Source organism: Drosophila arizonae, chromosome 5 (genome assembly GCF_054131065.1).
Source record: "Drosophila arizonae isolate 15081-1271.41 chromosome 5, UAZ_ARI_1.0, whole genome shotgun sequence".
NCBI lineage: Eukaryota > Metazoa > Arthropoda > Insecta > Diptera > Drosophilidae > Drosophila > Drosophila arizonae.
In genome coordinates this window covers 8,778,057-8,847,897 of record NC_142925.1, presented here as the reverse complement: position 1 = coordinate 8,847,897, position 69,841 = coordinate 8,778,057, and the positions used below count along the sequence as shown (strand labels likewise).

The 69,841-nt window shown below is 37.1% G+C and overlaps 11 protein-coding genes and 1 long non-coding RNA gene across 15 annotated transcripts in view; 7 read left to right on the top strand and 5 right to left on the bottom strand.

Moving 5' to 3' along the window:
• LOC149268456 (uncharacterized) overlaps positions 1–36,286 on the bottom strand; it is a 39,916-nt gene extending 3,630 nt beyond the window's left edge. For both annotated transcript variants that reach the window (XM_089471686.1, XM_089471687.1), the window contains exons 1-3: positions 36,127–36,286; positions 28,908–29,012; positions 27,710–27,741 (exon numbers count right to left, since the gene is read on the bottom strand). In XM_089471686.1, the coding sequence (XP_089327812.1) occupies positions 27,710–27,741; positions 28,908–29,012; positions 36,127–36,159 (170 nt within the window). In that variant the 5' untranslated portion in view covers positions 36,160–36,286. The remainder of the gene's footprint in view (positions 1–27,709; positions 27,742–28,907; positions 29,013–36,126) is intronic.
• On the bottom strand, positions 1,217–8,511 carry LOC149268459 (uncharacterized). The gene is made up of 3 exons (XR_016270585.1): positions 8,120–8,511; positions 7,917–8,028; positions 1,217–1,688 (listed from the first exon to the last, which is right to left on the bottom strand). It is a non-coding gene; the product is annotated as an uncharacterized LOC149268459 (long non-coding RNA).
• On the top strand, positions 4,136–5,935 carry LOC108617547 (uncharacterized). The gene is made up of 2 exons (XM_018013364.2): positions 4,136–4,603; positions 4,700–5,935. The coding sequence occupies exons 1-2, from the start codon at positions 4,232–4,234 to the stop codon at positions 5,474–5,476; spliced, it is 1,149 nt and encodes a 382-aa protein (XP_017868853.1). The 5' UTR covers positions 4,136–4,231; the 3' UTR covers positions 5,477–5,935.
• On the top strand, positions 9,057–10,106 carry LOC149268458 (protein TsetseEP-like). Its single transcript, XM_089471685.1, has 2 exons — positions 9,057–9,515; positions 9,589–10,106. Exons 1-2 carry the CDS (start codon positions 9,147–9,149, stop codon positions 9,961–9,963), a joined length of 744 nt encoding a protein of 247 aa, XP_089327811.1. The 5' UTR covers positions 9,057–9,146; the 3' UTR covers positions 9,964–10,106.
• LOC149268457 (uncharacterized) lies at positions 11,498–12,807 on the top strand. Its single transcript, XM_089469787.1, has 2 exons — positions 11,498–11,962; positions 12,036–12,807. Exons 1-2 carry the CDS (start codon positions 11,594–11,596, stop codon positions 12,723–12,725), a joined length of 1,059 nt encoding a protein of 352 aa, XP_089325913.1. The 5' UTR covers positions 11,498–11,593; the 3' UTR covers positions 12,726–12,807.
• On the top strand, positions 13,532–15,160 carry Muc55B (Mucin 55B). The gene is made up of 2 exons (XM_089469786.1): positions 13,532–14,034; positions 14,172–15,160. Exons 1-2 carry the CDS (start codon positions 13,645–13,647, stop codon positions 15,069–15,071), a joined length of 1,290 nt encoding a protein of 429 aa, XP_089325912.1. The 5' UTR covers positions 13,532–13,644; the 3' UTR covers positions 15,072–15,160.
• On the top strand, positions 15,896–17,606 carry LOC108617364 (uncharacterized). Its single transcript, XM_018013151.2, has 2 exons — positions 15,896–16,391; positions 17,316–17,606. Exons 1-2 carry the CDS (start codon positions 15,969–15,971, stop codon positions 17,520–17,522), a joined length of 630 nt encoding a protein of 209 aa, XP_017868640.1. The 5' UTR covers positions 15,896–15,968; the 3' UTR covers positions 17,523–17,606.
• On the bottom strand, positions 17,633–18,711 carry LOC108617365 (protein TsetseEP). The gene is made up of 3 exons (XM_018013152.2): positions 18,283–18,711; positions 17,893–18,210; positions 17,633–17,833 (listed from the first exon to the last, which is right to left on the bottom strand). Exons 1-3 carry the CDS (start codon positions 18,322–18,324, stop codon positions 17,633–17,635), a joined length of 561 nt encoding a protein of 186 aa, XP_017868641.1. The 5' UTR covers positions 18,325–18,711.
• LOC108617363 (uncharacterized) lies at positions 19,702–20,721 on the top strand. The gene is made up of 3 exons (XM_018013150.2): positions 19,702–19,861; positions 19,932–20,264; positions 20,334–20,721. The coding sequence occupies exons 1-3, from the start codon at positions 19,808–19,810 to the stop codon at positions 20,637–20,639; spliced, it is 693 nt and encodes a 230-aa protein (XP_017868639.2). The 5' UTR covers positions 19,702–19,807; the 3' UTR covers positions 20,640–20,721.
• LOC108617367 (uncharacterized) lies at positions 21,934–22,634 on the top strand. Its single transcript, XM_018013153.2, has 2 exons — positions 21,934–22,078; positions 22,151–22,634. The coding sequence occupies exons 1-2, from the start codon at positions 22,013–22,015 to the stop codon at positions 22,442–22,444; spliced, it is 360 nt and encodes a 119-aa protein (XP_017868642.1). The 5' UTR covers positions 21,934–22,012; the 3' UTR covers positions 22,445–22,634.
• Positions 36,287–60,331: 24,045 nt separating the features above from the next.
• LOC108614884 (uncharacterized) lies at positions 60,332–62,513 on the bottom strand. 3 transcript variants are annotated; one of them, XM_089470053.1, is made up of 4 exons: positions 62,360–62,513; positions 61,629–61,919; positions 60,697–61,564; positions 60,332–60,666 (listed from the first exon to the last, which is right to left on the bottom strand). In XM_089470053.1, exons 1-4 carry the CDS (start codon positions 62,411–62,413, stop codon positions 60,437–60,439), a joined length of 1,443 nt encoding a protein of 480 aa, XP_089326179.1. In that variant the 5' UTR covers positions 62,414–62,513; the 3' UTR covers positions 60,332–60,436. The 3 variants fall into 3 exon arrangements, with proteins under 3 accessions (XP_089326179.1, XP_089326180.1, XP_017864593.2); XM_089470054.1 differs by having other exon boundaries at positions 60,332–60,984; positions 61,045–61,564; XM_018009104.2 differs by having other exon boundaries at positions 60,332–61,564.
• A 308-nt stretch (positions 62,514–62,821) lies between these two features.
• On the bottom strand, positions 62,822–63,923 carry LOC108617491 (uncharacterized). The gene is made up of 3 exons (XM_018013302.2): positions 63,764–63,923; positions 63,354–63,692; positions 62,822–63,291 (listed from the first exon to the last, which is right to left on the bottom strand). Exons 1-3 carry the CDS (start codon positions 63,809–63,811, stop codon positions 62,896–62,898), a joined length of 783 nt encoding a protein of 260 aa, XP_017868791.1. The 5' UTR covers positions 63,812–63,923; the 3' UTR covers positions 62,822–62,895.
• Positions 63,924–69,841: the final 5,918 nt, after the last annotated feature.

Genomic DNA, 69,841 nt, shown 5'->3' with positions numbered 1-69,841 from the left:
GCAACAGCAACAGCAGCAGCCACCCACAAACCAAACAGGCAATACATCCATCCATTCACATCCATCCACATCCATCCGTTTTCATTCACATTGAGAGCGTGTTTAATTGCGCGCACTTCTTGTTATTGCAATCGTAAAATCTTTTGTTATTGCCTTACAACAATTTGTTGTGTGTATTCAGTCCGTGCCAAATTGCATTGTAGTATATATGTATATATATATATCGTAGTATATATAAAAATAACAGTGACATCAGTGCGTATACGTAATGCGTGTTGTAAAAATAATTATCGGAAATTATATTGCTTTGCGTAGTTCATTACGAATTATTACCAAATACTGCTACGGCTCTTATCTGCCTGGAGCTGCCCCGCTGGCCCACTAGTTGGCTAATTATATTTAGTCTTTTCCTTTTAATTACACGCTGATAGCTATCGACTTTACAGCCACAAAACACCTATCAGAACTGAAGGAAAATCGTTTGAATCTGCCATAAATTAAATTTATGACTAGAAATTTTACCGATATCAGTTTTTCAATTAAACTATTATCTTTAGCGAACTTATGAATCAGAATACAAAAATATATTTTATTTTAAATATATACATGTTTAGCTATATCAATATTATTTATGCATCCAAACTTCTACTGATAAAGCTAAAGCAAAGTTTAAGTCCTAAATATTTCGGAATTAACTGTTAATTATGAACTGATATGACTGAGGTTTAAAATTATAATACGCCCGAAATCTCTGCTAAGCACATATATTTTTGTATACACTGAAGTCATTGAAAAGGGTTAGGCTGACTTTTTGAGCATGTATGTAACAGGTAGCTGGAGACGTAGCACACTCTATATAGATCCTAGATCTTGTTAACGAGCCAAGTATATTTGCAGCTTTTTATTAAATAATATTCCATATTTTTATCTATATAAGATTTTTTTATTATCGATAATAATCGATAATAATAATCAATTTTGCACACAGAGCTCAGAGCATCTCCTAGTCGAACACTCTGTCCCTCATTCTAATTTGTTTGAAATTTTAGCGATTCATGACCCATTTCAAAGTGTGACGAAGTCAGCCCACTATATTTTGTTGATAACTATAACTATTTTGCTGATAAAATTAAAATGTTTACAGTGCAATAAATCGTATTTTAATTGGCATGTAATAAAGCTTGAAAAGAAATATATTATTGCATTTTCTGGGCGTTGAATATTCATGGGGGATTCCAAATACGCAATAAAGTTATTTCAAATCTCAAATCTGTTCAAGTAATAAAATTTATTTATTTATACATTTTCATTAATCAATAAACAATGAACTAAATATGAGATTAAGACGGGAAGAAGTGCGTCAAGAGGCAAGTTTGATGAGCTGTGAGTGATTGTTATAGACAGCTGTAAGCCTTAAGATCTATGTCATTTGGCATAGTACGATGATCTAAATTTACTACTAGAAAACTCAATTATCGGAGCTAATGGACTAAATAGATAAACTTCGTAATCAATGTTACAAAGATTATAGTAAAACGTTCCCATATAGTCTAGCAAGGTTCATATAATAAACATTCGCAACATTCCATAGAAAATATTATCTTTGAAGAACATGTAATTCCTAGAATGCCACCGTCTAGCTTCTCGAGTGTTTCGTAGAATAGCCACCATGGGGAATACTTTATGTGCTATAAATATAAAGACAAAAGACAAAAACCAAAACAACGCAAAATTAATTATCGCAAAAAATGTATTGAAAATACTATCTCTAAATGATTGAATAAATCACCTGTTACTCACGGTTGCTTTAGGGTTTTTTAATTAGTGTAGTCAAACAATGAATTGGCAAAAGAAAAATGGCCATAAATTAATAGAAAGCTTATCAAAATTGTGGTTCACTTCACTGTGAATCAGCAAATGGTGACTCATCTTGCCATATGGTCAATTGAAGTGAACCTAAACTTTGGTATCCCTATTTATCATTAAGCCATTATACTTAGTTAGGTATATTTTATTGTTTTTTTGTTTTGCTTTTTCTTTTTGCCCTACTTAACAACCAATTACACTGCTGGTAGTGCCCTCTGAATGTCTGGCAATCCATCAGATGTTAACTCAACGTAACTCAATGTCGAGCAAAACGGCGCTGCAGTTGCCACGTCTTCATTTCCGCTGACAGCTCTTGAAAATGTCTGACTGGATGGCCCGAGGCACCCCATTGTGGTTGCTGCCCCACTCGTTATCGCTTAGTATGCCACGGAAGGCGTGGCATTTGCTTTTAAGTAAATAATATTAATCATACGCCCGGTGGGGCCGCGAGCAAACGAGCGCTCTGACATGCATCAAAAACAACGCGCGAGCTGCTGAAATTGGAAAATTGAAAATGCATTGTAAGCGAGGGGATGAAAAAGAGCTGGCATCGCGTAAAAATGGAAATGAATTACGCTCTTCATACTCTTAAAACCATTGGCAATGCATAAAGGGGCGAAATGTGTATGCAAATGCATATATAGCAGGCAATTGAAATGAAGCTAGACGGCTTATAACTAGATAGCATTGATAATTGATTGGCTCAAAGTGTTGAGTTGATCTAGATCTGTCTAGCTAGAATTCTATTTGTAAATTTGTCTGTATTATCTGTTAGTTCGACAACTAAACTGTAAACACAGATAAAGACATTCAATCGTCTGTACTGGGTCCTCATAAGAACAAAAGTATTTTCATTAATTATATTTCAACATCTGCTTCAGCTATCGATAACACCTTTTTATAGAAATATTCATTAGAATTCGCCATTAAGATCTCAAGTATTTATGACTTGAAAGTTCTCGGAGTGTATTTTAATTGCACTATAATATACTTTCCGATCTGTACTCCATATTTTATTACTAATTACAGGAATTCAAACTTTATAATTTTACCTTGTTATTCATTTTTTTTTTTTTATATTTTAAATTTAAAATTTTAAATTTTGTATTTTATATTTTATATTTTATATTTTATATTTTATATTTTATATTTTATATTTTATATTTTATATTTTATATTTTATATTTTATATTTTATATTTTATATTTTATATTTTATATTTTATATTTTATATTTTATATTTTATATTTTATATTTTATATTTTATATTTTATATTTATACATTAAAGAGATTATATTTCAGAATTTAGTATTTTTTTTTTTTTATGTTACATCTTGTCATTTAGTGGGTTTTCACCCGGCGAAGTTATCTATGTGCAGCACTCCCACATAATTTCCCCTTTGAGGCTATTGCGTTTATTACAAATTGTAAATTCTGGTTCCCCTTTGTCTATCATATGTTTTGAAGTTTATTCTGCAGAATTTGATTTTATATTGCTAATTCTTCGGAAATTTTCAATAATTGCACAATCTATGGTTGCATTGTTTTTATTTGATTTTTTATTTCAGCTAAAAGATAATTTCTTCCCAGATAAGAAACGGAAACGTTTCGAGTGCTTAGTCAGCCCCTCGAGTTCGAGGGTTCACCAGCCGCATTTCAGTTATTTGTTGCGCAATTGTTAATGCCTGATAAATGTATCGAATGGCTTAGCAAAAACAATCTATTCTACGATAAAATGGCATTTAAATTAAATCAAATTGATATCGATAGAAATTCAATTGAGATGGCCAGCACCGGCGATGCGCTACGCTATAAAATAAAGGAAACAAGACACACAGACAGATAGTTGAGGAAATTCTGAGAAATCTACAAAAAAATATATAAATAAATAAACTATTTTTACTAAAAAAGACTTGAGCTTATTATTTAATCTAGAATCAACTCGTAGTTAATCTTGAAGCACCTTAATTATCTTGTATTATATTATTATTATTATTATTGTATTATACACATAAACATAACTCGCATGTTCAACATATGTTGACGTATTGTCTGTCAAATTATCATTTTTGATAAGACATTCAAGTAGTGCGAGCATAGAACTAATCTATGCATAAAACGTCGAAAGAGACCCAAACAACTTTGGCAAGTAGGGTAATCGAATATTTATATCATATCAGTTTGTCAGAGGCTTAAGACCGATGGCTTTTCACAAATTTCATTTACTTTTGACATCCACTACTTGTGCCGCCTATAAAAGGTGAACCACAATTTCTTGGCCACCAAAGTACGCATTTTACGACCGTGCCATAAGCACATATGAAAGAATAAGCTAATTAGATATCATTCGAATATCGAAACGAAATGAAAATGTTTTTGTTAACGATGTTGGCCTGTCTGGCGGCCGCTGTATGCGCAGGACCCAGCCAATCGCTCGGTGAATCGAAACTGCTGCAGGCGATGCGCAGCACCAACGCACTGCAGCAAAGCAATCCGGCTCGCTCTATAGAGTGTTTTCAGTACTACAGCGAGGTCTTCGATCAGCTGCTGCAGCAGTACGAGGAGCAGTATCAAGCCTGCGAAAATGCCAGCGAAACTCAGCTTGCGACTCTCGATTGGCTGTACGAGTCGAAACTGTCCGGCTTGAGCAACAATGCTCAGTCCGCTTGCCAACTGATTCAAAACTGCGATAATCTAACTGATACCGCTTCAGCTCTAGCCTGTTACGCACAGGTGGTAAGTGGGCTCAAAGTGAACAAGAATTATTATTCTATGATTATATTATATATGTATATTTGATATTTTTTATGCATTTACAAACATCCTTCACAGGGCACTGAAGATGCCAAAGTTATGTACAACATTTCGGGCTCAGCCAGCCAGTATAACGGCGAGTTCAATCAGAAGAAGCAGGTGATCGAGTACCAGCTCGAAGAGTGCTCGAATGAGGCGAGACGTGCATATGAGGTTGACACGGAGCAGACCTATGTCAGGCTGCAAGCCTGTTTAATGGGCACAGAGCCGGTGCCAAGTACCACTACGGTTGGAACGAGTGCATCTCCAGTAACCACAACAACTACGCCAGTTCCAAGCACAGCGGGAAGTAGCACGGCCGATACTAGTTCGTCTCCGGTGATTACAACGACAACGCCCGTTCCAAGCACCACCGCTCGTTCATCAAAAGTGCCAAAAACTACAACAACAACAACCGATATTCCAGTTACAACAACTACAACAGGTGCTTACACGACCAGTTCGATTCCAGTTTCAAAAAGCACTACAATTGCAACAACTTCAACTTCCAGAAGACCCATTTCAAGTATAAGGCCCACTACAGCGCCAGTTCCGTTGACAACAACACCTGAATCAGTAACAAAGACAACAGACTTCACATCCACTCCCACTTCCAGTTCCACTCCCAGTTCCAGTTCCAGTTCCCATACCACACCACCAGTTCCACTCGATTCCACAACAGCATCTCTTATCAGCACAACACTTCCAGTTCCCCTCTCAATGACATCGGCTTTAGCTACAGTCAAGCCAACAGCTTCGGCCGCGCCCAGCCTCAGCTCAGATCTTAAGAAACTGCTGCACTCGCTGCTACACTAGACAACATGGTTTATGTACTGCATTAAATAGGTAACGAGCTGACAAACCCTCGCTAACATTGAAGTTGCAAAACTTTTGTAATCTCTTTGGCGTGGATGGGCTGGGTTGGGTTCGGTTCGTTGCTTGGTCACAGCAAAAGTAACAGTAAAAGGGAAAGTAAAGTAAAAGCAATTTTATGGAAATGTTGGCCAAATATTGACAGAGTCCACACGGATCAGGCGACAGTCGCAATGGAAAAGTTCAGCTAAGCCAATTGCAACTCTGCCAGTGTAACTTACATAATTAACGCTTGTAGATGTTAACTAGTTTGGACTGATGCGCCTGACCGACTTACCAGATGCCCTGTTAACTGCTTCAAGCGAAGTGCCAGCATATCAAAAGTATTTTAATATATATTTTCCGTATTGTAAACTGAATTGGTGAATGTTTGTATTCAATATAAAAGAGCATATAACAAAACCTTAATGATATATTATTATTCAGTAGAAAAAAAAAAAAAAAACAAAAATAATAGATTTTATAAAATTTAATGATAAATAAATAGATTCTCTTTAAATTAAAAATTAAAGATATGAATAAAAATCATTATTAACTTTAATACATGCTTATATATTGTATATATATAATATATAGTCAGATGAGGAATTTTTTGTTTATTATTTATATATAACATTTAGCGTACTTTTTATTTTTTTTTATTTTACACACTTATATTGATATAACAATAATTAAGTAAAAACTTTATAAAGTTGGGAGTAGAGAGAAAATCTAATCAGAGTTCAGAGATTTGATAAGAAATATATAAATATCGCTCTATCAAATCATATCAGTCTATCAATCATTACTCTAGCGGTGCTCTGTAATACCATTTGATCCGCTCTGAGTACAGGGTATTGTAAAATATAATTTGCATATTCCTGCATCTAGACAAAGTTTCTGCAATTACCGTATGGCATTTGAAATGCTTTTCATAGTGCCGACCTGATCAAAGATAATCATGATTTTGGGCTGGTCATGAAACATAAATTGAATGGCAATTAAAGGCTTTAAGTCTTAGCATTTAACGGTTAAATAAACAGTTGCTATCTTTTGGCTCAAGGGTGTTTTTCATTTAAATTTAATTGCATTTGCTTTGCAGCATTGACTTTGGCTTTGGCTGTTGATTGTTGTTGCCTGCGGCATTGTTGTCACTGCAATTAGAACAAATTAGAAATGTAGCCACACACACGCAGAGAGGGTGAGAGTGAGGGGAAAGAGAGAGAGAGAGAGAGAGAGGGAGCAAGAGTACACGCAGTAGTGCCCCTCCAAAATGAAGCCAATAACTGGCGACAGTGCCGCGTGTCCTTGCCACAGGCTGCAGCTGGCGGCTGATTTAAATCGTTGCCTAGCTGCTCTTTTCACATTATTTGTGTGTATGTGTGTGTGTAGGAAATGTTAATGCAGTTCGAGCTATGTTTGCCTGGCTCGTTGAAAATGCTTTTGCACAAAGAACGCAATTAAGATATGCAAATTAGCAGCAACGCTTTATATGTATGTGTGTGTGTGTGTGTGCGAGTGTGTGTGCTCAGCAGGTGCACAGCAGGTGAGCGGCGCTGCTTGATATTTAGCTGCACTCCATTATTAATTCGCTTGCACATACAAAAACCTTAAAGACACTGCAAATAATTAAAATACGATTCACTAAGATTGAAATTTAGGGAATATGGAAACCGAAAATCAGATCTGTGAATGCTAGAGTATTATGTCTTAGCCAATCAATGCATTTTCTTGGCATATCCATAGTCTGTACTCCATGAAGCCAGAAATTATTCAACTATGAAATGCCTTTGCAGCATTTGCTTTGAGTTCAGTGCATTCCTGTCGAGCTTTGCCTAGCTATGCGCCTTTACTAGCTTCAAGTTAATTCAATATCTGAACTGAACCCTCAAAATGTGAGTAATTTCATTATCTTTGTAAAGTTTCTGAAAAGAGGCTCATAGACAGGTTTTGTTCAATTAAATGGGTTTGATTTTATGACAATACTCGGTAGGATTTATCTATTGAATGGTTATATAGAAACACTTATATAGCTAGGAAAACATTTATAGCATAAATGCGTATTCATTTTGGCTCACCTGAATAGATTTTTTGATTCATTTGCGGTATAAATTTAAGATTTTAGGAAGACTGGAAATATTTTTTGGCCTTAAAATTGTGAATTGCTTAGGCTGAATCATAAAAAAAGTAATTCGATCTCCAATTATCAATCCCCGGAGACTACATATTCCAATATATACTGGATTTGTCTAACAACTTGTACTGCCTTCGCTTTACCTAATTTCTATGCATCAATCTCTCTCTAACTGATTCATACGCAATATCTTTGTTGACGTACAACAGATTGAGCTTCTCATCAACTATTTATAAACATTTCATATCTTTACATATGTAGGTCACTTACTTTGCTCTCACCTCGCCCAACTTTGATAGTCCTACTGATATCTACCAATTGCCCACAATTCCATAATGCCTCCACAAAGCGACTTAGCAACTGCTGTAATATTTTTGACGACCTGCAAAATTCTTCAATTATATGTGGCTATAAAAGAATGGCTGTAAAACTAAATCGAGTTAATAAAATTCTGTGCATTGTTCCTGCATTACCCAAGACGTTCGCCACAATTGAAAATGTAACTGAGACTGCGAACAGCTCGCGTGATTCCCAGGAACAAAAGCGAAAAGTGCTCGCCAAGGAAACGACCTGCCATAAATAATTGCAATATATATTTCATTTAATAGATTACTCAATCTGTGAATCACAAAACGCTCTGACCATCGATTTGTGTGCTATGCCACAATTTTGTAGTTTACGATAGCTGGAGTACAGCACGTGGCATGATAAGCGACTGAAGACGACACGAATATAGATTACATTCCCACTGGGTCTAAAAAGAACGATCAATGACCCTCATAATGTGCACAATATGGACAGAAAAATACTAGAAAATCAAAATAAATACATGTAAGTGTAAATTAATTTCAAAAATAGTTAAGAATGTCAAGTGCAAGACTAAATATTTACTTAATAATTGTGTTCGGGCTTATCTAAGATTATATGTGTGCGTATCTGATAAGTCGAGCTGACCAATTACAAAGGCGGATGACGTTCCTGAACCCTATCAATATTGAGCCCAAAAGCAGTGCTACCTTCATTAAGTGGTCAATGAAAAGTTTTTTGACTGTCGGATACATTTCACTAGAAAAAAAACCGGTTATATGTATATAAAATAATATACACAGGACTGGGGCTAAAATAATATATACAAATGATAGACAGGACACAAGCCCTTAACAGCAAACATAAATGTTCGGGAAATCATAGAAATTACGTCAATTGTTTTAGAAATGGTTTGTGATTTGCCCAAAACTCTTTGTGCTTGTAAAAATATAATTTATGCTTTCTATTTGTATTCTCGGGAAGCACAATGATTTCAGAGATTAGAGTCACACGGCAGCCGATTATAAGACCGATAAGCCTGATATTGATAAGGCATAATGCTTTAAGTGATAGAGCCCAAATTAAAAATAAAATGCTTATGTCGCTTTTCACATTCCCTCAGTTACGAATCCGACGTTCCGAAGCAATAATCGAGTTAACCATCTACCAGAAAAACTAAACGAAATATTTAACATGTTTTCGAGAGTGTGTGTTCTGCTTTTGGCCATTGGCCTGAGCCAGGCTGTGCGCCTGCCCCTGCTGCCCGAGTCGCCGATGATGATGCTCATGATGCGTTCCAGCGAAGCCAAGCAGAGCGATCCCCAACGTACCCTTTCCTGCTTCAATGAGTATCTGCCTCTATTCAACCAGGTCAATGAGAACTTCCAGGCCGCCTATGCTAAGTGCTTGTCCGATGCCGACGCATCCCGTGCGGGCATCGATGAGAGCACCAAGGATGAGCGCGCTCAGATCGACGGATCGGCAACATCGGCCTGCAAGGCTCTGGACACTTGCAGCCAGAACACTGACTCTGTCGAATATTTCACTTGCTACTCAGAATCGGTAAGTCAATTTATTCATTTGACGATTGAATCAAACGGATTATTCTAATGGGGCTCTATTTGAAAATTTACAGGGCGGTGTGAACAGCAAGACCATGTACGAAATTTCGGCCAATGCCGCTGAGTGGTTGGCTAAGGTGCAAGAGGAATACCGTCTAATCGATGTCAGCGAATACGCATGCACCAACAAAACTCAGCGCAACCATGTTGCGGAATCAGCTGCCATCTATGAGAACTTTGACAGGTGCCTCCTCGGCTTGGAGCCACTGACCACTGCTCCACCCGCTGAATCCACCTCAGAGCCGAGCACTACCGTTGAAGATGAAGATGAAGATGAAGATGACGATGACAATGACGATAAGGATATAGATGAAGATGAAATTAAAGATGAAGATGAAGATGAAGATGCAGATGACGCGTTGCTTATGGCGGTATTATATTCAAAATAAAAGTCAATTGCAAAATCAGTATAAATATTAATCAATCTATTTTATACATGTATTATCTATGAAGAGCGCATAACTTTTTTCTATTGCAAAAAAAAAAAAAAAAATAAATAAATAAAATTAATTCATTACATATTCAGTTCCAATTGTTAAATGTTTATAGATTATTTCAATAAATAACTATTTTGAACAATGGACTCGGCTGATCGTGAGTTTCCTTACAACCGAAGAAAACTAAGCATTCAATTGAACTAAAGAAAAATTAATTTAATAAAATAATAATAATAATAATAATAATAATAATAATAATAATAATAATAATAATAATAATAATAATAATAATAATAATAATAATAATAATAATAATAATAAAATCAATAATAATAATAATGTTATATCTTAGGCGATCAATGTATTTTCTTGACATATTTATAGTCTACATCCCATGAAGTTATTAGCCTATTAAATGCATTTGCAGAATTTGCTATGAGTTTAATATATTCCTGTCGAACTGATATATAGAAAAATTAATTCGATCTAATGAAGACTCTATGTATTGAAATAGATTATCGTTAAAAACAATTTATTTTAAAGTCTGTTTTAAAAGTTTGAATCTCTCAAATGCTTCAATCAATCAATCAACTATCAATCCCCTGAGAGTACATATTTCGATATACCCAAGATTTCTACAACGACTTGCGCGTCCTTCGCTTTACCTAATTTCTATGTAAACTGTTTTGATTGACTTATATTCGATTCGATCGATCCATGACCCTCACAATGTTAAGCATCACAGGCAAATACTAGGAAATCAGAATATATACATATATGTAAGTTTAAATTAATTTCAAAAACAGTTAATGGTTAAATATTTGCTTAATAATTGTGTTCGTGCAATACAATGGTTACCTATCTAAGATTATGTGTGTTCGTATCTGATAAGTGGAGCTGACCAATGGCAAAGGCCGATGACGTTCCTGAACCTTATCAACATCGGGCCTAAGAGGAGCGCTACATACATTAAGTGGACAACGAAAAGTTTTTTGACTGTCAGATATATTTCACTAGAATAAACACTTGATAGATATACACTGGACTGGAGCTAAAAATAGTATGTATATCAAAATGATGGACAGGACACAAGCCCTTAACAGCAAACATAAATGTTCGGGAAATCATAGAAATTATGTCAAATGTCTTAGAAATGGTTTGTGATTTGCACAAAACTCTTTGTGCTTGTGTAAATATAACTTAGGCTTTATATTTGCGTTCTCGGGAACCACAATGATTTCAAAGATTAGAGTGACGCGATTGGGGGATCGTCGGCAACTGTTTAATTGTTTCATGGGAAATGTTTTTCCCGCTGCCGGAGCTGTGGCAACAGATGATAAGACCGATAATGTCAACTGGCATTGATAAGGCGTAATAGCTTAAGTGCCAAATCTAAGGTAATATCTTGGCCATAACATGTCGGCCGTATCTCTGGAGTAGTAGAACAACAACACTTGAGCAGCAGACCTATAAATGCTGATGTCGCTTGCCACCTTACCTCAATAACGAATCCGACGTTCATAGCAAACGAATCAAAAATCGTGTTAACCATCTACCAGAAAAACTAAACGAAATATTTAACATGTTTTCGAGAGTGTGTGTTCTGCTTTTGGCCATTGGTCTGAGCCAGGCTGTGCGCCTGCCCCTGCTGCCCGAATCGCCGATGATTAAGCTCATGATGCGTTCCAGCGAAGCCAGCCAGAACGATCCCCAACGTTCCCTTTCCTGCTTCAACGAGTATCTGCCTCTATTCAACCAGGCCAATGAGAACTTCCAGGCCGCCTATGCTAAGTGCTTGTCCGATGCCGACGCATCCCGTGCGGGCATCGATGAGAGCACCAAGGATGAGCGCGCTCAGATCGACGGATCGGCAACATCGGCCTGCAAGGCTCTGGACACTTGCAGCCAGAACACTGACTCCGTCGAATATTTCACTTGCTACTCAGAATCGGTAAGTGAATTTTTTCATTTGACGATTGAATCAAACGGATTATTCTAATGGGGCTCTATTTGAAAATTTACAGGGCGGTGAGAACACGAAGACCATGTACGAAATCTCGGCCAATGCCGCTGAGTGGTTGGCTAAGGTGCAAGAGGAATACCGTCTAATCGATGTCAGCGAATACGCATGCACCAACAAAACTCAGCGCGACCATGTGGAGGAATCAGCTGCCATCTATGAGAACTTTGACAGGTGCCTCCTCGGCTTGGAGCCACTGACCACTGCTGCTCCCACTGAATCCACCCCAGCGCCAACGACTGCTGCTCCCGCTGAATCCACCCCAGCGCCAACGACTGCTGCTCCCGCTGAATCCACCCCAGCGTCAACGACTGCTGCTCCCGCTGAATCCACCCCAGAGCCCAGCACTGCTGCTCCCGCTGAGTCCACCCCAGAGCCAAGCACTGCTGCTCCCGCTGAGTCCACCCCAGAGCCCAGCACTGAAGCTCCCGCTGAGTCAACCCCAGAGCCCAGCACTGAAGCTCCCGCTGAGTCCACCCCAGAGCCCAGCACTGAAGCTCCCGCTGAGTCCACCCCAGAGCCAAGCACTGCTGCTCCCGCTGAGTCCACCCCAGAGCCAAACACATCAACCGAAACCGAACCGACTACTCCAAATGAGAACTTGCCCGAAGAGGATCTGTCCCGTCTGGCCCAGGAGCAGAACAAGATCAAGCAGATGTTGGATGAGATGAAGAATTGGTTCAAGCGCCACTAAAGCATTTAAAACAAGAAAAGTCAAATGCAAATTCAGCATAAATACGATTAATTATCTATGAAATACAAGTATTATTTATGAAGATCGCATGACTTTTTTCTATTGCCAAAAAAAAAAAAAAAAAAAAGAAAAAAAATTAATTCATTGCATATTCAGTTCAAATTGTTAAATGTTTATAGATTTTTTCAATAAATAACTATTTTGAACAATGGACTCGGATGATCGTGACTTTCTTTACAACTGGGGAGAACTTAACATTCAATTGAACTATTTAATTTATTAAATCAAATCATAATTGAATTTCATTGGAATGTCGCCACTCTGAACTGTCTCAGCGATTAGAATCGTCTAGTCTATAAATAACACTTAAAATTACTATCTAATAGACTTTCTTTCAGCTGTTTACTATGCTAACAATATATTTCGAAATTCATAATAAACGTCGATTTGGACTAAGAACTTATAAATGCCAATAGTTTATCGCCTTGATAAGTTTCACTGTGTCAGCTCATAAAATTTGTAGTAGTAGCTACAGTGATACCTCCACTGGTGCACCTGCGCCTTAATTGTAGTAGTCAGCCTTATCTAATGCCGGCCCTACTCATGCGTTGACCTTGTGATAATATTGACAACACTCACAGGAGTAGTGATAGCAAGTGTCTTCTTCATAATTGTCTTCGGAGCGATGCAATCATTATACGAGGTTTGCGCATTTGATTAGTTTTTAATCTAAAATCTATTCTAAACTTCCACTAGATAACTGTTCACGCAGTCCAATTTTGACAGCTATATAAGCAATGCCCGCATAATTTGGAAGTCAGTTCAGTTACTACATTCGCCCACGTCCAGGATATATTCACAAATCGGAATAGTTGTGCAGCAAAATAACCAAAAAAAAAAGAAAAAAAAAGTGTTCGCTATGAAATATACAATTGCTCTGTGCTTAGTGTTAGCCGCAGGCTGCAATGCCTTCTATTCCACCCAGGATGTTGACTTCCAGCCATTCCTGACGCGTCAGCAAAATGCCATGCGTTTCTTGATCTCTGCTCACGCTGTCAATACCCATGCCGATTTGGTCACCACCTGTTTTGATGAATATCTCGACAATCAGCAAAGTGCCATGTTTAGCTACAACAAAGTTTACACCGGCTGCGTGAACACAGCTCAATCGGAAAAAAATGAGCTGACCGCCCAGAGTGCTGTGATACGCCAGGACTTACTGTTTCGTAGCGATAACATGTGCGGTGTTCTCAGCAGCTGTGATAAATATATCGATGGTCTCGAGTTCTTCGACTGCTACCGCAATGCGGTAAGTACTCAGAAATATACTGAAATTCTTTACGAAATGACCTTATCGATCGTTATTTCGGATGACAAACTGAACAGCTTAGTATCAAATAATATTTTACTTATACTCATTTGCATATTTTTATAACTATTTTTCAGTCCACTGACAGCTACAAAATAATGTTCACACTGAACAGCGATGCGAATATTCAATTCAATACGATTTCCGCTAAGTACGATATCATCAATTTCGATCTGAAAACATGCGTGGATACTGCTCGTCTGGATTATGCACGTGATCTTGAGAAATGTGATGCAGATTTCAATGCTTGTCTTAATGGTGGTGCTGAGTCAAGTACTACTGAAGCTCCAGTCGTCACTACCGAGGCTCCAGTCGTCACTACCGAGGCTCCAGTCGTCACTACCGAGGCTCCCGTCCCCACTACCGAGGCTCCAGTCGTCACTACCGAGGCTCCAGTCGTCACTACCGAGGCTCCAGTCGTCACTACCGAGGCTCCCGTCCCCACTACCGAGGCTCCAGTCGACACTACCGAGGCTCCTGTCGTCACTACTGAGGCTCCAGTCGATACGACCGAAGGTCCAGTCGACACTACCGAGGCTCCAGTCGACACTACCGAGGGTCCAGTCGACCCTACCGAGGCTCCAGTCGACACTACCGAGGCTCCAGTCGACCCTACTGAGGATCCAGTTGACACTACCGAGGCTTCAGTCGACACTACCGAGGCTCCAGTCGACACTACCGAGGGTCCAGACGACACTACCGAGGCTCCAGTCGACACTACCGAAGGTCCAGTCGACACTACTGAGGCTCCAGTCGACACTACCGAGGCTCCAGTCGACACTACCGAGGCTCCAGTCGACACTACCGAGGCTCCAGTCGACACTACCGAGGCTCCAGTCGACACTACAGAGGCTCCAGTATCCATTGATACTACAGAGCCCCAGATATTCACTACAGAAAAGATGCCAGAAGAAGACATCGATATGATGTCGCTGACCTTCGGAAAGCTTATGAATAAGCTGAAGCATGTTTTCTAAACTTGCGTCTGATTGTAAAGCGAAATTAGCATAGTTCGTCAAGGCAAGCATATATATGTATATATAAAAAAAAACCTTTGAATTCATAATTTATTAATAGTTGAAATGTAATGAAATGAGTGGAGGGGCTGCATACTTTTAGGATGGACAAGAAATGCAATTCATTCATAAAGCTTATCAGTTGTTTGCATACTCAGGTAATCAGCCAAGACATGTATATGGTATATAAGTATTTTTATGACATGATAAGATAAATGGCTATGAATAATAATTTTCAATAATAAATTCTAATTTTTTAATTATTGGAAAAGCATATATTTCGTCATTAATCCCACAGTAGGGAAAATATGAATCTGATGTATAGCTTATGACTGATCAAATGATTCATTTTTCTTTCTGCATTGGTCCTTTGTAACGATAGATCAGCTACGATCAGAAACTAATTGCACTTTACCTACTGTAATGCCAATTGAATAAGCACAATGTGAGTGGTATTCTGTTTTATAATTCTCTTTATTCTTCAGTGTCGGGGGCTTTATACCCTGAATCGAAATTATATCTAGTGTCTATTATATGTATGTTCTTAACCTGTCACTGCATTTGTAAGACTCAGCGCTCATCTCTCTATTTCTTAAGCTCACCCACGTGGCCACTATATATATTTTTATTGCAAGGTAAATTTACAATCGTTTTTATATTTTGTTTTTTGCCCCTCGACCAATTTTTTATCAATAATAGTATATATACTACTACTGCTCAAATTGTGTTTATGTGTTGTACTGTATGATTGTGTGAATTAGTAGGAAATATCAATTATACAGAATTTCAGCAATAACACACTCGAGTCTCACTTGAGACGGCAAACTGTGCGAAGCGCCATTCACAATTTATAGCTAAATGTGTGCGGTACAAGTTGAGAATCAATTGGTTGGCGAGACCAGCCGACGCCGTCTGCAACAACTCGGTCAACACAGGCAGCATGTGGCTCTGGCTGCTGTGCTACTGATGGGCATTTGCATGCGTGGAGCATGCGACACGACTCCAAGTCTGACTGCAGGCATACCCATTCCATGGCCCGACGCGACACTCGACGAGTGTCACACTGAGTATATGCAGGCGTTTGCCAATGCCTCGAGCGTCTATGCCATTGAATACGAGCGATGCGAACTGACAGCGAATGAGACACAGATCGATCTCACCATCGATGTCCAGCTGGAGCGTGAACAAATCCAGCTGGGCCACAGTGCATTGTGCAGCAATTTCGAGCTGTGCAATCAACTTGACGACGATCTCGAGTACTTGGAGTGCCACAAGGATCATGTAAGTGCTATACTCTAGGCAACAGTAGCTAAGACCTACTATATGTGCAATTAAAATTGAAGAGCACTAGCTGTCTAATCGTACACTAATAAATGCCCTATTAAGAGCTTAACTAATACTTTAAATTATTGAATCCATAAAACTAATCTCTATTGATTGCATAAAGTCATTGGAAGTATGCCTATAGTTAATAATCTAATTATGCTATGCTATGCGGCGTAACAACCCCACCTGAATGTAGGCAGTTTCTATAGAACTTTTAATCTAAAACGCCTCAGGTATTGACCTCAAGTGCTTTAAAGCGGAAAAATTTAGAAATTTATCAGTAACTTTTTGTTGGCAACAATCATGAGTATATAATAAAATTATAATAACAATTTTTTCTTAGTTCGTTGTAAACAATATTGAAAGTTAGTGACAACATGTTTATAAATTTATCTAAAATTAAAAAAATTAAAAAAGAGTTTTGTAAATATAATTAAAATCTTTATGTTAACATAAAAACAAATACGTTCTGTAAAAAGCGCATTAAAAGCTTTTGTAAATATAAGCTTATTAAAATGTTCTTAAATAAAAGCTCATTACAAGCTGTTGACCTAAGGGTAATATCAAATAGATCAGTTTATTATCTAGAGTTCATATAAATTGTTCAGGATTTCTTTAAGCCTACACTAAGAACTATACTAACTTTAGTTCAAGCCCATAAATTGCAGTTCAACTCTCGTCGAATGAATGAAAAATATTCAATGCAAGCTAATAGCTTTATAAGATCAATTGAATTTCGGCTTTTATCAACTATTGGTTCAAAGCTCCAAGGAAAGTTTAAGTTTGTAATGCTTTTGAAAGTTTATTTTGATTCTCTTCACAGCTCAATGTAAAGCTCCCTGATCGCCTTCAACTAATCCATGTCTCTTGCACTTTCAGGGCAACGAGAATCTGGATCTGATGACTACGATTAATTACAATGCAACAAGCGCCCACACACGCCTGCGCCAGGACTTCGATGCAGTGCAGCAGACGCTGATGTTGTGCACACTCGATGCCCAGGTGGCGTATATAGGCAGCATGCGATTGGCGAACGAGGAGCTGCAAGAGTGTCGCAGAGAGGTGGCCGCAATGGATGCGAACTGATCGATCAATATATACACATATATACATATATATATATACACATATAGAAGCATCAAAATCGAATATAGATGTATTAGTAAAGCATTTGGATAGAGACTTTTGCCTATGGCCTAGGCCACCTTCGCAGCATCCTGCAGGCATTTGTCCAGTGCATCGAATATCTTCGCTGTGTCCAGGACATAGCTATGCTCGGTGCGATTCGTGCAGAGATAACGCTCCTCGTCGATGCCATTCAGCTGTTTGGTTATAGCCAGCGCACTTTCCGACGCATTAAACGAGATGTTATACATCGTCATGAGCTGCTGCTTGGACTGACAATGGAAGTTGTTGATTAGGCCATGATGTCGTTTCGCTAGCGCACTCGACTTACCAGCTTGGCAAAGCAATCGAAGTAGTCCAGCACATTCGAGATGTTCAGGCAGCTGCCTATGTAGCTATCTATGCGCATCGCTGCCTGCCGTATCTGCTGCTGCATGCCACCTACCTGGCTGAAAACGGTGTCACGCCCACTATTCGCATGCTTTTGGCAGTCAGCGTATGCCGTCTCCCATGTACGGCCTACCTGCTCCAGCTGCGGCAAATATCTGGCAAAACATTGCTTCGTATTGCCCGCTCCAGCCAAATTATGATGCTCCAAATATTCCGCCAAACTCTCCAGACTTCGTGATGTCTCTGCCTGCTCCAGGTGCTATACATACATATATGCATATATATAACAATTCAAATTTCAAGAAAAATAAAAATCCCTTGTAATTTTTACCAGCGATTGGGTAAGCAGCAAAATTGTGAATACAGCTTTCATGTTTCCTGTGCGTCTGTTTGGTTTGGCCGACAACGTGATACTGCGAAAACAATAATAAAGTTCAAGGCATAGGGCTTATTTGGCTAACTTGACATTGATTCATGGCTTTTTAGCTCACGTTTAGTCGCGCCGCTTTGTTGTTATCTAAATAAAATCGTACTAAAGCCCTTCAGTGCTGCTTCAACTGTGAATCGCTGAAAGTTTGCAGCATACTTTTGTATGCCAGTGTAGTTGTAGTTCTTTATGTATATCATGATCTAATTGTATCTCATATTTGAGGTGAACGAAGTGTAAGCATTCAGGTGCACACAGTGTAGCAGCTGGATAAGTATTAAATAGTTTTTACATTTCTTTGAACGATATAAATTTAAAATGCCAATAAACTGTATTCCAAGTATTTTAAATTCATTTTCATATAATTAAATATAATATAATAAATAATTGCGTATCAGCACTATTTAACAATTTAATTTTATTCTTAATAATCATTTATTTGTATTATTAAAATATTTATTTTTATTTAAAATCTATTATATAAATATATATATATCTATTAAAAAATATTAAAATGTAATACAAGTTGTAAAAAAAAAAATATTTTTTATATTTTTTCTTAATTTATAAAATAAAGTAAAGAATATGTAATCATTCATTTTATTCTTTATATATATTTTTATTATTCAATTATGTAAAACCTCATAGCATATGCCCATATTAATTGGCATCTATAACATTTGCATATTTTATTATTGTTCATTAATCCGCAGCCTTAATATATTTGCCTTTGACAATTCATATTCAGAATGCCGATATGGCTGGCTGACGTTACAGCGGCGCATTTTTGGCATAGTTTTCGATTATTTATGAAGGCGATAGCATATGTTATGCTAAAGCCGATAAGCCAAAACAATCGAGTTGTAGACACATTGGCGCATATATTGGCTTAATATTTCATTAGCCGGGCTAAAGCGCACGAGCTGGCTGGAGCAAGTGTGAACGCGTTTTGGGGCGCTTATCAGCCGAATGGGCGGTTCATTGTCTATTTTTGGCCTACAGGGTCACAGCCTTATTCGCCTGTTACGTGGGCATCACAATTAAAGCGAAACAACAACAACAAAACAGACACAAAACTAATAAATAAATAAATAAATGCACATGCAAAGCAATTTGTGGCGTCTGGCATGAGGCGCTTTGTGGTTCCGTATGGGTTCGAGTTAATGCCACCTAATTGATCGGCTTCACACACACCTTTCACCTGATGAGGCAGTTCATTTTTATTTATTTTTTTTTTATTATTATTTATTTTTTTTTTTTTTTGGTTCTTTTTTGGCCTGCTACACGCAATAATTTTGACCAAAAATTCACCATTGCGAATGCATCAATCATTCCGCAATGAATTCGCCAGCGCCTCGCACCATATATAAAGCATAAGCGCCCACTGCGCTCTATCTACAGTGCTTGACGAGCCGTACAGAGCCTCAACATGAAACAGTTCTGCAACGTTCTAGTGCTGGCCAGTTTGGTCATCTTAGCTCAAGTAATTGACAGTGTGTGGGATAAGCAAATAATCAAGAATACAATTTCAAGTGTCGTTTCGTTAACTGCAGGCCAAGCCGAGCTCAGTGCAAACGCAGCTGCAAGGCGCCCTGGATAAATATCTGGTGCAGGCGAACAGCCTGGACATGGTCTCGGCGGATGTGACCTCACAGTGCTTCGCCTTGTATTTGCCGATGCTGAACGAAGTGGCCGCCGAATTCTCCAGTTCGTATCAGGCCTGCATTACCACCTACAACAATGAGCTGGCCAATTTGACAGCGCAGGCTCAAAAGGATCAGGTGGTCTACCAGCAGGACGTGGCCGGTCTGTGCAGTGCCTTCACCAGCTGCAACAACAGCACCAGCAATGACAGCACAGCCTTCTTCAGCTGCTACGCAAGCGCCGTAAGTGGAAGTCAAGAAACTCACTCAAGAAAAAAAAAAAAAAGAAAACTCTGACTAATTTTGCTTTAGGCTCAAGCCGATGTGTCCATCATCTATGACATTGCCACCAATGCAGCCAGCACGGCCAACACTCTGGCCGAGTCCATCAAAGCCAATCAGGACTTGGAATATCAGTGCACCAATACCACCGAGAGCAACTATGTGCGCGACACTGCAGCCACATACGATCTGCTCGACAGCTGCCTGAAGAACGGTCTGCCAACCACATCGACAGCTGCCCCAGCGCCGACCACTACGCAAAGTCCTGCTACGACTGGCGATGACAATGCTACCGGCTCGACTGCTGGCAGCTCAACAACTACAGTGACAGCCTAAAATGTCTATATGTGAAGGGCATTTCAATTAAATAAAATATAGAAAAATATATGAGCATTTATTAAAAAAACAAAACCAACAATGTGAAGCTGCATTTCGTTATCATTCGTTGCTTGGCACGTATATTGCATTTGACAAGCATTTCACTCTCTTTCTTGTACGTCAGTCAAGTGTCGCCTGCTGCAATGTCTGGCAACGCTCAAATGCGGCAACTTTTGAAGCACATAAATTGGGCAACTCGCTTTGTCAGCCAAGTCGAAAAAATGCTGTTAAGTGCATTGTTTAAGCTGTCAATTAGCTGTCACTTGATAGTTCTTTATATTGTTGAAATATTTGATGGTGTTGCCACTACCAATTGGCAGCTCCAGCTTATTGTTAAACTGTCAGAAGCACAGCATCTACCTCTCTTCAATTTCATGCTATAAGTTGTCAAGCAGATTGTAAACTTTGGCTTTTATTTGAAAGAGCATAAAGACAACATTTTTATCCAAAAATTTACATTACCTTAATATTTTTCTTAAATTATATAAATATACTATATTGAGAAATAATAAACATAATATTTATATTTAGTTTTCTACCGTTTTCTATATGCCTAAGAACTATTCTTTTTTTTTTTTTTTTTTTTTTTTTTTTTTTTTTTTTTTTTTTTGCAATATTAAATACTGTTATTTTTTTATTTAAAAAAAATATATTAAAATAAAAATATTAATTAATAAATACTATTCTTTGATAATTAAGAAAAATACAAATAAATTAAAATAAAATAAAATATTATTATATATATTATAATAAACTAAAAAAAGGAGAATATATATATAAAAATATTTTATTTTATTTTAATTTATTTGTATTTTTGTATATAATATTTATTTTTTTTATAAATAATTAATATTATAATAATAATAAAAATAAATTTTTGAAAAATATATTCTCCTATTTTTAGTTTATTATTTTTATTATAATAATTATTTTTTTATTTATATTATATATTTTAAAATTTTTCTAGTTGTTTTAGCAACGTCGTTTTTTCTGGCTTTGACTGTCTTATAATTTGTTTACGTTTTCTGGAACATCCCCCGCATACTTTTATTTCTTATTATACATATTAAATCAAGTAATCCCACAACTTAAAAGATTTTTACAGTTTTTTCAATTTCTAATCTAAAGCTGACAAAAAGTAAAATATGAAAAAACAATCTTATCAAAGCCCTCAGAAGCAAAACAAAAATCATTGACCGTTGGAATTTCGATTGTCGTAGGATCAATTTACTGTTGTTATTTACTACAATTTCACTTTTTGTTTTGGCTATAAAAGTGCCGTCCAGTTAGCAATTGTGTTCAGTTGAAATTTCGGCCGTGAAACGTTCAATATGAGATTTATTGGAAGTGTTTGCCTCTTGGCCATGGCCATTTGCCTGCTGCTGTCCGCCGTCAACGTAATGAGAATTGACCGACCCAAAAAGTACTGAGGCACGAGATTCATGCTAAACCTTACTCCATTTGAACAGGCGCTGCCAGTGCAAGTGCAATGCAGCGACAACAACAACGGAACTCTGACGCAAACCTCGTCGGATGGCCAACAGACACAGACGCAAACTGGACCCGGCTGCCAAACACAAGAATCTGGAGATGGACAGCAGAGCCAGAGTCAGAGCCAAAACGGCAATGGCACCCAAACACAGACACAGTGCAGTGGCTCGAATTGCTCTACATTGCCGCCGCTCTTCACGATGAAACCACTCGAATGGAACACTCTTCCACCCATGCAGTGGAACACTTTTCCACCCATGCAATGGAATTAGAAATGAACTACTCGACGCTCCACTGCAGAGTCAACTGATATAGGAAATAGATATTTATCTATATACATTGACCTTGCTGTGCTTTAAGCTCTGTGTTCCATTTAATTGTGTTCAATTAATACTATAAATCTAGCTTAAGACTGTCAAGCCGTTAAGCACCTTGTCAGCTCTCGTTTGATAGTTTTCTGAATTTACATTTATTTGCATTTTGGCAGTTTTCTTGGGTAGCAGAGTTAAAACTAATGGAATGGTCTCTGTTGCCATGGCAACCTATCGCCACAATATATACATATATAAATATATGTTGATAATAATAAGAATATAAACAAATAAAATTTTTGTTATCACCTTATCACACATTTAATAAACAACAACTATGTTTGGGCCTGTTGAAAATGTAATTTAATAGGCCAGGCAAAAAGCTGCTTTTCGTTGGGGTTCGTTGAATATTTGATAAAGGTTTCACATAATCGTGTAGGCTCTTACAGGCGCCACCACATGCTCGGGCAGTGCTGGGCGAGGAGGTTAAGCATGTGCTAAAAGACTTTTTGATATGAGCAGATAGCTTGCAGTCTATCCGGAACTAAACGTTGACGCACACAAGTCAAGCTGGTTCAAGTCCTAAACCCAACTCAGGGAATGTGTAAAAAGTGTTTTATAGATTTAACTTTTTAATAAGCGAACGTATGAGAAAAGTAGCTCAGCTTAGATGAGATTTTATAAAAGGAAAGAAGTTGAGTAAACATAAAAAAAATAGGTCAGCTTAGCATTTATGCACTTTAGTTTAAGCATGGAGATATGTCGACCAGCAGCACTTGTTTTTCAGCGGATTTGAAGTTTATAAATCCATTAACTAATTTCGTTTATAAGTTTCGTACACTTATAAAGATAATAGTCCAATCAAAAATCAAATATGGTCTTAGCACAAAATATTGCTCCACTTGAGGCAATTTGCTGGATTGCGAACGCATATTCTCGCTCTTATCTGCTGGCGCACTATATTTAACAATAATTCCCCGATTTACGCGCTGCTTAAAATTTGCCAAACTAGGAGCTGAGGCTATGCGGGAGCAGTCCAATTGTTTGCATAAGACTAGCTAGACCATTTCTCCTGCTCCTGCTACTGCTTTCTGCTCGCTGTGGAACTTTTCGACTGTCGGAAAGTGTTGCATTAGATTTTTCGCCCAGCAAGTTGCGGCTAATGCAATTTTTCGCTGCTGCGCATATCAAAACTTTTAAATGCGCACCAAAACTTTTAACTGGCGAAGCTGCCGTGCCGTGCTGCCGGAGCAACTGCATCCAATGGATGTGCCATGTCAGCGTATGCAAGTAATTGCGCATAAGCGCTACAATAATCAAAGCCAGACATGAACTTGGGACATATGCTTCGCTGATCTGGGACTTCTCCGTCGCCGTGTCGAAGCTAGCTGGCTTTTAACTCATTTTCTGATTAAAATCTTGGCCATTAAGCGCGAGCGCTCAAATCGGACTAAACTTTTTTAATGGCACTGATAATAGTTGCGCCTGGGTTTGCTAGTCGCCGTGTCGGCGTGTACCTATCTCTGCTCCCTCCCTCTCTCTCTCACTCTCTCTCTGACTGCTTCTCTGTCAGTCATGCTCTGAGGTGGCTCTGAAATTGGCGCCTGCAATGAACGACATGGCTCTGAATTCGGGCTAAAATTAAATTAAAACTGTCGCGCAAAATGGGCGCAGAAAAAAAAAAAAAACCGAAGAAATAAAGGAGCAAAGGCAACCAGGCAGCAGTTGAAATTGTGAAAATATTTGTGCTGCTTCTTTCTCCTTTACTTTCTCATACTCTTTCTCTCTCTTGTTTTTTATGTATATATATATTCAAAGCGAGTTGGCAGCTCCAGCTGTCAGCGCTGCCAGAGCAACGATGTCAATTAGTTTTTCAAACGGGCTCGCCTCACCTCACCTCTCTGCCTTTGCCTCTTTTTTCTCCCTTGGCCTCCTCTCAAGTCAAGTTGACTTTAAGTTAATTGCATAAGATTTCACTTTGCACTTTGTTGCCACGCCCAGCGCCACCCACAGTGGAGCCAACTCGCTGTTTCCTGTTGCCACTTGCCGCGTGTTGTTGCCATTCTTTAATCAAGTTAAAAGTTATTTTTAAATGAAGTGCGAACAATATGCAAGAGCAGTGCAAACATTGCATTCCAGTTGCCCTAACTACCACTCCGCCACCCTCTGCATTCTGATACCACAGCACCACCCCACCCCACCCGCATTCATTTGCATTTTCATAAATATATCTGCATATTATTGCACAACTCTTTTGCGGCTCTGCGACCGAGCTAATTAAAATCACATTTTCTTGCCAGCGCCACTCAAAAACTTGACAAATGATTGTACTTTAAATGGAAAATGAAACACCTTGCGTGACTGTTTATTACCGATATATAAATGTGTATATCTGTATTTATCATGCGAAATGTATTATCTGTGACATCACAGCTAAATCACGAGATAGCATTTACGCACGATTTTTCTTTTATTTTATTTTTTTTAGTGATAAGATATCTAGCTACTCAGCTGATAAGTGAACCTATTTTGAACTGTACTGAATAGGGGATACCCTTGTTGTGCACACATCGATATATTAGATGTATACTTAAGGAAATACTTGCAAATTAAGCGTAGAGCTTAACTATCAAATTGAACAACTGTTGAAATGTGCGGGAATACCCTTAATGTTGAGCTGTTATCTTTTATCTCAAGTCTATAAAATCTATATGTAATATTAGTAGAAATTGCTATAAATGGAAAAAGAGTGCTTGGCTTAGGGTTGTACAAAAATTATAATTTTTTTTTTTTTTTTTCACAAATACCACAAGTTCAATTGAGAGAGATTTTATCGATACTATGTATTACATTATATATAGAAATTTTTATATTATTCCGCACAATCTTTTTAAACTTATCTTGCTATGAACATTTGAAATAAATAACATATAAAATTAACTAAAAATAATGAACACTTAAAAATGAAACAAAAGTAATTTATTAGATAAGTAATAAAATGAAATATATTGGCTGCAGTGGATTATATAAAATAAGAAAGACAGAAAGAAAAAATTATAAAAGCCTAAAAATATTTAAAAAAAAATGTATAAATACAAAACATTCATACGCCATATGAACCCATAAAGAATAAAAATATATATGTATATATATATATATATATTTTTTTTTTTAATGGGGCCTTAATGAATTTGGTCTTAGACACATAAAATTCATGTGGCTTAAAAGAACGTTAAAAGCTTAAAAACAAAGTGAGTAAAGCATAGATGAAAAGCAAGTTTGATGAGTGTGGAAATGACAAATGAAAGATCAATCAAAAAATCAATCAATTCAGTTAAACTCAAATTTAAGCTCTTCTACTTGGGAGAAGTTGATAATATTTGAAGAAGAAATATAACATATATACAGATATGCATAGGTCTAATCACCTACAGGGTATTAATGAGTCAGCACGCTAAATGCTTGCTCTCTGTATAGATTTTAGGCTGCGTGTTACGCCTGTTGAGTTTCATTTGTCATTAGTCAGATCTCTTTATATTTTTAACAAATTATCCGCGCCAGCAAAGCAGACAAGCGCAACCACAGATACACACACACATAGACACACAGACACACACCTGCAGGGCCGCGCTAACCGGCAATTGTAGGTGCTTTACACCTGCAAAGCCCTTGATTGATGATGTGAGCAATTGATAATGTGAGACCAAACCAAGCGGGCGGGTGCACGCTGAGTGCTGGGCGGTGGCTACGCTAATTGGCGCCACGTTCGCCAAGCGAAGGCTGGATGAAGGGGGAAGGGGAGAGACAGAGAGAGAGGGGGCAGAGCGCCAGCTGGCTGTCCCTATGTATGTGTGTGGGTGTGTGTGTGTGTGTTAGCGTGGGTCGCTGCTTAAAAATGTAAAGCATGCTTTCATTCATTCCTGCTTTCGTTTTTTTTTTTTTTTTTGTGGGCCATAAGTTTTTTGTTTTCTGGGTGTTTTTTTTTTTTTTTTTTTTTAGCTGGCTGGACTAATTGAGCGCTTAAAGCGGATTTCGACACGCGTTTTACTTGCATTTTTTGCTTCTTTCACATTTTTTTCATCTCGTTTCTTGTTTTTATTCTTCTTTTTTGCGTGCCTTCCAATTAGAGAGTCTAAAGTTAATTGCAATTTGAGGCACTTGCCGCGACAGTTACTTTGGCTTGTCACGTTTTAAACTATAGAAGGGAATAACATATATATGTATATATAAATATATATATATATAAATGTAGTAGCTGTGTTTAGTCTATACGACTTCATTGACAGCAGCTGTGCTGTCGCGCGATATGCAGCTACGTGTTGGATTCAGCTAAAAGCTAAATTCTGTATATCGGACAAAATTGTAGCTCTATCACACACACACACGCACATTCTCTCTCTCAGTCTGTCTGTGCTCTTCGCTTGACAGTTGAGCCAAAAATTTTCTAATTTTCTACTGCAGTGATTTGGCATGCAGAGTGTCGACTTTCGACTCGACTAGTGTCTCTTCCGTGTCTCTCTGACTTTGGACTCTGACTCTGGCTCGATTTCGTGTTTGCGGACTCTGGGACTCGTTTCACTGATTTATGCGCATCAATAAGTTGCCCGAGTGCGATACTTAGGCGAAATGTGCCGCAATGAGACGTGAACTAGCAGCAGCAGTAGCAGCAGGAGCAGCAGCATCAGTTGATCAGAGAGACAAAGGGAGAGAGCGAGAGGTGGTAGGGAGAGGGCATGGGAGAGTTGGGTAAATAGCAGCCAGTAGCAAGCACGTTCGCATGCAGCAGATGCTGCTACTGCTGCTGCAGCCAAAATAATGATTTGCATTTTCAGTTTTCCGATTTCGATGTGCGATTTGGTATTTGGCTGCGGTTCTGCGATGTTACTTCACACCACACCACACCAGCCAGTCGGCCACTCCCAGGCAACAGTTAAGGATATATGGGCTTAGCTTGCTGGCCCCACAAAAAATGGCTAAACTTTGTCGGCAACTGTGGCCGAAGTAAAAGTTTTTTCTCTTTATTCTTTAAAACGACGCTAATGAGACGCCGCCATGCGAAAGCCACAAATAAGGAATAGATTTCAAAGTTCAGATAAGCCGACTTTAGATACCCTTGCATTTTATTTTGGATAAATGACTGAGACAGAGCAAGGCTTAATTTAGGATACGTTTATTATACTAATAATAAATTTTAATATTTAAATTAATATTTATTCAATCACTCACCCGGGTTTTAGCAGGTTTTGAGCTCCAGAATGCTAAAAAGAAAGAAAATATTAAATATTAATAATTAATTGGAAATATGTATATCAAAAATCATATACATAAATATACATAAAATATATACAAAATCTTAAATTTTATTATAATCTAGCTAAAATGTTGCACCATCCCCTGCCCATTTCTGCATACATTTACAGGGTATGCAAAGCCAGGGCGCGCCGCATAATTCATTTCTGCGCTTTTGTTTGTCAGCCACGTTCTGTGCTTATGCCTTCTCTTTTCTTTTTCATTTTTTTGCTTGCACTTCTCTCACTCTTTGTTTAGCTGCTGCGCTTATCTTAATGGTTCAAAGGTTACGCACAGGCCTGCGGAGACAGTGCTGAGCGCTTCCGACTGGGCGCCTGCTGAGCTAACGGTCACTTCCAGCTACACTTACAGTAACAGTAACAGTCACAGTTACAGCTACAGTTACGGCTACAGCTACAGCATCTGCATTAGAAATGGCCGCAACACCCATTGAAAACGTGGCGCTGCTACCCCACTGTGCACCGCGGTGGGTCTGGGCCCACAGCCAGATTAGGCCTTCTTATAAATGGGCTTATGAATCGGTCTCGATAGGGCCAACCAGACAAACGAAAACACAAAATTTGTTGGGCACAATTAAGCAAAGAGCCAACACACAGCTTGACGCAGCTCGAGTGGCGCGTTATGAACTTTTGTGGCACAACTCAATTCAATGGAAGGTAAGGAAGGCGGGTAGGGCGAAGGGAGGCGGCGGCTGAAGAAAGGTGCATGAATGGCAATGTAAAATTGCATGCAACATGCAATTAAAATCGCACAGGCAACGCGCATTTAATTAATTTGAAAATTACGTTTTCTCCATATATGTGCGCTTAGTGCCGGGGTAAGTTTTAGGCGGACTCCCATATAAAGGTGGCATTGGTGGCATTGGTGGTGGCATAGCTTGAGTGGGTCGGTTGGCTGGCTGCTGGCGTTGCTTCAGGCTCAGCACTCAACTCATTTGCTAAATCAAGCATGCACCACTTAAATTTTCATTAGACTGCTTTCTTTGACTATGACTGCGTCGTTGAACCCGCCCATTGCCGTTCGCCCATCGCCTCCTTGGCTGTCGGAAAAGTTGAGGGAAAAACCGCAAGCAGCGCACTTTGTCTTAATGATGTTAAGGTGAATTTAAACTTACGTGATTTTTACGTGCAGCTGCAGTAATTGCAGTAATGGAGCTAACAGGCAGCGAGAGCGAGGGCTGAGTAAATTCATATGTCGGTTGGCTGGACGTGGAGATATCCTGTAAATCAGCATAAGCAAAATTTTTAATTAATATTATGTATTCTAAATTTTGAGAGTTTAATACAAACAGTATTAAATATTAATAATATAATTTAATATTAAATAAGGAATTAAATAATAAATTTATATAAATATATAATCATATTAAATGATAAGGATAAATTTAATGAACATTAATAAAGTAATTGAATAATAATTAATATTACATAAGGAATTAAATAATAAATATAATTAAATGTATGATTAAGATAAATAATATTGATGAAATAAAAATGACAATTTTTTAAAACTTTACTTTAGTTTATTATTTTTTGTATCATTTAATCATATATTTTTTATCTTGAAAAAAAAAAAAATCCCATCACTTCATCATTACTTTCTTCATTCTTCATTGTAATTCCCCAATTTATAATGCAATTCAAAGGAAATGAACACGTGAGAATACCCTTTAATACCTCATCCTTCATACTTACAGGGTATTAGGCAAAAGTGACAGCAATCATGATATATATGCGCTTGCATATAGCCATATAGCAAATATGCTGGTCAAATCATTTTGCAATACGCACAGAAAGGAAAGCTGAGTAACAAAGGGAGCTAGAGAGTTTCAAAGAGAGAGAGGGAGAGAGACAAGAAAGAGAGAGGTAAACTTAGATTTAACCGAAGTTGCAGCTGAAAGCCAACAACCTGCTTAGCTCTACTGCTCTACTAGAGATTCAACGATGTATGTGTGTGTGTGTGTGGGTGTGGCTGGCACATGTGCGCACGTATTAGCCATAAATATATGAGACACATCGGGCTGTGGCATGCCGCCCACCCACAGAGAGGGGAGCGGGATAGGGGCACGCCTGTTCGGTCGGACGGTTGCTTGGCATATTGGCGCTGCCAAAACGAAATCAAACCATAAATTTAACACGTTTCAGCATGTGCAGCTCCTGGAGATGCCGCAGCTGAGTGCAGTCGCCAGAAACCAAGCTGAGTCGGTGTTCTGGACAAGGGAAAACTATGGAATTTGTGCGGTATTACGTATACGCAGCGTGAGCAGCCGATGACATTTCACACGCTGCCAAATAGAAAAGCGTGTCATATGCATAGCCACGTGCCACCTGATGATGCTAGACAAATGAATAAAATTTAATTCAACCAGAATAAGCAGCAGCAGCAGCAGATTCACTTGTGGCATGTGGCAGCAAAGCATCTGCCAATTGCCAACTAAATCTGCCTTTAATTTCACCTCAGCAGCAGAAGCGTATTGAGTTCGCTCAATGGAATACTTAGAATAAACACGAACTGAATTTCGAGGCGAGAAACATGCCAATTAATCTTATTTATAGTGTTAAAGCGAAATATTATTTTGATTTATTTCATTTAATGACTAAATCTTGAAAATATATCTAAGCAATTTGATATTGACGTATTAAATACAATTAAAATATTAAATATAATTAAATAAATTTATAAAAAAAATATATTTATTTAATATAGTATTAATATGTATATATTTTTTAATACTTTGTATATTCATTTTATAAATATTTGTATTTCTAATAAAATAATTAAACATTTGCATTCAAATATTTTCCGTTTTATTGATTTCTTATATTTTAATACTTTAGAGCATTTCCTATTGTTAATATATTTATAAAAAACGATCTTACAATTCAAATATTTTTCAAAATATTTGAAATTTGTAATTAAAATATATTTAATTTAAGTATTAAGTATTATGTTTTATTTTATTTATTAATTTTGTTATCATTTTTTTTAGCTCGTAAGATATATGATCGATAATTTAAAATAAAATAACTTTAAAAATCTAGCTCTACCAAACATCATTATGCTATTATTTACTTCCCCCTCTAGTTCCCTTTGATGAATTTTACTACTAATACTGAATGCGTTACAGCTCACAGCTTAGCGCATTAAGTCCTGAATACATTTCTCCCACATCAACATTACCATATTGCCGTATTGCCATTCTATATAGCCCGTTGCTTCGGCCCAACAATGCAGTCAGAGATTGTGCGGCTGTTTGATATTTCGCTAGCAGCGGGCGGCAATTCAAAGTTGACCATATCGAGTGAGCGAATGAGCGAATGAGGGAATAAAAGGGGTAGGAGCGATGGCCAACCGCAACGGCAATTTCAGTTGCTGTCAGCGCGGCCCGAATGCTACATGGCCAGGACGCGCTGTCAAGGAAACGCAGCAAAGCGCTGCGAGCATATCCTGTTGCTCGCGTTCAATGGAGTAAGGCATAGCCAAGTTAGAGAGAGTGAGAGAGAGAGAGACGGAGGGAATGAGAGAGAGTGTGGTGTGTGCGTGTGTGTGTGTGTGTGTGCTGTGGCATGACGCGCTTGAATTAAATAAACAGCAAAATCTGTAAGGCTCAGTCCAAAAAGGGGGAACGTCTGGCTTTATCGCCTGCTTCAAAGCGGATTTCCCACGCCAGCACACACACACACACCCACACACATACACCCACACACACATACCGCCCACGTTTAGCAAACCTTATCGAATTGCACACATTATCGTTAGATTTTAGTGGGCCAAGGAAATTAATTTCTTGAGTAAACCCGTGTTCAAGTGCTTAGAGCAGCTGCCCTGACATGTAATTTCGTGTGTTTGAGACGGGCAGGGCTGGGCTGGGCTGTGTTGGGCTGTGTTGGGCTAGGGGGTTGGTGAGCTGGGCGTGGCTGATGAAACATATGGCGCCCCATAATCATCACAAGAGCCTCCTCAATCCCCGACGTAACGTAACGCAACGTAAGCCGCTTGTGGGCGGGGCTGCGTGTTGGTGTTATCGACTTTGGCTGTCTTAAAAGAACGTAAATAAGTATAAGCGAGCGTTATTTGAAATTAAATTCGATGAACAGTATTATTCACTCTGACTCTCGCTCATGCTCTTGCGCTCTCCCTCTCTCTCTCTCTCTCTCTCTCTCTCTATCTCCCTCTCGCTCTCGCTCTACTCTGCCTTGGCTCACATCGATCCACTCGACGTCGGCACTCAACGCCAGACAACAATCTCGTTAATATTGCAGAAATTCACATTGCACATAATTAAATTTTGTGCTGCTAATGGAACATGCTGCATGTAGCCAAAGATCACAAGCAACACCAACAACAATAACAACAACAACAACTACAGCAACAGCAACAACAGCAACAAAGTTTAATAAGATGCTAAGGTTGTTTGTGGTCGATGAAAGCTTAAATGCTCTTGCAGTTAAGTGAAATGTGTGTGTGTGTGTGTGTGTGTGTGTGTGTGTGTGTGTGTGTGTGTGTGTGTGTGTGTGTGTGTGTGTGTGTGTGTGGCCTATAAAAAGACTTGTTAATGCTCTGGAATTGGGAGATTGAAGCCATCATTTTACACATATTAATGGAAGACATCAGTCAAGTAGACCAAAGTTTTTGTTTTTAATATAATACAATTTTAAGAAATATTTCTAACTTGTAGTAAAATTAACTTCCTGCACCGCCGCAACAAGAGCTCTTCTAATCTTCATTTATATATGAGCTATAGGAAAACATATCATATAGTTAACACAATTCCAAGAGTTTTTTAACAATCCCATATAAATAAATAAAGTGCGGCTAAGACCTTTACTACATGATACGACATACTCGTAGCACTTCCCAGAAAACTTTATCAAGAATAACACGTTTAACGGAACTTAGTCAAGGCAGTAAAGCGACATAAATGTATTCTGCTCCTAAGCTCTTAATCCCACTTAAATGTGTATATGAACTGTTTATATACATATATATATTCGATGGGCTTAAACATTGTTGTCTTCAATTTATAATGCCAACTACGGCGGCTGTAAATTGTTCAAGTTGGCAGTTGCCACAAGCTTGCGGCAATTAGTTTTCATTGACAGCGCAAAATCTCAACCACTCTGCACCACCAATCTACTCTCTCTCTCTCTCTCTCTCTCTCTCTCTCTCTCTCTCTCTCTCTCTCTCTCTCTCTCTCTTTGTATAGTTTCCGCTTTAGTTGTGGACATCATAATATATGGTTTTGTGTGTGCGGCATTAGGCACATAATTTCACATTGAGAATCAGTGGATGTCAATAAAATGCCAAATCGCATGACAACAAGCGGATTTCATGTTAGCCAAAGAACGAAGAAAACACGCACACACACACACACACATGCATACACACGCACTTATATGAGTTGCCCTAGGGAGTTGTGGCAATGGTTTGGGGCAGCTCTGCTCGTATTAACTGTTGTCGTTGTCAGCTGCTTAGTTACTTTAACCAAATATGGCCATTATTATTATTATGGCCAATGGCCTCTATGAGTGTGTGTGCGTGTGTGTGTGCGCGCGTATTTGTTGTGGCTTACAACTTTGGCTGGGCCGAAAATCAAAATAAATGACGACGATCAACAACAATTGTCATTTGTTATCCTATTAGCCAGGCCAAGAAATTGCCGCAGCCGCCATACATTAATGCAAACGCTTTTAATGGAAATCAACACATGCCACACCCCCTCGCCCCTGTCCATTCAACGTAGCCCAGAGCTAGTTAGAAGTCCGCCTCCAGCTCCTTTCCAAGTAATAAAGCAATAAATGTTCAGCAACAACTCGACCACAAAATCAACGTATTAAATCCTTGTAGCCTTTTGGTCCAGCCGATAAATATGACCCTCCATAAATATTGTACAAATTTATATAGATAGTCAGCCAGTCGACTTAGGGACTTGAAATTATTGACGGCAGTGGAGTGTGACGCAGCTTTTGTATACAAAAGCCCAAATGCACTTGGCCAAAACATAGAATTCAAGCTATATCTTTGGTTTGCTTACTTTGAAGAAATAGTGAATAGTATTAAAATAATTCTAGTATTTAAATATTTAAATTAAATTTTAAAAAATAAATTATAAGATAAATTAAACTATTTCAGTGAATAATATCTTAAATCTGAAACTAAAAACATTTTTTTATAAAATGAAATTAAGATTTTGTATATAAATTTAATAATATAAAAGACAAGAAAAATGAGAATCCTATATGTAAAAAATAATTTTGTATTTTAAATTAAAAAAATAAAATAAAATAGATGTTGATATAATAAATTACATTTGTTCAATTACTAAATATAAATAAAAATTTATATAATAAATAAAATAAATAAATACAAAATGTATTCAATAAATATAAAACTAAATATTAAATAATAATAAATACTATTTTTATCTACTACTATTACTATTTTATCTAGTTTAGCACAATTATTTAATGCTATTAAAAACTCTCTACTGTTATTTGCTGCAATCACACTTAATATAGATTAACATGGCTAACACACACACATATTTCGTGCAGTGCATTAAATGGCAACAATATGCGCCTGGGGCTTGCTGTTTTTCAATTATAATTTTAATGGACGGCCACCTGGCCAATATCGGTTGGCCGGTTGACCACAATAATGGCCAGCAATGAAGTGTGCCGTTGTCTGCTGGGTATTGGCCAAATTGCAAATATGCTCATATCTAAGCCATTTTGGTTGCAAGCACAAAAGCAAACGAAGCTCATTAAACAAACAAAAAACATATCTATATCTAAATCTATGTATATGGGCGAGTGTGTGTGTGTGTTTGTAGATATAAACGGAAATGCAAATACGCCAACGGAAGTATTATAGTTTGCACAAGGACAACGGGCAGCAGCAGCAGCAGCAGGACAGCTGCAGCCACACAGGATGTCCTTTCTAGCGAGTGCGAAGCAATCATAAAAATTGCATGCGACAATTGCTGGGGGCAATCGTAAGTCCCATAGATAAGTATTACGAGTGCTATAAAGTGCGGTAATTGCGGACTGATGACCACTTTAAGCACTACAGAGAAAATAAGGAAAGAGAGAGGGAGACAGAGAGAGACAAAGAGAATGGAACAGCCCTACATGAATATTTGAAGCAGCTGCTTGAGAGGCACTTGGATTCGATATTGATGTTGATTGATAATGTGCAAATATTACCGTAACTTTGGTCAACTTGACCTCATACGCACACTTACACACTCACACACCTACTTGAATACAGGTTTGCTGGAAATATTTTTGGTAGATATATCTTCAACGTTTAATGAACTGAGCTGTAGCTTGATTTATTTAGTCTAGACTTTTTTCGAGCACCAAATTTAAGCTTAAGCAATTTACTTTTAATTCCTTTGTTGAGGCCATTCGCATTACTGAATAAATGCATATCTAAATATTCCAGCATTGATGCCGTGGTGTGCTCGAAAAGGTCTTATGCATAGCTAAATAAAAATAAATATTTCTTTTTATGCGCCTTTTGCCTACAAATTGTCGTTTTTTATTGTGGAGGCTCAGATTTTTATTGTAATTCTTTTGAGAAATGCCTTTCACAGTAATCAATTCATGCTAAAAATATTTTGTTAAATCAAATTTAAGACTAAATTTACTTTAAATTAGCAAGCAATTTGAATTGTAAAAACTTTTTCAAAGTTATTTTAGACGATCTAATAAGAATGTTAAATAAAAGTCTATTTTAAATTTAGAAATTTGCCTTTGGCTAACATATAAAAGAATGTAAAAATGTTAACTTAAAGTCTTATAAGAGACTCTTCTGTTAATTAAAGTGGAGAGAATGTAAGGCATGTTGCAGAATTTCAGTTAGCTGCATTATGTACACGCTCTTAAATTAAACAGGCACTGTGAAGTGACGAAGCCGCTGTTAACTAGCAGGCAAGCAGCAAGATTGAGTAATATTGTATGTATGTGTGTTTTAGCAGTGTGCAAGCAGGCGCTGCTAAGCAAAGCAGACACTGTTAATTTAATCAGGTGATGATCGGCTTAACTTTGTGTGTGTGTGTGTGTGCCTATGTCTGCTGTGGCTCTTGTCTGCATGCGTGTATGCGTACGCGAGTGTATGCATGCGCGTGTTCATAAGTATGCTTGAAAAACTGCGTAGCATTAAATATTACAAATATTAAGGCAAATTATGTATAAATGTGATACTTTAAGGACTCTCATAAATTTTGGTCTTGGTGTCTACTTAGAATAAAATATATATACATATGTATGTGTATATAAAGTTAAATATTTATATACACATGTATGTTCATACCTTAGAGCAAAGCTTACCATTAATTTTTGTAAAAAATTAATATGTTCCATGAAGACCTGTTAAACAGCACTTTTCTATTTAACTTTTCCATATCACTTGTTTAATATCACTATAAAAAATAAAACAAAAACAAATTTATAAATCTTTGCCGCAGCACTTTGTCCTTTGCACTTTATTTTCACACTAAACTGATGCCGCCTTAAGAAAACAAAAGAAAGACAAGGAAACTGACGCGCAAGTTAACCGTTACTTTGTGCTGCCTCTCTCTTCCTGACCTTCTGGAACATGCCTTGAGCGCTCATCAGGGCAGAACGGGAGAACAATAGGCGCTGGAACATACATACATACATATGTATTTTGTTGGTATGCCAGTATATTTTTTGCTCTTGCCCTCTGTTAGCTTCGCAGCTAACGAGTAGCGCGCAGATTATAGTATTTAATTTTTTGACATTTAACGCAGCAGACGAAAAACATGTGCATTTTTAGTGCTTTTTTTGATGTCACTAATTCACACAATTAATGCAAATTCGCAACTATTAAGCGCTAATTGTAATTAGTATTTTGGGTATTTAAAGTCTAAGGCATTTAAGTGATCGCATTAACTGGTCACACCAATGGAATTACTTAAAATGCAATAAATGTTTAAATATGATTGAAATATATAAATCTTCTAATTAAATGTGATTGTGACTAAATAAAGTGATAAACTCAAGCTTATGTAGAATAAATATAATTCTGATACCTCATTTGAAATTCTATTTTATTTGTAAATACAGGCATTTATGAAGCTAACCTCGCAGTTATACGTGCATACATACATACATACATACATATGTACATATATTTACTGCGGTCAGAGTTCACTTAGCTGTGACCTGCTTGACTATGGGAGTGCTTGAGCATATTGTAGTTTAGCTCAAGTGTCAGTCCAGGAGTTCACTTGCTTTCAGTCAATTCAAAATGCTCAGATTAGACGCAAATTTGTCAAGCTGTTGGAGCAAGGGGCGCAGGAGCAGCGCCTGTGGCACGGGCACTGCCTGATGGCAGGGGCGGGCTGCGGGTGAGTGGTGTAAGCTCATTGGACAGCTTGGCCCAGTGAGCAGTCACCATATGGCCATAAGCGTCACAATATGGCCAATGTCAACAGAGAAATGAGGTCAACTATGGACGGAACGAGCGTCTGTTCCAGGCGCTGTACCAAGGCTTAACTTTGCGGCCATTGCCAAAGTATTTTAATTGGATTTAGTATAAAAATGAAACTAAAGTGCGGAGTAGACGACTAGCAGATATCCTGTGTGGGGTTATGGAGTATGAAATGAATATAAGGGAAAAATCATTGATTGAATGTTTAAGACTAAGCTAGGAAACTGAAGTGAGAAGAGAACGACGAGTAGATACTCTTTATCATGAGGACGATGTCGCAGAACTCACATTCTCTATTAATTACAGGGTATTTTTGGATGAGTTTTCTCTCTTTACACAACTAGACTCAACGTTCAACAAAAATATTGCATACTTCTCCCAAACTACCCTACTATATATTTTTTATCTATTACAGGGTATCTAAGGACGAGTTTCTACAGTGTACAACGGGGCTCAACATTTAACACAAACATTTTTAATAAACTAGCTGCTAATTTACTTAGACGAACATCAAATTGAAAAGCCAAACAGATGGGCACACACACACAGATACACACACACACACAGAGACACAGAAACACGCTGAGTTAGAGAGTTTTAGCGAAGCACCTGCAGTTATTTAGGGCTTTGACTTCACTTTACTTTAGCAGCTGTCGAAATCAAAGTCCTGAACACACACACACACAGCAGACGCCAAAAAGGGGGCGTGTCTGCTCGCCCACTTTATGAGGGCAACAACAGTTGGCGAATGGTTGTCTCTGGCTACGGCTACGGCTACGGCTACGGCTCTGACTCCGGCTCGAGCTGTGGGCTTTGCCGCTAACCTTTGTCAATTTATGTGTTTCATTATTAAACTTTGCCACCTGACGCACATTTAGCAGCAGCAGCTCACACACACACACACACACAAAGAGAGAGCGCACCAGCTTGACCATTATAATTGGCCCAAGTGTTGGGCCATGGCGTACTTAACAAATAATGGGCTAAAAATCAATTGAATTGTAGATGCCGGGTTAAACATAAGCGCAAACACGCGCCCAGCGTCTGAGTAAATAAAACCATCGTAAAGTTGAAAAGGACACCAGGACTTGGGCAAACACAAATACACAAAGATAAGCATGCACACACACGCACACACATGCATGCTCATACCTCTTGGGTCTGGCTTTTACACACACGATTGAATGCGGAATTTATGCGGCGTAATTTATGAAAACAAAAACCGGAAGCAATATTTTTCTTTGTTTGTTGTGTGTGTGTGTGTGTGTGTGTGTGTGTGTCTATGGAGTAGCCAAAGGCAGTGCTGCCATTATGCCACACACAGACACACACACACACACAATTACAGTAATTTATGCGCTTGGGCAATGCAACGTCATCGTCGCCGCGCTGGCTGGGACTGGGCCACATCAGCTCTGGCTGATAAACAATAGAAAAGTATTATTATGGTTACAAAGTGGCACAGGTTTTTAGTGGCACTGTGCACGCGAAACAAGATACTCTGTAATTTTATGAAAAATAGCAAAAGGGAGGTTTGGCCAGCTACAGAATATACAATATGAGAATTAGTTATAGACTAAGAAATCTTATATCTGTTGGGACAAGTCAAGCCCTATGGGGCTTTTGACGATAAGTCAAGACAAGAATGTAAATATTAAAGAGGTATATTATTATGCAAGATTGAGGATATAGCTATTTTTTCTTATACATATGTGTATAATAGATTATTTATATAGAATTCTTTACTAATTTAGCCATAGTGTATCGATAACAAGTAATCGACCTATCGATACCAAGTAATCGATAATATGTATATCCAAAATATTAATCGATATCTCGCTAGCTGATAGGCGAAGGTCCTTTGTAATGCTCTAAATTTTCTTAAAATATCATAAATAATGTATTTAAGCATTCTACAGGGTATTATGTAACCCATCAACCATATCCAGATGACTTCAAACTTCATTTTATTTGACTATGTTTGGCGTCTACACAGTGTAAATTGTTTTTTATGGCAATGCTAACTGGCTTTAATTTTGAAATCAATTGCAGCTTAACAGCAACGGGAGTTAACGCCAGAGATACAAATGGAGAGAGAGAGAGATGGAGAGAAAGAGAGAGATATATGTTTTAGGAAGCTGAGTTAACGGGAAATGGGACCTGTACACTCCCTATATACACTCCCACTATACACTCAGCGCTGCAGCAAATGGCAAATGACAGTTGCTGTAAAATGAAGTTTATTTGATTTACTTTTTTTATTTTTTGTTCATGAATGAAATCCAATAAAAGTATGTCAAGCATTCGGAGGGAGCAAAATAAAAGACGCTTAGCTAAACTACAAAACTATAAAAGCCATTTCCGCAAATGACGCCTCGGGCAATGGACATGGAACTAGTTCCAGTCCTAGTTCCAGTTCCACGAAGCACCCACAAACCATTTTCGCTTTGGCTGAGTCGCTTTCCGTTTTCCGGCTGCGTCTTTCACTCGTTTATTATTACTTTCTCTTCTTTTTCTTCGTCCCTTTTTCTCGACTTGTTTCTTGCTTTTCTTTTTTACATTTTTTGTTATATTTTTTTTTATTATTTTTTGAACCCTTTGTTTGTTTGTTTGGGTGTAGGCATATGAAAATCACGCACTCGCAAACAAATAAAATGCTGACAGCATTTATTTCCGTTTCCGTTACAGTTTTGAGTTAAGCAAATGCGCAGGGTCTACTCATGTGTGCGTGTGTGTGTGTAGGGTACACCCCTATGTCTGTGTGTATGTGTGTGCGAACGGATGTATTACGAATTCGAAATATCCACAAAAAAATAGAAATAGTTTGCAGCAGCTGTAGCCATAGCTGAGGCGGAGGCCTCTACCCGCTGCCCGCCTTGCCTCTACCGTCTATTCGCTCCCTCTATTCGCCTCTGCCCACTTCTCCCGTTTGTTAAACACTCTTTGACTGCCCGCCCATTTAACCCATATATCCTGCATTTGATTTTAATGCTAATTCCGTAGATCCTTTGTGCATGTGGCACTAAACTCCCCGCACACTTCCGCTCGCTCCACCCACCCTCCTCTGCACCCCTTTTCCCCGCTGGCGATTGTGTGCCACTTTAAGATACTCCTTTTGTGGCACTAAATTAGTGATGGAACATAAATGGATAGATAAGAAGTCGTAAAAAATAAAATGCTGCGAACAAGAGCTTAACTACAGTAGTGCAGTCGTAGTTATCCCGAGTATACCCTGTAGCAACTGTCATTGGGTGAATGATATACATTTTTGGATTGAGCATGATTAAAGTTGATTATTGACATATTTGCTATGACTTTACTGATGACTTTTCTTTATAGTGTAAATCTGAGTTGGATGTGTAAGCAATGCAGTTGATTTTGTTGGCAAAAAAAGAGGGGTATTTTGATGGGTTGATCATATTTATTGTTATCATATTATTTATTGGTGAGCCTATAATATCATCTTCACAAATTTCAGATAAAATATTCTTAGCATTCGATATATTCTTTACACAAAATAGTACAACTCTTAGTCGATCATACCTTACCAAAATACAAGGCTTCTAGGGAATACTTAGTTATTCAATCTGATAAAAATGTCTGTCTCTACCATTCCATTTTAACATAAAAAGCAATATTTCCTGCTTGAACTACCCAATATCAGATATTCTCTATTTACAGAGTATGTACAGCTTTTGCTAAGCTCTCGCTAGCTTTCGCTGATAGGAGATTAGACTCGCCATTTCACTCTCACTCTAATTCCACTCATTCCCACCAGCCCACTCCTATGCTACTTTACAGGGTATCTCACACTGGTTGTCAGCTTCGCTTCAAATCCTCTCGACTGGACATTTTGCCATCTTCCTCGTCTTCGATTTGATTGACGCAAAGTTTTAGAACAAACAATCGGCATGTGCGTGAGGGCAGTTTAATAGCCAGCGCAGCGCTGTTTGTAAATATAGTTAATTAAATTTAAATATTTGCATTGTGCGTTGCTCCTTGGTGAGGCACACACGTATACATACACATATACATATATTTACCGAGTATATATCTATATAATTCATATACAATATTGTGCGTGTGTGTGAGTGTGCTATCTGGATTTTGAGCGCACAATGGAATGAATAAAAACCACAGCGTTAACCACGCCGTAGCCTGTCAGAGTTTCTTTTTTTTTTTAATATACCCTGCAAAGAAGAGTGAATCCAAGGCATGTTAATTAGCAATGTAAAGAGTGCTGGACAAGGCAGTGGGATATTTGAATCTGTTTAAGTTGCAGTAAAGCTAATTTTAAAGTTGGCTTGATTCGCATTGCTTACTTAACAGTCGCTGTACAACTGTTGCTTAACAGTTGCTCTAGAATCTATCTACACTTGTTTCATCTGTTGTCATAAATTAGTTTTACAGCTAATTAACAGTTGCTTAGCAGTTACTTTACAGTTTTCTTTCATAGCTTTACCTCTACAGTTGCTGTACAGCTGTTAGTTTACAGTTGCTGTACAGCTATTACTTTACAGTTGCTGTACAGCTGTTACTTTACAGTTGCCGTACAGCTGTTCCTTTCCTGTCGCTGTACAGCTGTTACTTTACAGTTGCCGTACAGCTGTTACATTACAGTTGCTTTACTTTACTCCTATTGTTTTACTGCTGTTGCTTTACAGTCACTTTACAGCTATTATGTTACAGTTACTTTGCAGTTACTTTACAGCTGTTGCTATGCACTTTGCATTGCACCAATCCCTTAACAGTTGCTATGCAGTTTCTTGATAATTGTAGCCATTATCACTCTTCTGTTGGTATCTTATCTTCCGCTGAGTATCGCTGGCATTTACTCGAACTACATTTGAGCTAAAGTCAAGGCTAGATAAGAAATAGATTCTCGTGTTGTAAATTTACGATAAATAGCTTCAATTATTTATGTGTTTTAGATTAGACAATATTCTAGGAACTATTATTTATTTTTGATGGACTTGTAGACACATGCTTTTCTAAATTAATTAATGACTGTTGTAAAGTCATCAGTGTTTGTATCACATTGATTATTGTAAAGCTTTTGATATCTGTATCACATTATAGCCTAGTGAGTTAACTACAGTATATATATTTATATATTGAGAAGTAATATAATATTTTAAGTGTTTAATTGTTTTAGTTCTCTGAAGTGAACTGTCTCAATTGTCGTTGATAACGTTTCCCTCTGATAGCAGTCTGAGTTCCTAATTTGTGTCTTGGTCTCAAAAAAGTTTCTTATTTAGAGCGCCTGCAAAGTTGACTGAACTTTATTCGTGTGTTCGAGTCTCATGTTTCTTATCTCATATGTTTCCTGCTCTCTAACAATCGATGCTCATTTGAGTTACACTTCAATTTTAATTGAAAAAGGAAGAAATCAGGTTAATTATATGTTACCCCGAAATTAATTTTCTCTTTAAGAGTTTCCTACCTACAAAAATTTATTTTCCACTATAAAAATAAAATATAATTAACCTGATTTATAAATTTTTTTTATATATTTATATATATATATATTTTTTTTTTCATTTATACTATATTTTATTTACAACATAAGAAGCATTTATATATATTTCTGAATAGTATATAATCTTGTCTTGCTCACTCTCTATCTCATTTATTTTTACAGGGTATTCACTGCAGCTTAACCTTAATGGTTGCCAAGTCAATGCAGCGTTAAATTTTGGCATTGTCCAGTGGCTGCTTTTTTTTTTCGGTGGTTGGCGGTGCAGGTGTCGCTGTCAACTGGTCAGTCCCGGGCCGCAACGTGTTGTCTGTGGCATAAATGCTCGCAGCAAAAAATAAAAGACACGCTCTCGAAAATATATTATGAAATAATTCATAAAAACGCATGAGAACGCTTTGCACCATATTCAGCAGTCGCGGTCGCTGCTGCAGTCGCAGTCGCAGTCGACGTCAATGTTGTACCTTTCAGGTGAGCAGCGACCTTTCAGTATACGCCTATATATATATTTTTTCCTCTTTTTTTTTTTTCTTTTTTTTTTTTTTTTTTTTGGCTGACTGAATGCCACCTGGCGTGTCGGCTGCTGCCGTTGCGACAATTTGGAGCCTGGCACCGTTTACATTGCGTATACGTGCTGCCCCGCCCCCTCGACCGGCCGTTGGCCAAAGTGGCAAAAGAAATTGTTAAATTTATATTTATTTTTATGGCTTGGCTTTGTTTCAATGCAGCCGCACGCTGCGTGCCACTGCGCTTTATTTGCGGCATTCAACGTTTTTAGCGTTTGCCTCCTGCCACCTGAAATGTTTACACATTTCCATCCAAAGCAAAAAGAAAAAAAAAAAACAAGAAAAATAAAAGAAAAACGTTTCGAATGTTATAGCCCCACTGAAGTTCCATTTCCATTTACCATTTTTTTTTCTTGCCCCAACAGTTTAACTGTAGCTGCATTGGGGGTATTCCCACTTCGCTTCTGCCTGGGCAATTTTTGGTTTATTGGTCAAGCGTTTTTCAGATGGGCTTTTGCAATTTTTTTACAGGGGTCAGCAAATGTTTGCGGTTTTACTTGTCAATTTGAAGTGCATTAAATGTGCGATAGTGCATATTCCATTTCATTTTTTTCCATTTCGTTTTCCAAAATGGGGAGCGTTTTTTTTTTTTTTTTTTTTTTTTTTTTTTACGCCAATGGGTCTAGGCAGCTTTTTGTTGCAATAAAAAAATCTCTGCTGTGGCATTGCGATTGCGACAATATTTACTAAATTTTGCTAAAGGTCAAAGTTCAAATTTGTATTGGAAATTTCAAACAGCTTTTGACACTAAACATAAGTCAAACTAATGGAGGACAGTTCAAAAAAAAAAAATAATAATAATAAAAAATAAATAAATAAATAAATAAATAAAAATGGTTAGTAAATAAAGCATGATCAAATTTAAAAATTACATAAAATATTGTTATATATTGTTTAGAATACTTTGTCTAATTTAAACTTTCACACTAAAAGGAATTTGCAATTCAGTTGCCAAATAAAATATTACTATATATATATATAAATATATATAAATTTTTTTTTGTAAATTTAATTTTTAAAATTTAATATTTGTATATTCCGTTTTTTGTAGATTATGTATAAAAATTGTGTTTTTTTTTTTTTACCACCTGTTTAAAATAATATATTTAAAATATAGCAAGGTTTGTAAAATTATGGCTCTTACTAGATTAGAGAACTAGAAAGTCCTTGATCTTTCTAGTCCTTTCACACTCATGTGTCCATTGTAGAACATTTTAAATTCAAGATCAATAGAATTGAACCAGAGTCCCTCTGTTCATTTTCTTGTTTCACGGAATACCTAACTTCTAGCTCTACTATTTCTTGGGACTCTACATATTTCATATATTCTCGTTTTTATCGAAAAATACATTTTTACAAATTTTCTATTCAACAATTTGTACAAGAAATATTTTCAGTAAACAAAGCACGCATTAATATCTCAGTAGAAGAGCTGACAGCAATTTTCATTGTATGGGAAACCAAAGTCGGGCAAATATTTTTTTATTTATCAAACTCAACAATTGGTTTTTGTTTTTGGTATTGCTGCAACTTTTGTGCACATTTTAGCCTTCTCCTTGTCAACTTTTTAGCACCTGTCAGAGCCACAGCAAAGTTGGCAAATAAACAGAAGCACAGTTATACACATATATATACAGTTATGTATTGTATATATAAAATATATATTGCAGTTGTATATCAAATGTGCCAAGTCAACATTTGCACTTTAACACACACACACACACACACACACACACACACACACACACACACACACACACACATTCACACACACAGTCGGGTATCTGTTCTGCAATTTGTCATGTTTCGCCTTTGGGCTGATTAGAAAGTCGCGTTTGCTCATGAATATTCACGAATTTGGGGCATGTTTTTTCTCAGATTTGCAGCTGGAAATTGTGTAATCTAAATTCGCCAATTAAGCAAGTCCGAGCTAGATAACTTTGCACTTGAGGAGCGAACAGTTGCATGTGCCAAATGCCACACGGCATACAGCATGCAGCATGCGGCATGCGGCATGTGGCATGCACATATTTATGGTGTTTGCCTGCTTTGTATGGGATGCACAAAGCAAACAGCAATAAAGCAAATCGTCAAGAGAGTTACAGAAACAAACAGAGCAGCAGAAGCTACACCGACAGCCAAAGGATATGCGCAACGTAGTAGCTATCCATTCAGCTAGCGCCAAGGCTGTGGCTCCTGACGGCAGCGGCTGTTGCTGCTCGCCTTGCGCCACACTCAGCACTCGCCCTCTCTCTCTCTGTCTCTCTCTCTCTCTCTCTGTCTCCCATGGCATCATTCACAATTTGTTTCAATTTTAAATGCCTTGTCGCGGGTTTGCAAACACACACACACACGCACACATAAAGACACACGTGTGTTGTAACAACAGCTGCTTGAATGTTGACTGCGGTACGTGTAGTTTTAGCGCGCACTGTGTATTTATGCTCTATGTATGCGTGTGGGAGTGGGCGTGCCTTTGTGCCTTTGCTTGGCGCCTTTCGCTGGCATTTCGCTGTTGTACACTTAAAAGAAATTAACAAAATGAAAAAAAAAAAAAAAAAAAAAAAAAAACAGTTAACTTTAAGCAGACTTCGTCTGCTTAGATACCCTAGAAATGGGGAAGTTTGTTGTTGAAGCTAATCATGCGGAACGAGGCTATTAAATGCGGGTTTCTTTTAAATAATATATAATAAATATTAAAGCATTTTTTTTATTTTTTATTTTTATTTATTATATTGAAAATATATTTTTTAAAATTTAATTTTAAAAAACTTTCTAAATCAAAATAATTGTCCAAGATTTCATAAGACTTTATTTTCTAATCTTTTTTGCTATTACAAAAAAAAAAAAAAAATAATAAATAAAAAAAATTGTAATAAAATTTTTATATTTGTATTATTAATGAGAATTACAATTTTTAAAATATTTTTTTCCTATCTTTTCTTCTATTACGGGAAAATTTTTTAAAATTATAAAATAATGTTTAATATATTATAAAATTAATAATATATATACATACTTAAAAAATTTTTATTGATTTTTTTCTGTGGAATATATATTTTTATAATTAATTATTATTGAGTTATAAATTATCATATATTTATTTTTAATTTTATTTTTTATATTTAGCTGCTTTAAAAATAGTAGAAAACTCTTTAAATGATGTTATTTAAAACCTGTACCAATAATAATGCAATTTAGTCTAGTAACTGGAAATCTCTTTTGGCACGTTACACATTTGCCAACAAAACTCTGAATGCCTTGTTTTTTAGAGTACTCTAAAAATTACCACTGAAAATGTTTCGACGTTGCGTTCGAGTGCGAAAAGGTTGGACCCGCACTTAAGCAATGTCAACGGCAACGGCAACGGCAAACTGGCTGTACCCAGGACTTGGTTGCTTCTAGTAGAGACAGGCGGCTGCTGCTGCTGCTGCTGCTGCTGTTAGCTGCGAGAGACTCGTCCGGGCGGATAGCAAAAGAAATGCCAACCGGAAGAGCCGGAACAGCGTGCGGTTGTTTGTCGTACTCCACGCGAGGGGCATAAACGTATTTGCTGAAAGTGTAACGCTTGTTAAAACAGATAAGAGAGCGCACAGGATATATGCACTCGACTGGGGGATGGGATGGATGGGAGTAGAGTGACTGTGGAAGGGGGCGTGGATGTGGGTGTGGGTGGGGCCAACTGGCAAGTGTAAGTGCCAGTGCCGGCATGATAAATGACATGTTTCATTTGACATTTTAACAAAGTGTTGAATTTTTGCTGCTTGAAATGCTTTTTGTGACGTGACGACACTTTTTTCTCTCCCTACTTTCCATCTATTTTTATTTTTTTATTTTTATTTTTTTTTTTGTATTATTATTTTTTTCTTTCGTTATGTTGCTCGCTTTTGCAGCCAAGTGTTAAATAAGAGCCCAAGGACCAAGCAAAATAACTGCATAATTTTTCAAGCACATTTTGCCAACAGGCAGGCAGGCAGTCAGTCGACGATGAAACATTTAGAGTAGATAGAGCAGAAGGCAGAGCGAGAGAGAGAGAGAGACACAGAGAGGTGGGAAAGGGAGTAATAGAGGCGATGCTCTGTCAAGCGCAGCATTTGACAGTCGATTGTTTTGCATTCACTGATCTGCAATGGCTAATGATATAGCATTTATACCCTGAGTCAATGTTGCGGCATAAACACTTTGTGTGCCAGTATGGGATGGTCTATTTTATTTAGTCAACTTTGTAGTGGGCTAATGATTAGGAATTTAATAAGCGAATTACATAGAGAGGATAAGATAGAGCAGAAGAAAGCTGGTGGGAATGTATATTAGGATTATTAATTCATATGATAAAATATATTTAAATTATTAAAAATATGTATGAGGAAAATTCTGTTAAGTATATACAGATGTATATTATCTAAAATATGTTTCAGTTAGCTTATTGATATGCAAATTGTGGATGTTAATGAAAACGTTATCTATACTTATTTTATTTATAAAAAAATAAATTTTATTATATATGTATGTATAGACAAATTTATTATTAATTTACTATATTAAAATATAATGCAAATATTTAAAATTAATTAATTATTTAATTTAATTAAAATATAACTGAATTGGATTAGTGGTCATGAAAGAACATTTTAGCCATTAATTATATATGTGTTTATCTCATTGCAATTTATTTTAAATATATTCCTAAAAATAATTTATTATTTAAATGTGTATATTAAAAGAAAAAGATAAATAATTTTTTATATGTAAAACATAATACTTTTGTATACCGAAAATTGATCAAAGAGGGTGCCCACATAAATAAAATAATTATTGAAAAACAGATATTCAAATACATATATTAAAATAATAATATATATGAAATTAATATATATACATATATATAATAATACTATATATATATTAGAATATTTGAAAAGTAATTTAACGGAATACATGTGTTTTTCTAAATCAAAAATATAATTTTTAATTAACAAAAATATTGTCTATATTTTTTAAGAAAACAAAATAATTTTAATATAAATATTAATTTTTAAAATTAACAAATATATATAAACCTATGCCACTGCAATTATTCACATCTTCTAGAGTAGCTAAAATTCGAAATGAAATACATAAACTTGAGCCAGTTTGCTCAGGGCATTGAACTCTTCTCGTTCAAGGCGAAAATTTTTCCGCTTGACTTTAATCGAAATGAATCAGTGAATCAATTTATGCGCACTTAAGACTCAATACGCAAATTCACTTGAAAATTATTTAGCGGCCAAAGATGAAAGCTCGAAAAAGTTTATTAATCATGGCCCAGAGTATTGGCGTTGGCAGCTGTCGCATGTTACGCATACGCCGTGTGGGCCAAGCAAAAGTTGCACTACAAAGACAAAGGCAGCGACAGAGAGTGAGAGAGAGAGAGAGAGAGAGTAAGTGGGAGAGAGATAGGGGGAGGACATTAAATTATGGCGCGCATTTATCAACATTTAAAACGACGCTGATGACAATCTGCCGACTGCAATTTAAATATGCAAATGACAGACAAGATGCGGAAGCTGCCTGCCTGCATTTGCTGCCACAGACTTCACAGTGCTCTGCCGCACGCACCGCCGCATCGCCGCACCGCCCCACTGTCATCTACTCGAGCTGCTCTGGCGCTCTGTCTACGCCACATAGTTCAGCTCTGAGCTCTGAGCTCTGTTGTGGAGTTCTGCGTGCCACGGCTTGAGTCGCAACTGCGTCTGCAGGACTCAACGCCACATATTTTAGAGTGCACTTAACTCGTTTGCTGCTAAGGATATTGTGCCACGACGCGCCTGAGTGTATGCTATGAATATGCCAAAGCCCGCAGCAGCTGCAACAATGCAACAGCAGCAACAGCAACAGCAGCAGCAGCAGCAGCAGCAACTGGTCCATCGATGTTGGCAGTCTGCTTTGCTTTGACCTCGTGAACTTTAATTACAATCTAAAGCTCACATTTGCTGCCTGCCTGCGTGTATTTGCGTGTGTGTGTGTGTGTGTGGGTGTGCGTCTACAGCACTCGAAGTCAGCCGCTGGCCATAGAAAATATGTAAATCATAATAAGCGCCAGAGCCGAGTTCTTTAGCTCCCATACTGCTGCAAGTTCTTGGCAACTGGCTTTACATTCGGGGCTCTGACTTCTGGGCCACGCAATAAAGGCCGCCATCGTTTGCTCTGCTGCTTCATTCTATTTGCTGCGGCGGCAACGACAGCGGCAGCGGCAGTGGCAAACCGCAAATTAAAAATTTCTGCACGTCTCCACATAAAAAACTTTTCTCTTTTTCTCTGTATTATGTATATATATGTGTGTGTGTGTGCTCATATATATCTATATGTTTATATATATACTTTCTTGCTGCTCAGTTTTTTTTTTGTTTTTTTTTTCAGCTTCTTTATTTTTCTTTTTTTTTTTATATGCTTTCGTTTAGTTTCTGCTCATATTCAGTCGAGCTGCCTGGCAGCGCTGTCGCCGGTTTATTTCCTTTTATATTGCTCTGCTTTATGCCCGCACACACACACACACGCACATGCTCATATACAATATGTGGCTGCGTGGCACTTCAAAGTTTAGCTTTACAGTTAGTTGTTAGCAGCTGTGTGCGTGCCTGTGTGCGTGCCTGTGTGTGTGGCACTTGGCTTCGAATTGTCATATGTGTGCAGGCGCGTGTGTATGCTTGCCGGCGTCTTTCTTTCATTGCGAGTCCATTCGCTCAATCCCTTCTCTCTCACTCACACTCACACTCTCTCGCTCTCGCTCTACCTCTGCCTCTCTTTCGGCCCCCGCAGTGCGTGTGCAGCTAACACAAATGTCCTGACGCGTTGATTGTGTTTGCATATTATACACGCCCTTTTATGTCCTATGGCAATATGAAATTTATTGTACGCACGCCGCCCTCGCCCAGCCACGCCTCACTCCATTTGCCATTCTTTGGTCCCAATGTCACTCTGCTGATGTGCTCCTGCAGCATCCTTCAGCCAGCCAGGGTCTGGCCTGGCCCTGACAAACTGCCTGCACTGCACGCAACGAGGACATTGATTTTAATCTCAGCAACCGTTCGCTCCCTCCCACCCTCGCCCCGCCACCGTCTCTTCTCGTCCCTTATTTGCAGTGCAGCAAAAGGCAAATTTTTTAATTAAAATAACAAAAAAGGTTAAGCGTTCAAACACTGAGCACACACACACACACGCACACACATACAAAACTACAAATGAACAACAACAGCAGCTTACACAAAGAAAAGCCCTCACATTTATTCCTTGATGGCCATCAGAAATTCTACTCGAAATCTTTGAGATGAATAAAATTAAGCTCTTGAATCAATAGAAACTCTTGTGGGATTATAGCAAGCTCTATATTATATATAATTTATTATATATACGTTAGCTAAGCTTCGATAATGTAACAAGCGCGTAAATGGAATTCTTAAACATATATATATATAGTAATATTTATAAATAATATTTATTATTATATAATTTAGTAATAATAATATTTATAATAGTAATAATAATATTTATTATTACTAAATTAAATATATAAATTAAATATATACACATATATACATATTTAAATTAAATTTATTTACTACCGGTTTTTTGTTTTTTTTTTGTTTTTTTTTTTTTTTTTTGGGTTGGTTTATAAAATAAATGAAGCATATTAGTATTTAAAAGTTTACTCTCATTGCTTAAATTTTTATTTATTTTTTAATCCATCTATCTATCTATTTTTATTTTATTTTTTTTTTAAATATATATTCCTTTTTATTATATTAAATAAAATATATATATAAAAATATATATAAAAATATATATATATATATTTCACACATATGACATATGCTTCTTCTTATTCTATTATTCAACTCTATGATCGTGTATTACACACTCGTTCATATGGCTTTAGAAAACTTTCACTGATTCCAGATGCTGTCATAAAAAATAATATGTAAATAAATTAAAATTTATTAACAGAAGCATAATTAATGCCACATAAATATTATTTTTATAAACTATGCTGTATTTATTAAAAACTTCTCATGCAATTAATGTAAACACAGAGAAATAAATACGCATAAATTACGCACGCATATTAAATGCCACAGCGTATTATTTAACTAATAATTATTTAGCGTTTGTTGTTAATTCTTCAAATAAAATATGAACGATAATGGATATATTAATGAGCGTATGCATATGAATGGGTTGGGTCTGGGGTTTTTATGGCGATTACGCTTATTGCACTGGCACATTAAATGTCCATTTATGGCTTGGCTTCCGCTGAGCTAGCTCCAAAATGTTCAATTGCGGTTGAGTGCCGCAATATAAACAAATGCATTTCACCGCACATGAACAAATGCAAATACCAACGAAACTATCCGCAAAAAGTCCGGGCCGGGCCACACCCGGCGTATACTTTACATAAAACCATAAAAACACACACACACACACATACATAGAAAAAGGAAGCGATTACCTCGCTGCAGTTATAATGCGCTAATTTATGTGCGAAAACTCATTGTGATTGCGAAAAACTCGTTGGCCAAATCAGAGTGTATGCCCTTTGTTGTTGTTGTTGTTGTATTTTGGGGTTAGAGTTTTGTTTTCCAATTGATTGAATCCTTTGTATGGGCGCGCTAATTATGCCGAATTATGAGCATTATCATGAAAGAAAATTTGATTAATACCTCAACAATAAATAAGCTGGCAACACAAAAATATTTTATAAATTTTAATTGAATATAAATGCATCGCCGTACCATGCGGCGTATGCGCAATTTCAACTTTTTCAATGCCAGCAGCAACGGCAGCATTAAGTTTCGATTTATTTCAATCAGCGGTTGGCCATTTGCGCCGTGGCTCGTGGACGCCATAAAATTGCAGTAAATTAAACAGTTGTAAAGTTAAATTACGTACTCGATATGCATACATACATATACACACTGTGTATATGTATACAAATGTACAAATGTATCTGTATATGTTTGCAGGTTTATAAAGTATTTTACTGTCTGTGGGCTCGTTTTTATTTTTTCTGTGCTAATGCTGAAATGGGTATGATGTTGCTTTAAAAAGCGTATAGATTATAGCTGAATCAGGTATTCACATAATTTGTATCTTACACAGCTCATAGATTATTATTTAGTTTTCATATATAATATTATTTATTTTTATCAAATATTAGTTGTGCTTTAAATTTAAAAAGTTTTTAGAAAATAAAAAATGATAATTTATATTTATTTTTTAATTTTTCTTAAATTTTTAAATGTTTAAATTTTTTAATTCTATTTTTTGTTTATTGATTGTTTATTGTATTTTGATGTACATTTGCGATATTTTTTTTTATTTTTTATTTATTTATTTATTTTTTGATAATAGTATCTATAGTTTTAAATTTATACATATATATTTATAGCATAAAAACAAAATATAAAATTTGTTAATTTATTTATTTTTTTTTTTTTAATTTTAATTTTTATAATATCATATTGAAAATAATCAAATTTTGCTTTTTAATGGATATGCATTTATTTATTTTACTTTATTTATTCATTTTTTCAAAATTAATTTTGTTGCATAATAATATTTTTAAAATAATAATTTTTGGATAGAATTTCCTTTTGATCAATTTTCTGATTTTTGGAGAAAAAATCGTTTCAAAGAAAGACTTGCCCTTTGCAGGATATCTGTCCGCATATCATATTGACTTTTTCAATTAAATCCTCTGCTCATTTTATTTTTTTCTCAACTTGAACGGCATTTGCGCCTGGCTGAGCCAGACTGTTGCGCATTGAAATCCAATGGCATAAAATATTCCTACACTTCCTGCTCCGCACATTGCTGCACAATGGCAATTTTAATGGAGCTGAGATCCTCGCGCATTTGCGGCTAAGACTCCCGTCCGCAAGTGTTGACTACCGCTAACCGCTTACTTAGGCCATTATAGGGGACCGGCTGAGGCGACATTGTATTAAGCGTGCAAAATTTATGGCAATGCGGCTGCCGCAGCGAGTGCTTTAAGAGAGTCTCACTCTACCTATCTACCTCCCCACCTCCCCCTTTCTCCATCTATCTGGCTCTGTCTCTGCTTAACAGCAGAGTCTTAGCAAAGCACTTGTGAATTTATGGACATGGCCTGCGGTGTTCCTGACTAAATGCACAACAATCAGCTGATAAACCAGATGGCTCTTCAAATAGTTAATTAATCAATGAACTCTCTCTTTCTCTCACACTCGTGCGCATTTTAAATAGATGGCCTCGAGGTTGGCTTGTTAAATTGCACAATTCTTGGCTGATAAAAGGCAAAAATCGTTTTTAAAGATTTTCCCTAAATGGTTTGCCCCATCCCGTTCGCTTTATGCATTTGGCTAAACAGCCGCAGGCCATGCCCATAAATTCACAAGTGCGGCCCATTAATGCCAAAGACTAACAAAGTCTTTAAAAGCAAAGCAGCGGGCAAACTTATACGAATAGTTGAAGAAACTTTATGTCTGCGCGTAGCGAGGGCTGTTTGAAGAATATGGATTCTGATTTCCATTTATCTCTAGATTGTACTTTCATTATGAAGCAATGAAATAATATCAAATGATGTATTTGAGATAGTTCTAGATGAAATACGGGGTATATCATAAAGCTTTTAAGGCTTATTTAAACTATTTCTATTTCTCATTTTTAAGAGTAAGATAAAGGTAAACACAATGTAGAGACCAGCATATACATACACGTAAAAATAAATATATATTTTTAAAGAAACTAAAATATATTTCTCAATGCTTTAAGCAGTATATTTTTAGATCTTTTGTAAAAAAAAAAAATTAATAATAATAACAAAATAAAAAAATAAAAAAAAAATTAAAAATTAAAAAAAGGAAAAATAAATAAAAAAAAAAAAAAAATATATATATATATATATATATATATATATATATATATATATATTATATACCTACATACTAGAAGTTTAAGTTTCTGTGCATCAAATTCCACTTGAACTTACCAAAATTCAATTAAAAATTAATTCAGTTAAAATAACCTTTGGGACAGCCCTCGCTCGTGTAAGTAGTTAGCTGTGTGTGCTTGCGCCGCTTGAGCAGAGACAGACGCGCTCATATCGTTGTGATTGTATTGGCACTGCGTGTGGAATACATTTGCCATGTTTGGCTGCCATTTTATGGTCTCGGTCCTGCTTCACACCTTGCCGCACTATACAAATTACATTTTTTATAGCATGCGATTTTTAAAAATGTATACGGCACATAAAAGCAGCCACGGCACGTGGCAACTGCGAAAACTCAACTGAAAACTGTAAAAGAAAAAAAGAAAGAGTTTGTCTCCCAGAAAGGGGTTTTATTTTGCACTTATATAAATTTATATATAGCGGGCATATAAATAGCTAAGAGTAAGGGTATTGTACAATAACATGGACATGATATGTGCATTTTGTGCTCATAAAGTATTTATATTGAGCTGAGGTATTAGATGGGCCATAGACTTTTCCCAGAATTTGAGTTTCCAGAAATTTTAAATTATTGATTGAAAATCTAAGGCCAGTCAAATTTAGTATTTCAAGTAGTTTGTTTATGGATCTCGTTTAATTTTTAATCATCTAATCACATTTGATAGATCTCAGCTTGCCTCATATTTTATTTAAAGCATTTCATATATAGAAATATAAAGCATTTGACATATTTCTGTATGAAGTGCGCGCATTTCTAGTTTAAAAGTTTTTGTTCTGAGTTATGGAAAGATGCTGAAAAACTTTGATATGACATGTTGAATTATTGAAGAGCTGTAAACTGACACGGCATTAATGTGAATAGAGTATATTAGTTCGTCTTACTATGCGACTATCCAACTATGTAAATTTGAATAACTATTAATTTGAATTTGATTAACTATTAAATTAATTAATTTTATATTATAAAAATATCAAATATTTGTATAATTAATTCCATAAAATTGTAATCTTTACTCTCTAAAAATGAGCTCATCAACAAGAGTATTTGATCTTCAGCTTTTCACAGATTTCTTCAAGTTCTTTCCTTTCGCATTGTGCATTAATGTTTTATTTATGATGTGCCAAAAATGGAATCCGCTTTTGTTATTTGTTTGCCTTTTTTTTTTTTATCATTATTATACTTTTTTTTTTCTTTTTTGTTGTTATTTTGATTTCCCCAGCTGCTGTAGATTGAAAGTTGATTTCCGCGTGTTGCGTGCCGCTCAAATTGAAGTGAGTTTATGTGCCTAATTTTTGGGCATTTAACTGGAATTACTTATTGTAGTTCTTTGGTTTATTTGATTTAACCTCTCCCCTCCTCCTGCGCCTGCTTTCCACAATTACAATTTGGGCAAACTATGCGCAAATTGTGTTAAAACACGCAGCGAGAAATATATTATTTTTTCCCTGCTTTTGGTAATTGTTTATGTTTTGCGTTTATATAATATTTTCCGATGTGCGATTGCGTGCCGTTTGTCGTTTGCCGTTTGGTTATGTTAATTTGACTGCTGTTTGCAGTTTTTATGCTGGGTTTTTGTTTATTAAATATGCATGACATGCAAATGGCGGTCGCATGCCAATTAACTTTGATCGATTCAACAAAATGGGCGACAAGATTTTTATGAGCAATTAATGTGGTTGCCACACTGCGGTTGCCACAGCCAATCGCCATTAAATTGTTTGTAACTGAGCGATGCACTCAAGCCAAACCGATTCAAATCTTGGCTCAAACCAAACTAAAAATAAATTGAGAAATTTTCAATTAAATTAATTTTCTTCTCTCTCTTTTCTAATCAAACTAAATCAAATTTCTATGGCATATTTTAAATAATTAGTATTTTATTCTTCTGGTTCTATGTTCATTCTGCAAATATTGTTGTGCAAAATATATGCATAAAAATTGTCCGAAATAAATGCGAAATGTGCAAATTTGTAGAGTTTTTGGTTGGCTGCCGGCCCGACAGACATCATATATATTGAACGCCCCGCTGCATGCGCCAAAAAGTTGCATAAATATTCGCATATGCAGCGCGCATTTCCCAAATGGAACAATTACGGCGCAATCAGAGCCACGGAATACCTACATAAACACAATTTATTTGCTCGGCGCTCTGTGCACATTTCAAAGCTAATGGCAATGACACGACATTTTGCGTTTAAACAATAAAATGTGACTGAGTGACTCTGAATGTGGCGAATGGATATCCTGTAAATTAGTTGACCGCGCTGGTTGCAAGAGAAAAATTAAAGAGTTGAGCAAAGCAAAAAAAAAAAAAAAAAGTAATAAGAAAAAAAAAATAATAAATAAATAATTAAAAATAAAAATAAATAATAGAAAATTAGCGTCTTATACTTATGTATTGCAAACTAAAAAGATAGAGGGATAGAGTGCGATTCACTCACCTTACTTTTGGGTAAGAGAGGGTGAGGGAGAGTGAGAGACAGAGAGAGAGATAGAGCGCTCTCCTGGGACAGCTATAAGTATACGAAAAGCAGCATCATTCCAGAATATCACAGATCAAAGTAAAAATAGATTGGCCAAGGCATTACCTATCAAAGTGAGCATACACACTTCCGATAGAGAATACTAGCCAGGTTGCATGGTTTTGCAAGAATTATGTTCTGCTTAATATTTCTAAAGATTGTATTGTTTTAATTATATTATATTAATCTGATACAGCATAATCTGGAATATCAATAAAACATCATGAGCAACAATTGTAGTCAGTAGAGAATAGATATCAATTTATACTCATAACAGAAATAAAACGCTTTAATATTTTCATTGTACATTAGTTTAACCAGTGATTGTAAATATGTCGCAAATGAAATAATAGAGCAAACAAGATGCTCTGGTGCTTCCTAATAAATAAATTAAAAAAAAAAAAAAAAATAATAATAATAATAATAATATATTCAGTCGAAGTTCAATTTCGCTGTCTTTATTCTATATTATCGTCTTTTAATTTATTTTACTATAACTCATATTTGTTTTTTTATTATTGGTCTTTTATTATAATGTTTTTACTTATAATTTTTTTTTAAATATGTGTATATATTATTATTATTTATTTATTTATTTTTTTTTTTGCTTCCAGTCAATTTTTTATGTATCCCAATATTATATCTAACCTATATCAATATTGCACACAAAATGAATAATTAGCTCTTCTAATTTTGTGGTTAAGTTATTTAAATTACATTCTCCAATATTTCACACTAAGTATTCATTGAAATTATCTCTCTCAGACCTCCTCACACCTTTAATAAACTGCAGCACTTGGCTACCTGTTGTTACCTGGCGAGGGCAGACGTGATGCCTACCCGCTGTTCGGCCGGCACTTCAAAGGCATCTGCGTATAATTACGGACAAGTTTAGACCACATGGCGGCTGGCGTTTGGTTTCGGCTGGCAATGGCTGCGTTGCATACTCTGCAGCGCCTGCAAATTTAATGGCGCCGCTTTAACGAGTGTTGCCTACTTTGCAGCGTCGCGCACGCATCTCAAGTGGTTGCTGATGGGTTCATGCAACATTCTGGTTGCCTTTGCAAATGTCTTTACCGCTTCACTTTTGCTGTTGTTGTTGTTGCTGTTCTTGTTGTTGTTGAGCAAGCACCCGTCTCTCATTATTCTTGTTGGCCTTATTAGAATACTTGCTTCAACTGCTGCTGCTGCTGCTGCTGTTGACTTAGTCAAGAGCAATTAACATGCAAATAAGGCCTATTAGTTACCTAAACGTCAGTCTGTCAGCTGCTGTGTGTCGCTCTTAGCCAAGTTCGCTCGCCCCTCGTTTCGGACACCTTTTCGTGCACTTATTGGCCTTTTGGCAGGTCGCACCGTGGCGTTTGCTTTTAATGACTTACTAATTTTCAGTTAGCTTTGTGCGCGCCAGACTCCTATTTAAAAATTCTGAATTGTCGTTTTAGGGGGAGGCGTGGTTGTCTGTCCGTTGTCCGTCGACCGTTCATATCATTAAAGTTTACGTTTATGTTGAGCAAGATATTCAAAAAGTTTTTGATTTCCAAAATTACAAGGCCTCCAAACATTTGCAAAACGAAAAAAAAGGGTTTAACCCAGTCAAAGTTTGCCTTTATGAGCTTAATCTATAAAAACAAGCCCCTTTGCTAAGCAGTTAATCGTGGAGTTTTAATCTGGTTATTTCTTGGGGATTTTGAAAGCCAAGAACTTGTTATGAGAGAGCTTAGAGATGATCTATAATCGAGTTGGACTGATATTATATACAGCCAAAAAATTGTTTAGTTTAGGAATTATAATATAAATGTTTTTAGAAAATTTGTAGAAAAATATATATAAATTACTAATTTTTATTAATTTTCTTAGTCTGTTAGGATTTACTAAAAATACCTTAAAAAACTGTATTAGGCATTTTACGAATATTAAAATAATACTTGAAGCTTAGATACTATTGTAAATGCCAAAAAAATATATTTTAAGAGAATACATACAACTTTTATATTTTTATAAAATTTATAAATGAAATGACGAATGTCTTATAGAGATAGAAAGATTGAATTTAATATTTATAATGCCAACCTAAATTTCTTCATTTGAAGACAATAACGTTTCTTATATATTATTTTGCATAATTTGTGCAGGGTATTTCATAGTACATATTCCTTATGTCTAACTTTGCTATTTCTTTTTATGTTTGTTCTTTTTTTACTCATGCTAAGTTAACTCGTACAGCGCCTTATCTAATCACTGTTTCGCTTTGTTTTTGGCTCATTTATCGAATGCTCTTTTCTCGTGATTGGCGGATGAAATTTTTATGAACTTTGCCTTCTGCAATTAATGTTAATTGATCACTTGAATTTGTGCATTTTCATTAAAACTTTTTCAGCTTGGATCACGAATCAGAAAGTCAGTCAATTACTGAAAAAAAAAACAACAACAACAACGACAACGACATAGTAAGGGGGTGGAGAGAGCGAGAAGAGTTAGCAGAGAAGTATTTACACAGCTTCTGCGGTAATTTATCGTTCTGGCCAAGGCAAGGGCAGCCAGCCTCGGGGCTTTGGTTTCTGGACTCTGGTCAGTGGCGTTGGCGCTGGCAATGGCAGCAGGTTTAACACCAGACCAGACCAGGCCGCAAATCGCCATTGAATGTGCAGCACCTGCAGTGTGTGTCCGTGTGTGCACACCTACACTCACACACAGACACACAGACATAGTAGGTCACATAATGGCGCTGCGGTATGGACAATGAATGCTGAGGGTGATGATCCAACGTGATTTATCTACTGACGCTGAGGTTAAAAGTTTTGCGCATACTCTCATTGTTTAGGTGAGGATTCCCTTTGTATGCACAGCACATACACACGCTCCCACACACACACACACACACACACACACACACTCATACCCACATGCAACCACACGTGCTATATACACTGCACTGCGCTCAATGGCTATGCAAATTCTCGACCTGACAGAACTGTCAGAGTGCGTTGAATAATATGCTCGTCCTAACATTGAACGCTCAACGCAATTATTAAACTTTTGGCATAACTTCAGCTCCAAGCTTAACTTTTGGCTTTAACTATGATTATTTGATTTGCCTTTTATGTGGATCTTCGTCCATTTAGCCAGATATCTGACCTGCACCACAAGATGCTGACAGCCAGCTCATTATTTAGCCACGCCGAGTGTAACTAATTATTGCCAGTTCTCTCTCACTTTTGGTTTTTTTTTTCTGCCGCACTTATTGACACAGCTTCATATTGCTCCTCACCCCCGTGATTCCGTGTTTGCCCCTGTCCTTGTGCAATATTTTGCTGACGCTTCGCTCAGATCCATCATTTTGTGCTGCCATCTGCGACACGTGGCCCCCCGGTTTGGCTAATAAATCTTAATCAGACGGCGGCTCAGTCGAGCCGCAGCTATGTGGGCGTGTCCTATTTGCGGACTTTTACTGCCATAAACACTTTTTTTCGTTCGCTTTTTCTCTGGCTGGCTTATCACATTACTGGACATTCATTGCCCTGTGCGGACCAAATTACAAGTCTGGCAAGTCTTATCAAGTAAACACATTTCAATGCTGATCAATTTATTATTTAGTTTGCTTAATATCTAATTTAGAGGTGCTGCCCCACAGCAATGCCCTCTACCGCCACACTTTAGAGCCCGAGGTCATTCATCAGTTTGTCCCACCAGCTTAGAGTGGTTGTGGCGGGTGTCTCTGTAGTCGTCAAGTTCCAGCTAGGGGTAGACGCATTCAAGCCAGGAGTGGTCAAGTTCCAGCTAGGTGTTCCGGGAGTAGTCCAGTTCCAGCTAGGGGTAGACTCATTCAGGCCAGGAGTAGTCCAGTTCCAGCTTGGTGTTCCAGGAGTAGTCCAGTTCCAGCTTGGTGTTCCAGGAGTAGTCCAGTTCCAGCTAGGGGTAGACTCATTCAAGCCAGGAGTAGTCCAGTTCCAGCTTGGTGTTCCGGGAGTAGTCCAGTTCCAGCTAGGGGTAGACTCATTCAGGCCAGGAGTAGTCCAGTTCCAGCTTGGTGTTCCGGGAGTAGTCCAGTTCCAGCTAGGGGTAGACTCATTCAAGCCAGGAGTAGTCCAGTTCCAGCTAGGTGTTCCAGGAGTAGTCCAGTTCCAGCTAGGGGTAGACTCATTCAGGCCAGGAGTAGTCCAGTTCCAGCTGGGTGTTCCGGGAGTAGTCCAGTTCCAGCTAGGTGTTCCGGGAGTAGTCCAGTTCCAGTTTGGAGTTCCAGGAGTAGTCCAGTTCCAGCTAGGGGTAGACTCATTCAGGCCAGGAGTAGTCCAGTTCCAGCTAGGTGTTCCGGGAGTAGTCCAGTTCCAGCTAGGTGTTCCAGGAGTAGTCCAGTTCCAGCTTGGTGTTCCGGGAGTTGTCCAGTTCCAGTTAGGGGTAGTCTCATTCCAACTGGGTGGAGTAGGAGTAGTCCAGTTCCAGTTGGGCGGGGTAGGAGTAGTCCAGTTCCAGCTTGGTGTTCCGGGAGTTGTCCAGTTCCAGTTAGGGGTAGTCTCATTCCAACTGGGTGGAGTAGGAGTAGTCCAGTTCCAGCTGGGTGGAGTAGGAGTAGTCAAATTCCATTGGGGACCGTCAGTCGTCTGATTCCAGCTGGGGGTGCTTGAGTTCCAAGAGGGTGCAAAAGCACTTCCAATGCAATATTCAAGGACTCCGAATGACCTTTCGAGTGCATGCAGAGTTCTGCTGATTTCATACATGACACAGCGTTCCGTCAGCCAGAATTGCTTCAGCATGGGACGCACACCGACAAACAGATTCATGACCTAAATTAAAGAGCCTTTGATTAGTAACCCGCTCGTTTGCTTGTTGTTTCCCTCGCTGTCTCACCGAATCCGTATAGCATTTACGCGTGCTGCAACCGGCCAGCTGCTGCTGGAAGGCAGCCCTCACTCCATCGGAGCTCGGCTGTTGCAAATAGCTCTGCAACTGGGTTTGATCCAAATTGGCGCACTGACGCAGCTTGTTGCCCGCATTCATTAATATCTCCACATTTCTGACCTGAAAATTGGCCGTACACTGATCCAAATCACTGAGTATACCAATTTGGGGTAATTGAAGATCTCCAACGATGGCATCGAACAGCTCATTTGATAGGCTCGATTGAATGGGCTCAGATGTCTGTAAATTAAGAGAGGTTTCGATAAGCGGAATTCTGAGGTTAGGCTGGCATTATACCGAGTTGTATGTTCAATATGTTATGGAGCCAATCATTTAATGTTTGATAAAGTTCCTTATAGGTATATGAATAGCTTGTAGGTTAAGAGTAGTATCTACTCTGACTCTGTTTAGTGATCCTTTTCTCGTTGCTTTTTAATCTATTATTTTATTTTTTTTATTTATAGTTCACTTCACAAGTTTATCAACAAATCATAAAGCACTTCATAGATATAAAATTTAATTAAATTCAAATTAATAATTTTTTAAAAATATTTGACAATTGATAAATTTAGAACACAGATATGATGAGTGAATCACAAATATATTTAGTCTTGGCATTACTTTCCCTACAAATATGCACCTGGTAAAGGTGCCAATTAAGTAATATCCATTCTACATACCGTTGCGCTGAATAACAGTGCAAAAAGCACAAAAATTTTGCAGAGAACCTCCATGTTGAGGCCTTCGTTCGTTAATGACTTGGTCACTGGGTCTGGCCAAGCATTTTAAATCAAAAACACGATGACGATTTCAACTTTCTATTTTTGCTTTTTGCTTTTGGCCTTATCGCTATTACCGCTATGAAAAATCACAGCCAACAAAGTAATTTTTGGCAAGGTGTCCGCCAAGTGATAAGGCCACAAAGCCCCTGATTGATAATTACATTTATCTAGCCACACATACATATATATGTATAAACATATACATATGACTAATTAGATAATTGTGAATAATTCTCAGTGCCTTTTGACAGCAGCTATAAATTGTTATTGTTTTATAGGAGCCATTGACTTGTGGCTAATTAGATCTTGATATTCGATAACGGCATATTGAGGAGGTCAAGTAATATATGAGTATATAAATATATTGAATATTAAAGCTCTTTATTCAGCGGCAATAAAACTGAAGTTGTTGCCATAAATTCTATAGCTCACATTTAGTTGGCTGACTGTTCGACGGCCACGGACTGCTGAGCGGGCTGCTGAGCGGACTGCTGAGCGGACTGCTGCTCGAATGGCTGCTGTGCGAATGGCTGCTCAGGTTTCTGTTCCACTTGTTGCTCTGGCTGCTGCTCCAACTGCTGCTGTAGGTGCTTCTGCTCCAGCTTCTGCTCCTCCGGCTGGGCGGGCAGCTCACGCTGTTGCGACACCTTGACCATGCACATATCGAAATTGTTGGCTGCCTCAATGGACTTCACCTTCGATTCACTCACGGCGGCCCGTATGCAGCTAGAGCGCTGAGTCTCCACCACAGAGGCATTCGATACAAACTGCGATTGGGTCTGATAAGCCAAAGTGTTGCAGCTATCCAGCAGCTCCAAGTTCCTATCCAGCTAAGCAGTTATAAAAGCGATATTAGCTATAAATACCTATATAAATTGGGGACTGCACTTACTGTCGACACGGTGCAGTTGATGAAGCGCTGGTTGTCTGTCTCATTGAGGCACTTTTGCAGGTTCTTCTGCAGCTCAATTTGCTGGCTGCGTATGGTGTTGACGGTGGCAGTGCTGCGCTGGACATTCTCCACGACGGTGCGATTGGCGACATCCTCGCACTTGGTGGTTTTGCTGGCCAAATCCGAGCCGATCTTGCTGGTCGCATTGGTGTACCGACTGAAGCAGGTCGCCTCACCAGCAGACGCTAGGGCGCGCGGCTGAGCCAGCGGCACGCCCAGCTGTGACATGACCATGCGAAGCAGAGTCGTCTCGTCGGCCATGCGGGGCCAGGCGCTGGCCTGCAATGGAGCCAACAGCGAATTCAATTGTAATTAAATGCAAATTGGTCTCTCCCAGGTCGATTACTTACGCCCAGCACTGTGACGGCGAGCAGTAGAATGCGTGTTAACAATTTCATCTTATTCCAGTTGCTTTCTCGAGTGCTAACTAATTGCTCATCTCAATGTTTCAGTTGCTTTTATAGCTGACTAAATGCTGCAACAATATCTTCTGATTTCTGCTCTTTGTATCGTTTCTCTTCTTCTTCTTCCTCTTTTTTGCAACATTCGATTAGATAGGGGAAATGTACAAGACAATTGGCAGGCTTAATTGGCTTCTGTGCAGTTTTAATACAAGTAGGAACAACCTTCTGCAGTGATATCGTGGCCGAGGTTATTGTGTAAAGCGCCAGCTATGATAAAACACACACATACATATATGTACAGTTAGACATACACTAATAATCAGTGTTCATGTCCCATTAGTTGCTGCCTTATCAGACAGCTTCAAAACGGTGTCTTGTTGTCTGCATTTTTATCGTACCACAAATATGATATAAGAGCTTATTTTTAAATTGTATACATACATATAAAAACCCCGACTGAATCATCGGGGCGCTTGTAAAACCAATTTGTAATCAAATCGAATTTAAGTCAGGGCTTAATTGATTTGCTGCTTAATTCTCGAGCACCACATCGATAGAATCGCATGATTTTCCCATTGCTCGTTCACACGTTTATCTGGCAAACGTCATGATGGAAGCCTGTCTGTGCACTTTCTCAGAAGCAATAGGGGAATCGGCCCATGCCATCATCGACTATAAAACTTTTTAATCAGTTCATGATAATGTACAGAGCATTTCCATATAATTCTCTTATCGTTTCCTCCAATTATTTTTTCCTCGGTCAGTTGTTATTCAATTTGAGCAATTTATGAATGGTAAAACACATTACGCCTTGTGTTTTTTTTTTTTTTTTTTTTTTTTAATTTTTTTATTTTTATTTATTTTTTTTATTTATATATTGTGTACTGAACTTTATTCATTTACTTTTACAAGAAAATAATTGGGACCTTATCTGAGGGCCTTGAGAGATAGCAATTTCCATTAATATATTGTATATTGTTGTTAATTATTATTATTATTATTTTTTTATTTAATTAATTGCATTCGTTAATATAAATGTTCATATATATTTTAATTACTTAGAATTTATTTACTTGTTTGTATTTTAATTGCATTTGTAGATATAATTTTTTATATGTTTTTCTAATTACTAAGAATTTTTTAACTTGTTTTTATTTTTTTTTTTCTCTTTCATATATTGGTCGTTTAGGCCTAGAAAAAAGAAGTAATTAAGCACAAATTCATTTAAAAATTTATAATGATATATCAACCTCATAAGCAGTCTTTGTCTAGCTTCATTAGAAAGTAAAAAAAAAAAAAAAAAAAAAAAAAAAAAAAAAAAAAAAACAATTGATTCGGCTGCAGGTAAATACATTCAAAATGTCAATGAAACCAATTTCGTTGCGATATATATTTGATTGATGGAATGAGAAAATCAGATAAAGCAACACTACTTTCTAGCGTGGCAAAAAAAAATTATGCAGAGAACCGACAGAAGTCGACTTTGGAAGGTTCTGGTAGAGGTTTAAACTAAGTTCGAAAAGAGTAAAATAAAAATTTCTAAAGAGAGGTTTGAATCTTTGGTATTAATATTAGAAAAGCTTATTAGCTAATAATCTAATAAGTATAGTAATAAGTATAAATAAATAAAAAATTAAAATAAAATTTAAATAAAACTTATTATTATTGTAATGATAAAAGAAGTTAATTAGTTAGTAAAAAAAAAAATATAGATTTATATAAAAGTTTAATAATATTTATAATAAAAACGTTAATTAGTTATTAAAAAATAAAAAAAATAATTATATAAAAGTGTAATAATATATATTTATAATAAATTTTTAATAAATAAATAAGTTAGGTCTTTGGCATCTTTGCACAAATATTTAATATTTATGTTGATATGTATATATATGAAATAAAAAATATATATTTATTAAATACATACAATATACATATTATTTGCTTAGGAATTTTTTCTAAATATTATTTAAAAATTCCTAAAATTTCTGCTAGTCAATAATAATAAACGAAATTTGTAAAAATTGAGTATTTTTATGTTTATTGAATTCGATTATAAATTATATTTTTTGCATTCATTATATAGTCTTCAGCTACAACAATTTTTATATATGTGCTAACAGATTAATTTTTAATATCTTCACATCATGTGTAAGAATGCTTGAAAACCTAATTCTTTACATTCAAAACTCATACACACAGCATTTGAATTCTAGGAAATCCCTATAGGAGTAATTCATTCTTCATTGTAAGTGAAATGAAGTCAGCCATTGTCTCACACTCTCCCACATGTTGTTCTTGTTGCTTGTTGGCCAATAAATTTTGGTAGCTCATTAGGGGCGTAATACAGGTAGTCAAGTAAGACCTGCAGTCAGCTCGCAGTCAATTGGCAAACAATCAGGTTGAAATTCAATTCATTTATCAAAAATGGTTTGAGGTGCGCGCGCTGGCTGGAAATCAGTGCCAAGAATTTCATGTGAGAAAAGCTGGCAAAACAAATTTTGAAAAGTGGCAGAAATTCACAGTTGCCAACAAATTTATCACAACAAGCCAGCAACACGCACACACACGCACACACACACACACCTGCACATAGAGCGTATGTAGATGTGCGTTGTGTCTCATATATCATGCGACAGGGCAAACAAGATTTATAAGGTAAAACATGCTGCGAGCAACTCTAGAGAAATAACGTCAACATCTCGCGGCTTAAAAAGAAAATGTTCCCCTTTTGTTGTTGTTGTTGTTGTAGCTGTTGTTCTTTTTGCTTATGTTTGGGCGCACAACTCGAACGATTAATCAAAAAAGTATAAAGTGCAGGCGGGCAATGCCTGCAACTTTTTGCTAAGGTGTGTGGAGGCAGTGGGCGTGGCAGCTGCTGCTAATGGCACAAAAGCTGTGGCAAGCCACAACGTAGCCTCTTGAGAGGGTGATAAAGGCAGAGAGACAGATAGAGAGGGAGAGAGAGAGAGAGAGAGGGTGAGATAGAGAAGGGGGCAGTGACAGCGCAGCTCATGTGCTGATCTTACAGTATTCATAGAGCAAAAGAGAGTTTATTAGTTTTTGAATAAAATGTATTAAATATTCAAAAAGAGAGAAAAATAGTTAGAGAAAGAGAGAGAGAGAGGGAGAGAGAGAGAGAGAGAGAGTGAGGTAAAGAATGAGAAATATAGTTAAAGAAAGTGTGAAATAGTGAAGGAGACGGTGAGGCAGAAAGTGGGAGTGAGACAGGAATGAGGGAGAAAGTGAAGGAGGCTGATGGAGACCGAGAGAGACAGAGGGAGGAGCGATAGAGAGAGAGGGATAGACGGAGAGATAAAATATCTTTAGAGATCATAAAAAAGAAAAAAATAAATACAAATAGAAACTGCGAACAAATTGATATTATGGAATGAAATATGTGAAAAAGAAAGACAATGGCTGTAGAAAGAGAGAGTCAAAGTGCGATACGAACTGACAGAGAAATGTTCGACAGGAAGTGCCACAAATGGAGTGAAGAGGAAAGAGAGAGAGAGCGAGAAGCAACAGTAAAAATATAGAAATATGATGGGAAGAGAGAGCAGAGCAGTAAAAGTAAAAAAAAAAGAAAAATTGGCAGAACACACATATGGAAAAGACATTCGTTATAGGTATACCTAGACAAATGTTGTCATTATAGAGTATCACACAGTCGACTTTATGGTCGAATGCAACAGATTTTGCCAATGTTGGCTAATTTAAATGTTGGCTGACATCTTCGTGCATTTTGGCTGTGGTGCAAAGCCAAGTGCACGTCCTTAGCGCTGAGCTGTCAGCGCGTCAAGTGTGACAGCTGCTCGGCTGCTCGGCTGCTCGGATGTTGTATGTTGTATGTTGTTTCTTTGTTTGTTTGCTTGTTTCTCAATGGTCTGGCACTTTTAATGACACCATTGTCACCTTGGCCAACCCCAAAATGTGAAATGAGCCCAGCTCGTGCGCGCCTTTGCTCATTTGTTGTTTGCCGCTGTCGAGTGGGCGTCATGTAATGCGGCTTGAAGTGTCATTTACACGCGTATTGTATTGCGGCAGCTGCCACAGCTGCCACTTTGCCGGCTTTTTGCTTTATTTTTGCAGTGCGTGTTATTTTTCCCATTTTTTTTTTTCTGTTTTGCGTTTTAAGTAGCTGTTAAGCATTTTCATTACACACGCCAAAATGCACAATGATTTATGCCAAGAACCCGACTACCGTTATCACGTGCTCGTACCGCTGTCAGCGGATTAAATACTCATGCCACAATACATAAAGCTGCCATTGCCACCTCATCCACTTTCAGTGGATCCCCCACCCACTCCACCACCCACTCTCTCTGCAGTCTTAACTGTGACCAGGGCAGGCGCTTTGTGCGCAGTTTATCATTAAAAACAATATACAAAAAAATGGCATTTCATGCCTCATGCAAGCGATTCCTGGTTATGTGAGTGTTGCGCATTTTCAAGACCAGCCAACAGCAGGCGGACATTGCATATTGTTGCACACTGTTTGCTGCTGCCGTCAGTGGGGTTTCGCTTTTGTTTGCTGCTGCAGCTTTGTATGCAAATAAATGGGCGGTCTAGACGGGCACGCACAATGGCAGTTTTAATTTGAAAAGTGGCTGTTGCAGCAGCAGCAGCAGCAGGAGCATGAGCAGCAGGAGCAGCAAGGGCAGCAGCAGGAGCAGCAAACACCAGCAGCAACCACAGCGAGGGATGAGTGCGACTGCAAACCATTTTTATTTTTATTTTTAATTTTTTACCCTCTAGATTTTCGATTTTTGCAACAACCGCAAAAACTTGTGCCAGAACGTGTCGACATTTGTGGCCTAAACAAAAGACCAGGCGAAATAGCTGCAAAAATAAATAGATTAAAAGTGCACCACACACTAAAATATATTTCATGTTAGACAATGTGTTTGCCCAAAATCTGAAAAAAGAAAAGCTGCTCGAATCGAGAACCAAATGTTATTTAATAACATTTAACTGGCTTATAAATTTTGTTTTTCCAATTGTTTGCAAATTGCAAATTTGCTTTTTTAATTATGAGAAGGTTTCGGTGCCAACCTGAAGAGCAATAAATCACGCAGTGCAAGAGCCACTCTAGGCTGCTTGCTTATAAATATTTTAAAATTTTGGCAATAAAAGAATTATTACCTAGTTACTAGCGAAACCAAATTGGCCAATGGCAAACGAGTTGAGATAAGATATGCGAGTAAAATGATAATACTTTGAAATTCGGGGAACTTTAGCGAGGGATGATTGCTGTCTTCTGAAGAATAATGAAGTCAGCTAAAGGTCATAAATATATTCAAATTATATACATATATAATACTCTGAATGACTTGCCTATGTATTGTATATTGCTTTTCATTTTTGTTTGATCATAGTTTAATTATGATAAAAAAATACCTTGACTCAATAATAAAATTGTAACTTTATCTATAAAGTTACTAAAAATATTAAGCAGCTAATTAATAACTGCGGACATCATTTAATTAATAAATTATCCCATTTTCATACATTATTCTGTCCCTAAAAATTCTATTTACATAGGCAAGTAATTAAACTTAATTATTATAAAATCGCATTTATTTTATAATTAGTATTAGTTATATGTGTTTCCGCCCTCAAGAATCATATTTTTGATGGCATGTCAATAAATATAATTATTATTAAATAAAATTTATTTTTAGAATTTTGTAGCACACAAAAAAAAAAAAGTCCCTTTATATAAAAGCCTCTGGGCTAAGCTGCACAGACTTAAAATGACGCACTTAATTTTTTTTGTCTGTTTGCTATAAAAACAAATTCAATTTGCTGAAATTAAATATGAGCAAAAAAGAAATAAATAAGCTAATAAAAAATTGTAAAGCTATAAATGAATAACGTGGAAATAATTTAATTTTTGTTTTTTAATTTTTCGTTTTTTCACTTGCACAAAAGCTAAATTTTAAATTTAAATAATAATACATTTTCCCTTGGCCAGCGACACAAAAGCAAACATTTATAAAACATATTTTTAGCAGTTTTATT

Coding starts and splice junctions, on each gene's coding strand:
- LOC108617547 (XM_018013364.2), top strand. CDS start 4,232: ATGAAAATGTTTTTGTTAACGATGTTGGCCTGTCTGGCGGCCGCTGTA. Junction 4,604..4,699: donor TAGCCTGTTACGCACAGGTG/GTAAGTGGGCTC, acceptor CATCCTTCACAG/GGCACTGAAGATGCCAAAGT.
- LOC149268458 (XM_089471685.1), top strand. CDS start 9,147: ATGTTTTCGAGAGTGTGTGTTCTGCTTTTGGCCATTGGCCTGAGCCAG. Junction 9,516..9,588: donor TCACTTGCTACTCAGAATCG/GTAAGTCAATTT, acceptor GAAAATTTACAG/GGCGGTGTGAACAGCAAGAC.
- LOC149268457 (XM_089469787.1), top strand. CDS start 11,594: ATGTTTTCGAGAGTGTGTGTTCTGCTTTTGGCCATTGGTCTGAGCCAG. Junction 11,963..12,035: donor TCACTTGCTACTCAGAATCG/GTAAGTGAATTT, acceptor GAAAATTTACAG/GGCGGTGAGAACACGAAGAC.
- Muc55B (XM_089469786.1), top strand. CDS start 13,645: ATGAAATATACAATTGCTCTGTGCTTAGTGTTAGCCGCAGGCTGCAAT. Junction 14,035..14,171: donor TCGACTGCTACCGCAATGCG/GTAAGTACTCAG, acceptor ACTATTTTTCAG/TCCACTGACAGCTACAAAAT.
- LOC108617364 (XM_018013151.2), top strand. CDS start 15,969: ATGTGTGCGGTACAAGTTGAGAATCAATTGGTTGGCGAGACCAGCCGA. Junction 16,392..17,315: donor TGGAGTGCCACAAGGATCAT/GTAAGTGCTATA, acceptor TTGCACTTTCAG/GGCAACGAGAATCTGGATCT.
- LOC108617365 (XM_018013152.2), bottom strand. CDS start 18,324: ATGAAAGCTGTATTCACAATTTTGCTGCTTACCCAATCGCTG. Junction 18,211..18,282: donor TGCTGCTTACCCAATCGCTG/GTAAAAATTACA, acceptor ATGTATGTATAG/CACCTGGAGCAGGCAGAGAC. Junction 17,834..17,892: donor TCGATTGCTTTGCCAAGCTG/GTAAGTCGAGTG, acceptor TTCCATTGTCAG/TCCAAGCAGCAGCTCATGAC.
- LOC108617363 (XM_018013150.2), top strand. CDS start 19,808: ATGAAACAGTTCTGCAACGTTCTAGTGCTGGCCAGTTTGGTCATCTTA. Junction 19,862..19,931: donor GTTTGGTCATCTTAGCTCAA/GTAATTGACAGT, acceptor CGTTAACTGCAG/GCCAAGCCGAGCTCAGTGCA. Junction 20,265..20,333: donor TCAGCTGCTACGCAAGCGCC/GTAAGTGGAAGT, acceptor ATTTTGCTTTAG/GCTCAAGCCGATGTGTCCAT.
- LOC108617367 (XM_018013153.2), top strand. CDS start 22,013: ATGAGATTTATTGGAAGTGTTTGCCTCTTGGCCATGGCCATTTGCCTG. Junction 22,079..22,150: donor TGCTGCTGTCCGCCGTCAAC/GTAATGAGAATT, acceptor CCATTTGAACAG/GCGCTGCCAGTGCAAGTGCA.
- LOC108614884 (XM_018009104.2), bottom strand. CDS start 62,413: ATGGAGGTTCTCTGCAAAATTTTTGTGCTTTTTGCACTGTTATTCAGC. Junction 61,920..62,359: donor CACTGTTATTCAGCGCAACG/GTATGTAGAATG, acceptor CTTAATTTACAG/ACATCTGAGCCCATTCAATC. Junction 61,565..61,628: donor GTAAATGCTATACGGATTCG/GTGAGACAGCGA, acceptor TCTTTAATTTAG/GTCATGAATCTGTTTGTCGG.
- LOC108617491 (XM_018013302.2), bottom strand. CDS start 63,811: ATGAAATTGTTAACACGCATTCTACTGCTCGCCGTCACAGTGCTGGGC. Junction 63,693..63,763: donor TCGCCGTCACAGTGCTGGGC/GTAAGTAATCGA, acceptor GCTCCATTGCAG/GCCAGCGCCTGGCCCCGCAT. Junction 63,292..63,353: donor TCAACTGCACCGTGTCGACA/GTAAGTGCAGTC, acceptor ATAACTGCTTAG/CTGGATAGGAACTTGGAGCT.